This window comes from Alternaria viburni (genome assembly GCF_023758015.1).
Source record: "Alternaria viburni strain BMP 2772 chromosome Unknown scaffold_10, whole genome shotgun sequence".
In the NCBI taxonomy this organism is placed as follows: domain Eukaryota; kingdom Fungi; phylum Ascomycota; class Dothideomycetes; order Pleosporales; family Pleosporaceae; genus Alternaria; species Alternaria viburni.
In genome coordinates, this window is record NW_026055779.1 from 355,946 (window position 1) to 410,558 (window position 54,613).

At 52.6% G+C, this 54,613-nt stretch overlaps 16 protein-coding genes across 16 annotated transcripts; 12 read left to right on the plus strand and 4 right to left on the minus strand.

The window, feature by feature from the left end:
• Nucleotides 1-213: 213 nt before the first annotated feature.
• J4E79_005382 (uncharacterized protein) lies at nucleotides 214-2,713 on the plus strand (the record flags this gene model as incomplete). The annotated part of the gene is made up of 7 exons (XM_049354260.1): nucleotides 214-373; nucleotides 593-768; nucleotides 923-1,612; nucleotides 1,635-1,711; nucleotides 1,943-2,129; nucleotides 2,232-2,263; nucleotides 2,524-2,713. 7 exons carry the CDS (start codon nucleotides 214-216, stop codon nucleotides 2,711-2,713), a joined length of 1,512 nt encoding a protein of 503 aa, XP_049211125.1.
• Nucleotides 2,714-7,576: 4,863 nt separating this feature from the next.
• J4E79_005383 (uncharacterized protein) lies at nucleotides 7,577-9,666 on the plus strand (the record flags this gene model as incomplete). The annotated part of the gene is made up of 5 exons (XM_049354261.1): nucleotides 7,577-7,880; nucleotides 7,939-8,295; nucleotides 8,348-8,552; nucleotides 8,602-8,884; nucleotides 8,944-9,666. 5 exons carry the CDS (start codon nucleotides 7,577-7,579, stop codon nucleotides 9,664-9,666), a joined length of 1,872 nt encoding a protein of 623 aa, XP_049211126.1.
• A 1,271-nt stretch (nucleotides 9,667-10,937) lies between these two features.
• J4E79_005384 (uncharacterized protein) lies at nucleotides 10,938-12,677 on the plus strand (the record flags this gene model as incomplete). Its single annotated transcript, XM_049354262.1, has 3 exons — nucleotides 10,938-11,222; nucleotides 11,277-11,620; nucleotides 11,672-12,677. The coding sequence occupies 3 exons, from the start codon at nucleotides 10,938-10,940 to the stop codon at nucleotides 12,675-12,677; spliced, it is 1,635 nt and encodes a 544-aa protein (XP_049211127.1).
• Nucleotides 12,678-15,834: 3,157 nt separating this feature from the next.
• J4E79_005385 (uncharacterized protein) lies at nucleotides 15,835-16,304 on the plus strand (the record flags this gene model as incomplete). Its single annotated transcript, XM_049354263.1, is given in 3 exon segments — nucleotides 15,835-15,902; nucleotides 15,958-16,258; nucleotides 16,278-16,304. 3 exon segments carry the CDS (start codon nucleotides 15,835-15,837, stop codon nucleotides 16,302-16,304), a joined length of 396 nt encoding a protein of 131 aa, XP_049211128.1.
• A 1,224-nt stretch (nucleotides 16,305-17,528) lies between these two features.
• J4E79_005386 (uncharacterized protein) lies at nucleotides 17,529-18,357 on the plus strand (the record flags this gene model as incomplete). The annotated part of the gene is made up of 2 exons (XM_049354264.1): nucleotides 17,529-17,554; nucleotides 17,601-18,357. The coding sequence occupies 2 exons, from the start codon at nucleotides 17,529-17,531 to the stop codon at nucleotides 18,355-18,357; spliced, it is 783 nt and encodes a 260-aa protein (XP_049211129.1).
• A 2,640-nt stretch (nucleotides 18,358-20,997) lies between these two features.
• Nucleotides 20,998-22,381, minus strand: J4E79_005387 (uncharacterized protein; the record flags this gene model as incomplete). Its single annotated transcript, XM_049354265.1, has 3 exons — nucleotides 20,998-21,391; nucleotides 21,440-22,314; nucleotides 22,364-22,381. 3 exons carry the CDS (start codon nucleotides 22,379-22,381, stop codon nucleotides 20,998-21,000), a joined length of 1,287 nt encoding a protein of 428 aa, XP_049211130.1.
• Nucleotides 22,382-24,502: 2,121 nt separating this feature from the next.
• On the plus strand, nucleotides 24,503-27,277 carry J4E79_005388 (uncharacterized protein; the record flags this gene model as incomplete). Its single annotated transcript, XM_049354266.1, has 1 exon — nucleotides 24,503-27,277. One exon carries the CDS (start codon nucleotides 24,503-24,505, stop codon nucleotides 27,275-27,277), a length of 2,775 nt encoding a protein of 924 aa, XP_049211131.1.
• Nucleotides 27,278-28,103: 826 nt separating this feature from the next.
• J4E79_005389 (uncharacterized protein) lies at nucleotides 28,104-28,745 on the plus strand (the record flags this gene model as incomplete). Its single annotated transcript, XM_049354267.1, has 1 exon — nucleotides 28,104-28,745. One exon carries the CDS (start codon nucleotides 28,104-28,106, stop codon nucleotides 28,743-28,745), a length of 642 nt encoding a protein of 213 aa, XP_049211132.1.
• A 985-nt stretch (nucleotides 28,746-29,730) lies between these two features.
• On the plus strand, nucleotides 29,731-30,747 carry J4E79_005390 (uncharacterized protein; the record flags this gene model as incomplete). The annotated part of the gene is made up of 1 exon (XM_049354268.1): nucleotides 29,731-30,747. One exon carries the CDS (start codon nucleotides 29,731-29,733, stop codon nucleotides 30,745-30,747), a length of 1,017 nt encoding a protein of 338 aa, XP_049211133.1.
• Nucleotides 30,748-31,076: 329 nt separating this feature from the next.
• J4E79_005391 (uncharacterized protein) lies at nucleotides 31,077-33,855 on the minus strand (the record flags this gene model as incomplete). Its single annotated transcript, XM_049354269.1, has 3 exons — nucleotides 31,077-32,487; nucleotides 33,051-33,190; nucleotides 33,568-33,855. The coding sequence occupies 3 exons, from the start codon at nucleotides 33,853-33,855 to the stop codon at nucleotides 31,077-31,079; spliced, it is 1,839 nt and encodes a 612-aa protein (XP_049211134.1).
• Nucleotides 33,856-37,397: 3,542 nt separating this feature from the next.
• On the plus strand, nucleotides 37,398-41,897 carry J4E79_005392 (uncharacterized protein; the record flags this gene model as incomplete). Its single annotated transcript, XM_049354270.1, has 3 exons — nucleotides 37,398-38,370; nucleotides 39,008-39,990; nucleotides 40,926-41,897. The coding sequence occupies 3 exons, from the start codon at nucleotides 37,398-37,400 to the stop codon at nucleotides 41,895-41,897; spliced, it is 2,928 nt and encodes a 975-aa protein (XP_049211135.1).
• Nucleotides 41,898-42,199: 302 nt separating this feature from the next.
• On the plus strand, nucleotides 42,200-42,985 carry J4E79_005393 (uncharacterized protein; the record flags this gene model as incomplete). Its single annotated transcript, XM_049354271.1, has 1 exon — nucleotides 42,200-42,985. One exon carries the CDS (start codon nucleotides 42,200-42,202, stop codon nucleotides 42,983-42,985), a length of 786 nt encoding a protein of 261 aa, XP_049211136.1.
• A 213-nt stretch (nucleotides 42,986-43,198) lies between these two features.
• Nucleotides 43,199-43,594, minus strand: J4E79_005394 (uncharacterized protein; the record flags this gene model as incomplete). Its single annotated transcript, XM_049354272.1, has 2 exons — nucleotides 43,199-43,494; nucleotides 43,564-43,594. 2 exons carry the CDS (start codon nucleotides 43,592-43,594, stop codon nucleotides 43,199-43,201), a joined length of 327 nt encoding a protein of 108 aa, XP_049211137.1.
• Nucleotides 43,595-44,269: 675 nt separating this feature from the next.
• Nucleotides 44,270-46,970, minus strand: J4E79_005395 (uncharacterized protein; the record flags this gene model as incomplete). The annotated part of the gene is made up of 5 exons (XM_049354273.1): nucleotides 44,270-44,946; nucleotides 45,002-45,632; nucleotides 45,698-46,189; nucleotides 46,254-46,538; nucleotides 46,587-46,970. The coding sequence occupies 5 exons, from the start codon at nucleotides 46,968-46,970 to the stop codon at nucleotides 44,270-44,272; spliced, it is 2,469 nt and encodes an 822-aa protein (XP_049211138.1).
• Nucleotides 46,971-50,510: 3,540 nt separating this feature from the next.
• Nucleotides 50,511-51,212, plus strand: J4E79_005396 (uncharacterized protein; the record flags this gene model as incomplete). Its single annotated transcript, XM_049354274.1, has 2 exons — nucleotides 50,511-50,679; nucleotides 50,725-51,212. 2 exons carry the CDS (start codon nucleotides 50,511-50,513, stop codon nucleotides 51,210-51,212), a joined length of 657 nt encoding a protein of 218 aa, XP_049211139.1.
• An 835-nt stretch (nucleotides 51,213-52,047) lies between these two features.
• J4E79_005397 (uncharacterized protein) lies at nucleotides 52,048-53,542 on the plus strand (the record flags this gene model as incomplete). The annotated part of the gene is made up of 4 exons (XM_049354275.1): nucleotides 52,048-52,302; nucleotides 52,366-52,489; nucleotides 52,540-53,093; nucleotides 53,150-53,542. The coding sequence occupies 4 exons, from the start codon at nucleotides 52,048-52,050 to the stop codon at nucleotides 53,540-53,542; spliced, it is 1,326 nt and encodes a 441-aa protein (XP_049211140.1).
• Between the last annotated feature and the right edge of the window lie 1,071 nt (nucleotides 53,543-54,613).

Genomic DNA, 54,613 nt, shown 5'->3' on the forward strand with positions numbered 1-54,613 from the left:
ATGTTGCTTTATCTGTCTTCGAGATCGAGCTCAAATCCGACTGTTGCACTGGATGTCAAGCCCCGTCAACTCTTGGTACGTTACAAATTGGATTGTCCCTTCCATAATGAATCATTATACTAACGATGCGATAGACATTTGCGGCGGTAGGTCGCCTTCCCTGACATAGGGTCGGCGCCCGTCGTGAGCAGAGAAGAACTCACACCTCTTCTTATGTCGCACAAGACAAACGTTTGGATCTTGAAGTTGGCGGCAAATGCAGAGCATCTCTTCAACAACTACAACATCGACCTGTTCATCGAGTACGTGGAATTCGTTGCGCTTGGTCGTCCGGGAACTTCTCCGGCAGACCTCTCGCCCAAATGCCTACAACGTTGCGCCACAACATCAACAGCTTTCACGCCCCATGCTCAACGACGACAAGTTTGAAATGCATCCCGCACGATCACGTACTCCTGTCCTTCACGTCCAAGAACAGAGTCTTGAGGATCGATACGGTACCCCACAGACATTTCCGGGCATCACGAGAGTAAACCTGCAAACCAAGATGGCGGAGATGAGCCAACGCATAGTTGCTAGCACTTGGTTTCAGCACTTCCTCTGGCGGCCCTCATCGGCAAGAAGTACTTTGTGCTTCACGACACCAACGCGATGGCATCGCAACGCATACTTCATCTCCTCCGACGGCTCGTGCCAATGGCAACCACATCAAGACCTGCTCTGATGTTCGGCGAGATCGGCCACCATCTCAGCGTCCGCCGCCTTCGCGTATGTTGAATATTTCATACCTCAAGCTGTAAGCCGCCTTCACCATCCTAGGGTTGGCACTTGTCTTGGGGCGACAGTTCAGAAGCAACCGATGTCTCTTCACCCAACCAGTAGTACGAGCATATCGTCGACAGACGAAGCTCACACATCGCAGTATCCTGTGACGCCCTGGAACACTTCATGCCCGGATGGCGGTCTCCATGTGTCGCTCTTTCGCCTCCCCATCGTACTCGTCAACAAGCGATCGCCTCTTTCGCAGAGGAACCCAACCAGTAGTACGAGCATATCGTCGACAGTCGAAGCCCATACATCGCAGTATCCTGTGACGCCCTGGAATACTTCATGCCCGGATGGCGGTCTCCATCTGAGACTGCTACCTCGCTACTGCTGTATGCTCGTAGCCCGTGCCCAGAGTGCCACGACTTCTCCTCTCCATCGCCGCTGCCTCCAGCTCCTGCGCACGGAGTTTACCATCTTGAATCAGCTGAGAGACTTGCAGCACCCATCGCCTCTTTCGGGGATGAACACCACTCCGGATCTGCTACTCGTCAACAAGCGCACGCCTCTTTCGGAGAGGAATACAACTCCGGATCAGGGCGGCGGCGGTGACGAGGATACCGCCAAGCGCAAGCTCTCCAACCCGAACATGATCGCCGTCGTTACGGGACGTAAACTTTCGAAACCTCGCCAGAAGCCCGTCTCGGAGCGGCCCGTCCTCAGGATGCGCGGCGACAGGAAGGCCAGGTACCGAAGCCAATCCACTGGACACTACCAGACGGATTCGCTAGCTTCTGCGCTATCTACCTCGCCATTTCGTGCTACTCGTCAACAAGCGCAAAGAGAAGTTCAATGATATTAGCCCTCAGGTGGGCTTCGAGGAGGATCTGTACGCTGCTATGGCGCTGTCTGGCACCAAGGCTCAGGTCCTTGAGATGCACAAGGAGTTGGTCTGATTTGAGATGGATATGGATGATACTGGTAACTGGTGTGTAATGGCTTGAGATGATATGGACATGACTGTTACCACTACCCAATCGCCTCTTTCGGGGAGGACGCGATGGAGGCTTCGGCGGCGGACGTGATAGGATGCGTCAGCTCTACTGCCGATTCCGGGTTCGGGCTCTTCGACCGCAGGTCGCCCAGTAACATTATCAAGATGCCAGAACACTTCAAGCCCTCTGGAGGCAAAGGAGGAGTCTCCGCCCTTCAACAAGCCGCGCGAGGCTACACCCGACCTCGCCACCTTCACAAACATCCAGAAGCGCGAACGTCGCATGACACAATGGGACATCAAGCCCGCAGGCTACGAGAACATCACCGCCGGAGGCCGTCGCATCGCAACGCATACTTCAGTCCCACTGGTCTGCCTATTCCGTTCAGTGGCTCACGCTTGAAGCGCCTCCCACCCCCGGGTCTCAGCGTCTGTCTTCCCCAATGACGCCCCATGGGATGACCGCCAACAGCTCTGCCCTGGACAAAGCATGGACCCTGGACTGTATGTATTCTCGAAATCGTCTTTGGCTACCCAAGCGACGACTTCGAGAACACATACAGTCCAGGGTCTATGCTAGATCAATCTTCGCCACGGCTGCGGTCCGTTTGCACAGCTCTGTCCTAGACAAGAGCATATCACCATCGCCAAAGAGTTACCGCAGCGACGACTTCGAGAATACATACAGTCCAGGGTCTATGCTAGATCAATCTTCGCCACGGCTACGGTCCTTTTGCTCCATTCACTCTTTCGCTGACCCCCAGCCGATGGAACCAGTTCATTGACCCCAACAACACCATCGTCTTCATTGGCGGTCTCTCCGGCTACGTCGCCGAGGACGAGCTCCGTTGCTTCTTCCGGGGCTTTGGCGAGATTACATACGTCAAGATACGCCCAGACAAGGATGAGTCGGTGGAGTGGATGATGAGAAGAGTCGAAGGAAACCCTCCTTGATATTGCGGTAGATAGAGTAAGTTTCCCCTCCTCGCTTCTCTTTCCGGTTCCAGTTGCTAACCATTCGCAGATTTATACTTGTTTGATACCTATTCGGTCCCATTTGCTTGCGTGATGTGATGCTTCCGCCTTTGATGTCGACATGGCCGCGTATCTTTGCTTCCGGTAAGTACTTCCTTCTTCACCCCCCTTCGTACAAGACCATAGCTAACTCTTTCACATCTCCTCTCAACTTGTGCCGACGCTAGCTCTGCGCTTCTCATGGCGGTGCGATGATCTTCCGAGACTACTTCCTCGTAGTAGTATCTCCAGTCCGCACCGCCGAGATCTGAGTCTTTTCTCTTCCCCCAGCACTTGATCCGATGGTAGCTATCCCGAGCGTCGCTTCTGGCAGCGGCGACAGCAATCTGTGAGTGTCGGTCAAATCGACCAGATGCCCAAAGGTTTAAGACGGTGGCTGACTTCAAACGCATGACGTTCGATATTGCGCTGGCTCTCGTGCGACTATCGCATCGCTGTAAGTACTTCCGACCAGATGCCCGATGAATGAAGCTTATGCTGACTTTATGCACGTACGCCTTCCCGACTGGCGTTGACGATGGTCAGCTTTCTCGAGCCCAATCATTCGCAACGGCGGATGCTATCTCGTGAGTGTCGTTCAGATTGAACAAGTGTCTGAACATCCGGCTCCTTCACTGACCTCAGCGCCAGGCATTCCAGTCCGCATTCCGGCAGGCTTCGGTCTTGGTTGCTTCATCGCAGTAGGTGCCTTGACCAAATGCTCGGTGGTGAGGCACATTGCTGATCATCAAAATATACGCCTCCTCGCCTGGCTCTTCTTCCTGGTCACATCGCCTGACCGTTTCGCATCTTCCACTCGCAGCATCTCCGCCCGATTGCCAACCAGATCTGGTAGCCTTCTCGAGCGTCGTTATCCACAACGGTCAGGCAATCTTGTGGGTATTGTTCTCATTGACCAGCTGACCCGAAGTATGCAGACCCAACCGGCGTGTTCTCATGTCCCCATCTCTTTCTTTGATCGATCACAGTCCCAATGTTGGTTTCAGGGAGTCGCATCAACCTCTAAGGTAGTGAGATCACTTCCTCATAGTGGCCTCTCACTGAGCGGCTCCCAAGAGCAAGTAAGCCGCATTTCGAGCTGCTGTCCAGGACTTTTGTCCTGTATAGACCCACAGCTCGATGGTCGGGCGTGGGTTAAGCATCTTTTCCAATTCATTGAAATGATGCTGTGGGTCGTCCGTACATTTCCCATACTTCACATGAAGTAGTGGGTACTTGATCGAATGTGGTAGCTTCTGGTGTCGGCGGCGGCGCCACGCATCCGGTGAGTGTCGTTGGAATCGACCAAATGCCCGAAGATATGGACTTTGCTAATGCGACGCGTGTATTCTGACTTTGTTCGACTCTGCGGCGGACTTCCGGTTTTAACGACTACTTTGAAGGTAAGTACCTCCTCTTTTTCAAGACAACATCCTCCTAACCGCATGGTGTCGTATGCGCGCGATGTGCTCTTCCAGCTTCCTCACTCGGCTTCAGCGGCGTGAAGGTAAGTACCTCCGATCCCCCAAGTCAGCATCATGCTAACCGGTTGGTTTCGCATACGCGCATGTGCTCTCCTCGGATTCGACGGTAAGTACCTCGTTCCTCTCAAGACAGCAGCATGCTAACCGCGGGCGGTCTGCCTTCTCCAGGTTATTCGTGCGACGAGCTCTTGTCTAGTCTTCGCAATGCACCCAACGCGATAGTGTTGAGTGTGATCGTCTGCCCTGCTCCTCCCATTCGCGTACAGCTAACATTGTCGCAGATACGATTAAGCATCATCAGCAAGCTGCTACATCTGTCCCTTCTCGTCTCTTTCTTTCATGTCTGCCTCTTCCTCTTTTGGCTACCTGAATGCCAGAATGCGTCCTCGTTGGTTGATCGTCAACCTCAACTCCGCGGACGTCGTTCGTAGCTGACTAGATAGCCAAAGCAGCTTCCGAACGATGCGACGACATCGAAAGCCGACTACGAAGCATTTCAATGGTATAGCCTTGGCTTCAGGCGCCGCTCTGACGCTCCATCGTTGTGGTGCAAGGCTGGGGTCGCAGGAAGCGCCGCACCAAAGGTACGCTCAACACTCCATCTGCAGGCCATGCTAACATTGACTCAACCTTGACCGACCATCTCGGAACTCCTCTGCTCTCCCCCCGGCTCCCTGTCGGCGCTCAGTGCATGCCACACGCCGCCTGCTGCCTTGTTGCTGCGCACAAGCCCGGGTACCCGCTCGACGCAAACAAACGCCCTCACCGCCCGACCTTGGGTATATAACCACCACAATCGAGCTTCTCTTCGCCTTCGGGCATTTGGTCATTTGAAACGATACAGAGAAGATTAGCATGGCCCCTGCACTAAGGATGACACGCTCAATCAAAGAGACGCTAACATTTTTTTTGCGAGTCTTTTGGCTTCACTTTGCCTTGCGTAAGGTCAGCAATTCGAACACGCAAGGCGACGGCAGCACGGGCCTGTTGCACGCTTGCTTTCCCACGCTCTTTTTGCTGCCAACGCCGGCGCGCTGAGTCTGGACAAGCGACATAAGGGTTCGTCGAGCATCCATCCCAGGCTATGGTGTCTTGTTATCGACTTTGAAAAGCTGCTGATATCCAGGTCTGTCAATCCGTAGCTTTTTTTGCGAGTGCTTTCTGAGCTCATCGTTGGTATCGGTTCGACGTTGGTCCTGGTCTTCCAAGGGAACACACGATCTTCGAACGCCACTCTCCAACCAGTACAACGACTTCACAGAAAAGGACCTACTGCCTCAGGGCGATAGTAGTGTCCCGAAACTGGAGCCGAGAAGAAACCAAAGTGCATGCCCTGTCTTCCAGAACTCGGGAAGTCGGATATCTAAGGATGGTGTTATCAAGTATACTTGCTGCGCCCGTTACGCAGATTCCGAAGGCAGGTTGCGTATATGCAAGGACGCAGAGCTGTTCCGCTCGCCCGCTACATGGAACGGCATGTCGCGTGGGTCTGCAGGTTGCTCTGCTCCGACATTACTAGATAGATCAATCCATATCTTTTTCGATATCTCCTCGAGTTCGGATCTGAAGTGAGTGAGGCACGCCAACCATCTTGATGGCCGATTGCAAATCATGTCGTCATCCTTGAGGTCGGTGACGGAGATACGTTGCAAGAGGATGTAACGTCGTTATCACATACGGGCATCGAATCTGGAAACAACGATAGATAACGTGGAACGATCGAAGAAACATCAGATGAGATTGAGAGCGGAAGCGTCGCAAAAACGAAGAAGAGTGCTGAAGAAGACACGAGGGGTAGGCGTATTGTGCACTCACGCAATCGCTGTCAGTCATGACCTCAAGGGCCAAAGAAAGAGCAGCACTGTTATTGATGAAAACAGTTCAAAATCGATCCAAAGGTGAGAGGGGCGAACAAGATCATGGCCGTGATGGTTGGAACGGAGAGGTTTGACGGGCATAGCTAAACTCTAGGTGGTGCGAAGACCTCAATCGACGCTGATTGGCTGACGACCTTGGCGCCGCAGAACCTCCGGGCCAAGATCCGCATCTGCAAATCGTCACGCAGCAACATCACCACCGTTGACGTCGGCACCACACATCTCCGCCTGTCGCAATGGCGAAGAAAGGTATGCGCTCTTGCTTTACTCCATCCTCAGGTCCCCAGAAGCTAACACAAGGCCTCTGCTGATTTACAAGGCACCCTCTCACGGCTCACAACTCTACGTACATGCGCTGACGACGATACTTCACAGCAAAGTCCCGTACCATTATGGTGCGCCTAATCTCGATGGCCATGACGGGCTACTACCGGACAATGCAAAGACCACGTGCGCATCAACCGCTGAGCATGCTCAAATACGATCCCATCGGTACGACGCCATCGCTCCTTTCTCTCCACCGTCCATGGGCGCGCCGGCCTTACACACGACATCATACTAGAGTCGATGCAATTTTGGGGGAATTGAAGGACCCGCGGGTCTTCGCGGGGCAGGCTAGAAGCAGGAACATGGCTGACAAAGGACAGTGCGGAAACAAGTACTTTTCCTCGAAGCGAAACGCGGCAAGAAATAGAACGAACTTTCCACCACGAGATGAGCCGGCGCAATGGGGAACATTGGACGATCACGATGAGTATTGGATCTGGGCTGTTATGGAAGTCAGGATGAATAGAGGGAAGCCGCGCACCACAGATGGAAGCCCCGGCAGCAAGGACTACCATCTGGAGCCATTGACAGGCATGAAGCAAGCCGCATGCTTGCACGCCTATGTACTATACAGTCAGCATGGTTCGGCGTTATGTACGATACAAAGCAGGCATGAACAGCACGTCTGCCAAACAACAAACAACTTCTCACGCGAGCTTACTCCAACTTTTCCTACCCCATATTCTCAACTGCGCGTCGATATTCATCTCTGCTCACCGTTTCTCCCGTATTCCTGACCCGAACGCCGAGATGAGGATGCTCGCCAAGGTCAAGGCTCCGCTCCGCTGCTTGTCTGGCCTCTTGGCCCTACTTAGTGCATCGGAAAAGCCTCAGCACCTGGACGGGTTGCCCGAAGAGGCCGTTCCGACTGGAGAAAGGCTTGGACTACGTCGCCGATGGGCTTTGTACCAGCCACAAATTACCCCATAAATGCTACTGCTAAGACTCTGGGGTTGCAGGTGATGGCGCACGGATGAGTTGGCTGCAACCTAAACGCGTCTGTGTACCGGCAGGATAGCCGAGTTTGCGGAAGCGCAGAAGTATAAGATGGCGCTGACTAGCAGATGTTTGCACTATTCGTTGGCTAGGACTTGTTCGAGCATCTCGATCTCAAAATGGGTTCCGAAAAGATGGACGAGAAGCGCTCAGAACACTCGCCTGACACGCGTATCGATAACATCAACTATGGGAACTCGTCTTCATCTCAAGACGCCATCGAACAACAAAAGGCAGCATCGCAACCTTCCGGCGTATTGGGTATCTTCTCCAACCTCGGCAACCTACCAGAATGGCACGTTCCTGGTGCTGGTCTCCTCCAAGGGAAAACGTTGAACACCGCCATAGCATGGTGCTCTTGTCTGGCATTTCTCATGTTCGGCTATGACCAAGGTGTTCTATCCGGCGTCCTCACTCTCGACGGTACGCATCGCGTTGTACAAATCGCATATCGGGCATACGCTGACTGTCCGCCATCTAGATTTCCAACGCCACTTTCCTCTTATGACACCTCGCGAACGTCAGAACAACCTCTGCTGGCTCGATGCACCGACCAACACTGTTCCTGATCCGAGCATGTGCACAGGCAGCCCCAGTATATTATCCGCATGCGTCGCGGTGTATCAGATCGGATGTTTCCTCGGCGCTGTTCTCATCCTGTTTTACGGTGAGGTCTGGGGAAGGAAAAGCAGTAGCTTCTGGGGCAGCTTCATCATGATTGTTGGAACTGTTCTTCAAGTGGCCGCAGGAGGTGCTCGTGGTGGTGGAGTTGACGGTTATGCCCTGCTGTCAATCGGTCGTGTGGTCGGTGGCATCGGCAATGGCATGGTCACAGCGAGTCAGTAGTACATCGACCCGCACGCGTCGTCACTTGCTAACAGCCTCTCCAGCGATCCCGACCTGGCAATCTGAATGCGCGAAACCGGAGAAGCGTGGACGCTTGATCATCACATCCGGAGCAGTCATTGTCGCAGGTATTATGATATCGTACTGGGTGACTTACGGATTCTACTTCCTCCCATCGGGTGAGAGCTATAGCTCCGTACGCTGGAGGTTTCCCATCATCTTCCAGTCTTTCTTCACTATCCTCGTCATGTATTTATACCTCTTCCCCATTCACGGCATCCCGCTAACATCTTCTTAGGATCGGTCTTTGCTTCCTGCCCGACTCGCCAAGATGGCTCGTAATGCGTGGCCGTTACACTGAAGCCCGACACCTACTTGCTCGCCTCGCCGGTACATCTGCGGACTCGGAAGAAGTTGACACTGAGCTCACGAACATCAAAGACGCGCTGGAAGCGCAAAGTAGAGATGGCCCATTCAAGATGAAGGAGCTTCTGCACAACGGTCCCAGTCAGAACCTTCGGCGCACACTATTGGGGGTCGCATCGCAGTTCTTCCAACAGATCAGCGGTATCAACCTTATCGTACGTATACCTTCAGACATCGCTGTGGTAAACCACAAACTGACCATGCTTCCACTCAGACCTACTACGCAACCTACGTCTTCGAGAACTCACTCGGGTTCGGCCCAGACATGTCCCGTCTCCTGTCCGCCTGCAACGGTACCGAGTACTTCTTCGCCGGACTAGTCGCGATCCCTTTGATCGAACGAGCTGGCCGTCGCAAACTCATGCTATTCGGTGCGTTCGGCATGATGGCTAGCATGGCCATCATGAGCGGCATGGTGTCGACAGCTACCGAGAACGAGTTCGGTGCCCCGGTCCTAGAGCCAAAGTACGGCATCACGGCTGTGGTATTCATGTTCGCCTTCAACACGTTTTTCGCGATCGGTTGGCTAGGAATGACATGGCTCTACCCTGCCGAAATCACCAACCTCCGCATCCGCATCCAAGCAAACGCGCTCTCTACGTGCTCAAATTGGATCTCCAACTTCGTTATCGTCATGATCACGCCCCCAGCGTTCGCTAATCTGCAATACAACACCTACACCATGTTCGCGGTCTTCAACGCCTGCCTCATCCCTAGCGTCTACTTCTTCTTCCCTGAGCCCAAGGGTCGCAGTCTGGAAGAGTTGGATGTCATCTTTGCGAGCGCGCATCACGAGGGCATCAATCCGGTCAAGCAAGCGAAGGAGATGCCCAAGCTGATGGGTAGGGAATTGGACGTGGAGATTGCGAGGTATTTCGGGGGTGATGTGGAGGAGGCGAGGCGGAGGAGTGTGACGAGTGCTGGGATTACAGCGTGATTCAGCCCGAAAGATGCGGATGGGCCGTCGTACGCTGGGTAGGAGTAACCTCGGTGTTGTGCGTTTCACACATAAACCTCTCAAACGTCCGGAGATTAGAGCATTAGTAAATGCCACCAACAACATTGCTCATTCCAAGCTAATACTTCTGAAGACGCGAACAATTGCTGTTATGGCCGCGTGTACCCGCCTGTATACTCATCCGCTTGGAGCCTGATTCAACAAGACACCGAGATACCGTGCCGTGTTGCCCGTATGCGATCTACTTGCTGACTGCGATTGTCCCCACCCAGCCACTTGCTACTGGTCTGTGCAACCAGACACCACCCACCCATCTGAACTAAGCCTTGGCCATCTCGAGATCCTAATGCAACAAGCCATGCGATGTGACTTCCTGATACAGGAAAAAACCTACAGTTCCAGGTAATCGCCACAGTCGCCAAAGCCACAATTAGGCCTACCGCTTGGTCGGAATCAGCACAGGGCTGGGCTGCGGCATGTGGCGGGGCATCTCCCGGCCTCTTCCCCTCCCTCCACCTCCACACACCATCGACAGCGAACGGCTCATTAAACTCAGTGCCAGCCTCCCGTCCAATATCACGCCGAAATCATGACGTCGATAAGCTTTGCCCGCTCGGTAACAAGCAAGACAAGCCTTGGCAAGTGGCCTTGTTCCGCCGCTGTGCATAGCGAGCTGCTTCTTTGGGTAAGAAGCTCCTCATGCGCGCTGCAGCAAGCTTTGGGGCTTGTGGATACGAGGCTTCAACGTCAACGCGGTGTCGTAGTAAAGAGCTTCATGAATTGGTGTGCGAACATGATGGTTGAAGTTGCAGCTTGAAGAAAAGAGCGCAAGAAGATGGCACGAGGATTCCTGATGGTCGCGCAGGTGAAACAGCAAATCACGTTCTACTCCCCGCCAGGAACGTGCCGGTACATCCTAGCCGAACTTCCTGAACACTGCTCCCAGCACACAGCCGGAGGATCTACAGCGACATGTTATCCGGCCAATAATTGCGCAGAGCGTCCGCAGTTGCCTGATTTAGACTCCTTTCCTGTGCCCCAACCCGCGGCTCGCAGCATACGACCATGTAGTCTGACGTTAACCCAGCGCTGAAATACGCGAGAAGCATGCGTAGCTAGGTGAGCCGGTGCACGCAAAGCCGCTTGGCTTCGTAGTAAGGCCGTGTATATAAAGAGGTGGAAGACACTACTTTCCTGGGCAAGCATTCGCTGAAGTCTTGGTTGCTCTTCTTCCCGACAAGCTTCCCACCATGGCGCGCTTCGCTCAACTCGCCGCCGTTCTGGCCGCTGCTTCGCTAGCCAATGCTCGCGCGCCGTTCATCAAGGAGCGCCAAGTGCCCGCTGACCCTACCGGCGTCACGACCATTACTTCTGCTGCTGGTGCTAAGATCACGTACAAGCAGCCTGGCAAGGCGGGTGTGTGCGAGACCACCGAGGGTGTCGACGACTATGCTGGTTACATCAGCCTCAACCCGACGACGAACATGTTCTTCTGGTTCTTTGAGGCTCGCGAGAACCCTTCTGAGAAGCCATTGGTAAGTACTGTGTTCGTGAAGCGTTACTACAATGTGTACTAATTATATTGTCAGACCTTGTGGTTGAACGGAGGACCCGGAAGTGACTCTCTCATTGGTCTGTTCCAGGAACATGGCCCTTGCAACGTTACCGAGGACCTGAAGACACAGCTAAACCCTTACTCGTGGAATGAGCGCAGCAACATGCTGTACCTTTCACAGCCCGTGGGTGTCGGCTTTTCCTACGAAACCACCGAGACAGATGAGGATGGCCGCTACTCGCTCGTCGACCCAGACACTGCAAACACCACCGATGCTGCAGCCATTGGTGCATGGCACATTCTCCAGGCTTTCTTGGAGCTGAGCCCACAGCTCGACCCCGATATCACCAACTTCACCTTCAACCTCTGGACTGAGAGGTAGGTCATGTGATTGTCCAGAGATGATCGCAATGCTGACAATGTCCCCAGTTACGGAGGTCACTACGGCCCAGGCTTCTACAACTACTTCTACCAACAGAACCAGAAGATCAAGAACGGCTCATGTGCCGGTGTCGAAGTCGAGATGGACACTCTCGGTGTCATTAACGGTATAATCGACGAGCAGATCCAGGCGCCCTACTACCCCGAATTTGCCGTCAACAACACCTACGGCATCAAGGCCGTCAACGACACCGTCTACACCTTCATGAAGAACGCCTACTACATGCCCGAAGGCTGCCACGACCAAATCGAATACTGCAAGCAATCCGACCGCACCACCGAAGCCGGCTACCTCACCTGCGCGCAAGCCACCAACCTCTGCCGGTCCCTCGTCGAAGAGCCCTACTACGCCTTCGGCGGCCGCGGCGTCTACGACATCCGCCACCCCTACGACGACCCCACGCCCCCGGACTACTTCGAAGACTTCCTCAACATGGCCTCCACCCAAGAAGCTATCGGCGTAAACATCAACTACACGAGCACCAACGCGCCCAACGTGTCCTACGGCTTCTCCACCACGGGCGACTTCGTTTTCCCCAACTTCCTCGAAGACCTCGAGGAGATCCTCAGCTACGGCGTGCGCGTCGCCCTCCTCTACGGCGACGCAGACTACATCTGCAACTGGTTCGGCGGCGAAGCCGTCTCCCTCGCTGTCAACTACACAGACTCTGAAGCTTTCCGCGCTGCGGGCTACACTCCCTTCCTTGTTGATGGCGTTGAGTATGGTGAGGTGCGCGAGTATGGTAATTTCTCGTTTACTAGGATTTATGAAGCGGGGCATGAGGTGCCGTATTACCAGCCTGTGGCTAGTTTGGAACATTTTAAGAGGGTGCTGGATCATGTTGTTATTGCGGATGGAAGTCAGGTTGTTACGGACGACTACAGCACGAATGGTACTGCGGAGGCTACTCATACTGAGGAATTTGTGCCGTTGCCGCCGACTAGTACGCCGAGTGCTAGTGCTGTTAGTAGGGTTAAGAGGAACGTGGTTTAGATAGGTCGTGGTTGCCATGTGAATGGATGAATGTAATTACGCATAATAATGTGGTTCCTTAATGGCTTGCTTTGAGTAGATAGGCTTTAACGGAACGACTGTGGAAAGGTCTCTTTTCCGGAGTCTATCAGTATATTCATCGATACGGAGTCACAGACATAAGATAGTTTGACCTGTTCACGTGACGTATGAGCTTAACGACCGCCAGCGTGCCAGTTTTGTATGCTCGGAATATTCACATGGATCTGCAGAAATGCTGTGCTGCTTTAATTTACTTAGGAAATCCGAGATCTGATCTTTCTTTCTTATGAACCTGCATCACGTCCAGGAAACCCCATGCCAAAATCCACGTGACAATGCATCGTTTGGCAGCAGTTGGCCCAATGAAGATGTCAGTGATAACAGTCCTACTTTGAGTCTGAATGTCGGTTCGCTAGTCGTATGATGGCATGAAGCGTATCATCAGACTTGTCACTTCAGCACCACAGTCTCTTGTTCCATACCCTGCCAACAATGCTGGATACCGTAAAAGCCATGCACGTACGCAGCTCCGATGAACTCAAGATCAGGCCCACTATCTTTCGATCTAAGCACGTATCCAACACTTCCGCCACCTTCAAGAAAGTACACCGCATCGCCCTGCTCTGTGTCCGGTGGTACAAGTAAGAAGTATCCGGTCTGCGTGACTGCGATGCATCTACCAATCGATGCGTATGGAAGTGTTGTTGCGAGCCAGTCATTGAACCATAGCAATGCCATATTTCCCTGTCTAGAGAAGAGGAATGACCGACTTCGGCGTTGACGATGGTACGGGCTACATTGCCATCTCTCTTGCGCGCGATGATTCGTTGAGAATGGCATAAGAACGTCTGTCGATTTCAATCGCGGGTGACGTCCGACTCGTATCCAGAAATCGCCGATCGTATGTGGATCTACGCGTACACCTCTGGGCCATTGTTCATGACGAAATGGTAAAGCAGTGATCTCTGAAGCCGATCCGCCAGTGTATAGATCAGCCCACTCCTCGAAGCGGGTGGTATCAGGCAAGTGTAGTGTGGCATCCCAGACGGAGCTGATCGTTTCAATCGTGTCTAGCTTGTACCCTTGCAGTGTGATCGTTCTTCCATCTGCACTGAACGACGCTACTGGACACTGATTACTAGTTCTTCGAAGTGGCGGCATCCACGATTTGTCAGGCCATATGTTATCGTGAAACTGGGATCTGTAGTGTATAGGATTCGATATACGCTGTATGGGAAAAGGTCTTTGAGCAGTCCAGTCAGGTACCCAAGAAGGCAGACCGAGTATGTTTGGCGTTGCGTCTTTGTAGCAAAGGATTTCCAAGGAACGTTCGGTCTCGATGCTGTAGCGCGCTGCTCTTAAGTAGACTTCGACTGCAGGCAGTGTATAGTCGACGTCTAACAGCCACGCGAATTCAGCTTGCGCAGTACTTGTATCCAGCAAGTTCAGTAATGAGAACACTTTGTCACGAGGATCAGTAGCCAGACAGAAGCGGCTGTCTTGAAGAACCTCGGTTAGCCGTGGCTCCAACCACAAGAAGAAAAGAGTGCACAACCACTTGTAGATACTTGCCAGCATCCCATATCCCCCATACCGATCCAGACATGAAACAGACGAGATGCCTGAGACGTCCATAGCTGTCCAAGTTGTTACAATTAATTCATGTTGGCGAACGGAAAGGGGCAACTGGAAGAAGCTGAACTTCTGCCCGGGAGAGTAAGCACCAAACCAGCTGACAGTCCAGGACAGCTTGTCCCATGACATATTGTTCCCCTTGTAGTACACAATGATCTTTGACGTGTTGGACATATTGATCTCTTGCAAGATCCAAACTCTTCGAAACCATGGATGAGCGAATAGGACCTGGAATTCTCTCATGGTATCGCTGACATTGGAATCGGAAGCTTTCAGTAGTTCACAAAAGAGCTTCCAAGTACTCAAAGCTGTCGCGGGCTGCTCTGGTCCCTCCGCTGAGCCTAGAAAGACAACCGTCCTCGTCGCATGCTTGTACACAAGGTGCATGATCGTCACCTGACTGTTGCGCTCTTGGATATCTTCTTGGTTGATACAAAGCTGGTCAATCCAAAGTATGCGTTTCTTATCTGGATAGCGCATGACTCGGAGGGCTTCCCGGAGGTTGCTGGTAACGCGAAGAAAGGAGCCGTCGCACTCGACACGATGGCATCGATCTGGTAATCCCCATGTGTATGACAGCGCTTCATATGAAACACGCTGGTTGATCGCTATGTGGCGCAGACTGCAAAGTACATCATCTTCCTTGTTGCCTGGCAGAAGGTGAAGTACTCGTATCTGTGTAGGCGGCGAAGCGGTGCTGCCACCAAAGCTTTTGTAGACGTATGGCTCCATGCGATGCTGCAATGGGTATTCGGGTTTGCGAATATGGCCATACTGACAACCAGGCTGAACGAACAAAGTGAAGGTTGGGGGCCAACGCCTAGGCGCTCATGCCGAGCTATGTGGCTTCCTATCTTTCAGCCAGCTGCTCCCACACACATCGCACAGGCTTTATATCTGCTCCTCTTATCTTGCTGCTCTTTTGCCTAGCAGATTCGCTATTAACAACTTTCGGAGGTTTCTTCGCGACAGCGACGAAGCGCGTAGCCGTTCTTAGCATGGTGCGCGAGCCCGTCTGGGCATGACGTCACATGTCGCGAAGCTACGCCGCACTCTCGCTGCACGCTTCCTGCTTCAGCCACCATCACCATCACAAATCGAGTCGCTATGCATGCGCACTCAATGGAAAGAGTACCACTCCGAGAGAACGTATGCCGTACACGCAAGTCGATTTCAACGCCCTTGACATGAGAGGTTACTCACGCGTAACGTTCGCGCATTCGCTGCACGACCACGCGTCAAACGCGTCTCAAAAGCCTTCAGTCACCTGCAGATAGTCATGTATTGTGACGCCAAGCTCACAACGCTACATGCATATGCAACTCGCGCCACCAACAATGGTATTCAAACGCCAGCTCAAGCCTTGGAACGTCACCGTTGAGTCGAGAATCAAGATGTAGTGAGGCTGTGTCGGCCCCCAACAAGATGTCGCACTCCCCATGCTTTCTGAGACCCCTCGCCTCTGGGGCTACATGCGACGGTCGTACGGCGCTTAGACAGCATGTACAAGCAGCTGCAAGGTCAAGAAGATCCGACCGGATATGCACGCAGGGCAGGAAGGTCCCCAAGGTACGAGTCCACTTTGTGTGACAACGAGTAGTACAGGCTGACAAGATGGCAATAGGGCCGCATCCACGGATGCCAAGCAGTACGAGAACTCTACAATCGAAGGCGAATCGGATATACCGAACTCGAAGCCTCCTACCTACGAGCTGGTCAACGACAAAGCATACCACGATGACGACTTTCTCATGCTGGCAAGAACGCCGGAGCCTAGCTGTCCCGTCCCTACGAAGAAGCGCTTCTTTACAGGATGGCGCATGGGTGCGCTCGCATCGGCTATCTGCGCCATCTTGGTGTTCAGCATGAACCTCGCGCTCACAATCTGGGTCTGGAAGAACCCCGATTACGAGCACGCAAATGGCGTCGGGACATTATTTCAAGGCAGCTGCTCTACTGTTAGAGAAGTGAACGTCTACGTCCACTTGGTCGTGAACATACTCAGTACCTTGTTGCTGTGCAGCTCGAACTACTGCCAACAGATCCTTGCCGCGCCGAATCGAGAAGAGCTGGGGCGTGCGCACGCACGGCGAAACTGGCTGCACATCGGCGTTCCTAACCTCCGCAATCTATGGCATGTTGGAAGGGATCGTCCGTGTTGTGGATTTTGTTGTTTCTCTCGTCTGTACCGCTACATTTGTTGTTCAACTCCGTTGTCTTCACAAACCTGCAGGCAAATGAGTATGCTGTCATACCGACGACGCCTGACTGGGTGATGTTTACGCAAGGCGTTTACGACACCTCGAGCTTTCTGGATATCAGCACGAACGCAACAGAAGTGATCTCCTCAACAATTAGGGGCCAATATAGATTCGACCCCTCTGATGCGGTCGCGTTGAGGAATGGCAGCTCGATGCCCAAATACAGGAACGTCAGCACATCCGAATGTCTTGAAACATACGGTACCCAGTATGTCTCGGCAGTTGGGAATTTGTACTTGATCCAAGCAAGCCCAACGGTTCTGCGGAACGCTACTGCCTGGGTCGGTCGACGTTGTCGGAACGGCTTTTTCGAATGGGTTCCTAGAACACCAGAGACGATAGAAGAGGACCGCAAGAACGATACATATGTTACCGAAGCTCCAAACCAACATCTCCCGTTCATAAGTACGCCATCTATTTATCCGTCTAACGGGTGGCGCTGTCTTCCTCATCCTCCAGAAAAGTGTGAGTAAGCCCAGTATTCGCCACCTGCGAAGATGGTGTATTGACTAGACTTGACACAGGCGACCCTAACGATGAGACCGCGATTCCAAGCAATCGATCAGCGTGGCAGCCATTCGAAGTACCCGTGGCCTACTGCACTATCGAACAAGTCGAAGAGTTTTGCAAGCTGCAATTCAGTTTTACCATCGCCATAGCGGTTATCGTGGCCAACTTTTTCAAAGCGGTTTCCATGATATTGTTGCTTTGCCTGTATTGGGATCATGGCGCGCTTGTAACCATAGGAGATGCGATCGCGGCATTTCTCGAAGATCCGGATCTCGAAACCTACGGTAGTTGCCTGCACACTAAACGAGACGTCGGTCTCCGATGGAACTGGAACGAATACGCTAGCATTTCGAAAGTAGCACTCAGCAGTGAGCCGACGAGGTTCACAATGAGAAAAAGGAGGTGGGCTAGAGCTCCGAGCACCATGCGATGGTGGCTGACGTACTCTACGTAAGTCGTGTGCAAGCCGTTTCCGGCCATCCACTCACCTCTCCAGATACACTATCAGTGCTGGGCTCGGTGGACTCTGCATAGCACTTTCCTTGGAAGGCATGCCCAAAGACCCTGTAAAACTGTGGAAGACAGGGTTTGCGACAGTCAACGGCAACAATCTCCTGGACTTCAGCACATCACTGATTCCGGGCGTGCTTTTGGCGAATACACCTCAACTAGTCCTCTCATACTTGTATATCGCGCTAAATGCTCTCTACACAAACATGTTCGTCGCAGCGGAGTGGGCAAGCTACGTCAAAACACAGAAATCACTCCGCGTTACATCGCCCACTGGCTTCCAACGCGACTCGTACTGGCTCAACGTACCCTTTCGCTACGCTATTCCCATGACCATCATGTCAGGTCTCTTCCACTGGCTCGCATCACAAAGCATATTCAAAGTACAAATCTCCATCACAGACATGCACACGCGCAAAGCCGCTAGCGAAGTCTCAACATGTGGCTATTCCCCCGTCGCGATCATCCTGACTACGGTCGTTGGTTTCACGATCGCAGCTGGCGGTCTCGTCATCAGCAGGTTCTGGTATCCAGCTGGTATACCCCTAGCTAGTAGCTGTTCTGCTGCTATTAGCGCGGCGTGTCATGCGCCACTGGAAGATGTCAACGCCAGTCTTTTACCGGTACAGTGGGGTGCTGTTACACATGGGAAAGCGGGCGAGGATGGGGAGGAGCCGATCGGCCATTGCTGTTTTACGAGCTTCCCGGTTGAGATGCCTATCCCGGGGCGGTTGTACGCATGAAGTGTATGAGTAACGCGAATCTCTCTACGCCGTCGCAGCTCTAATAGCAGCAGGAACATCACAACGATCAATCTACATTAAAGCAGACAAAGAACGGTCAAGCTAATGATATAGCGCTCATGTTAACGCTAATTCTATCCGAGCGCAGCGCCTTTCTCATCTGTATCTATCGACTATCCACTCCGGGCCCTTTGCGACCATGCCACCTTCTACCAAGATATTGATCGCGTTACTAGAGCTCCTTACCGAATGGTCATCAGTCTTTTGCTTCGCGCACCGCTGCTATTTCGCGTCCCCGAACTCCCTGCTCATAGACTATTGTGACTTGTTCCACCATGCCCCGAACTTGGAGATCAGTCAATGAACTTGTTTCCCCTTGTTGGCGTAATCTCGCCAAGACATGGTCCTCGAGAAACGGCGCATTGATAAGTATTCGAAAGTTGGTCGGTAGCGCGACTGCACCGGTGTGTTCGTCTCGACAATCTCCCAAGAAGGTCTGAGCGCTTGGTATCCAAAACGCTTTCTCTCTCTCAGATAGCGTAAGAAGAGATTCGCCAGTAATGACGAGTTCCACAGCTACCATCCACATCAACGCCAACCCTTGCCGATGCGCCTCACTTGATCGTAGGTCGTACGCCCACTGAACCTCACACAACGGATGGCTTCTGCTATACGCCACCCATGCATTCAGGGAATGCTGAAACCTATCTTGGCACGGCCAGTAAATCCTGACCGATGGCATACCGTCCAACTTGCTGTGGTATGGAACCTGAATGGACAGTCTTCGAATGTGTCCAAGGCGATACACGTCATAGTCCAGACCCCTGACGAAGCGACACAGTATTCGGTGATGCATTAGTAGTCGCTGAGCGTTGTCATCGACGTGGACTATGTTGAGTTTCAATGGGAGCTTTTGCGTCTCTGCGCGGACTTGGTGACATGTGAGTTCGAGGGGGTTCGTGATGCGGCCATCAGCGGCGTTGCTTGGGCGGAGTGTTATGGGCGTGAAACATCGTGTCGAAGGTATCAATGACAGCCCATCTTCGTAGTAGAGAGCGTATTCATATATCATGGTGCGCAGCTCTAATGGTAGGTCAAGAAGCTGTGAAGGGCCCGTTGGTTCTGGCAAGGGCGAATTCCTTGTTGGCCATGATACCGAGGAAATGTAACCGCCCATGGTGATGGTCAAGAGTCGGAGGTTGGGAATGCGCGCTGGTGAGATCGAAGGGTTGAGAAGGGTTCTTATCTCTCGAGAGGAGTAATCGGTCGACCAAGAAGCGTAGGAGCCTTGACTGTCGCCACTCCCAAAATCACCGCTACTGTGAATGACTGCCAGACCGTGAAAGATCATGATCTCGGTGCGTGAAAGCTAAAGCCTGGTCGCCGAGCGTACAAATGAGGCTCTGCTCCATCGCTGTATTTCTACAACCACACAAGACTGCTCCACCAGTCTCAACTACCCACCCAACGAACGTACACCACAACTATGACTTCAAGTCACGAGCAGCCCCTGCGATTCCGAAGCCACCCAGCCGATACCCCAGACCCCAGCGGCGTATGCCACTATCTTAAACTACCTCGGGAAATACGAGACATCATCCACACGTACGCTTTGACATACGAAGATGGCCTAGTTGCTACTTCAGAACCCACCCGAAATGGCCCCGGGCATTTCCGATGGTCGCCGAGTCTCCAGCCTTTCCAGTACAGTGAGCGACCTGCCGAGGACTACGACGGCACCATTTTCAAACCCGGTGATGTCAATCCTCTTCGTTTAGTCTGCCACCAGACAAGCGCTGAAACACGCGGGCTTTTGTTGAGCTCGAATGACATTTCCTTCTCTTTAATACCACAAGGAAATAGTCGCTGGCTCGATAAGGATTATGAGAGGATATTCAAGGACTTCTACGACGAGTGCAGTCTAATCAACCGAAATCGCCTGCGCAAAATGACCGTTCACATGTCTACAGACAGAGTCAGAAGATCAAGCATAGTAAGCATAGACGGAACTCGCGAAATTCTCAACTGGTATACCTGGAAATTCTCCCTCCACGACAACATCTCCATTATTCTCCGCTTCAACATGGACTGCGCCCACTGCTTCATGAGGAACGTCGTCGACCCGGAACACTACATCAAGGAAACCCGCATGTGGAGTCTGCTGCGCCACGAAAAATTCCCTGATCGGCCTGGAGCGGTGGGCGGGTGCCACATGCACACGTTGCCGATTCTCAAATGGCCTGTACCGTTTGCGCATAATGTGCGTTTCTCGATCTTGCATGAGTTTCCGGAAGATGTTGTCAGGGCGCAGTGGAGGGCGGCTTGTGGGAAGTGTGCCGAGTCTGGTCGGAAGGACGCGATTTGTACCTGTGTTGAGGGTATAGCGGGCTCACGGAGGGTGTTTGAGGAGGGCTTGTAGGCTGCGGTGGGGTGTTGCGTGGAATAAGCGTATGGCGGCGATAGCCGTTCAATGTTCATGTCTTCTTGGTCTCCTTCTATTTTGTTCGTTTGCCATAGAAGCTTTGATTATCTTTTTATATGTACCGTTTCGTAATGACACTTGCAATACCATGATTGCACGGTGTTCCGCAACATGCCTACTAAAGTCTATATCCCGAAAACGTCTCGTTCCTCCCACGACTACGCCGCCGCGCTATTCTCCGCCAATACCCCATTCGCCGTAGCCAGCTCCCCCATCGCCTTTCCACTCACGTTCTGCTTACTCTTAAAGTACTGCGTGAAATCATGTCGAACCTGATGTATGGTCTCTGCAACACTCTTCCCCCACACCGGATCATCACTCGCCCTCTCACACATCTTGAAGAACTCCTTCCTCTTCTCCTCGTGCTCGGGGTCCCAGAGGCGGTGGAAATTTTCGCGCGACATGGGGTCGATCATTTCGCGCCAGATCTTGATGCGGATCTCAGAGTACTTGTCGAGGATGGAGTCGTCGAGTTCGTCGAGGTGGATACCGGTGAAGCAGTCGTAGAGGGAGCCTACGTCGGCGAATCCGCCCGTGAGGCCCATGCCGCCGCTGATGTTGTGTTAGTTGAGTGCGCTCATCATAAACTGGTATACATACAATGGATTGCACAGATGCGCTGCGTCGGCGACTAGTATAATTCGGCCTATGCGGAAGCTGGGCGCGCATCTTTGTTGGAGTTTGTAGGGGCTCATGCTCTTGAGCTTGTACTCATGGGGCTTGGGGTGACCGGGTAGGATTTGCTCGTAGCGGAGGGGTTGGCGTTTTACGAGCTCTTCTTTTGAGAGGCCTTCCGAGTCGCCGTATGTCACTCGCCAGAGGCCATCGTTGGTGATCTTTGCGGCCATGTACCAATCCGTGGGGTGGACGATGAAGTTTGAATCCCACCAGTCGAATTTCTCGTCGAAAGGTAGGTAGACATTGGTAGCGACAATCTGCGCCTTGAGCGTCTCCCCTGGATATTCCTTCCCGAACAACGCTGTGCGCACACCACTTGATGCGCCATCAGCACCAACTAGATAATCGCCTGTAATCTTCTTCTTCTCGCCGTCAATTGTCTCGACAACCGCGGTCGCGCTGTTGTCGTTTTGCTCCACGCCGGTCAATTTGTGGCCCCACTTGATCTCGGTGTTCGGGTAGCTTTCAAAATGCTTCACAAGTAGGGGGCCTAATTGATCGAGCGGTAGCACAACCATTGCGTATTTTGAGTCTTCTGGCTCGCGGCCCATGCCACCTAGAAGGGTTCCATCCTGCAAGCGCCAGCATACACCTCTAGGGTGCAGCCCTACGGCACGTACATCGTCTATGATACCTGCGCGATGGAAGTCATAGACTGCTGAAGGCGCATAATGAGCAGCCCGCGGGTTGTCGTTGATCTTGGTGTCCGCATCGAGGATGGTAACTTTGATGCTGAGGTTCTTCGCTAGAAGAATTCCAAGCAACAGACCGGAAGGGCCAGCTCCTACGATGACGACCTATCGGTGTTAGCGACATGCACATGCAAGCCATCACGGAGGAACATACGTGATTAATCTTCGGCATTGTGACAGATTTGGTCTACTGCATACAGATGATGAAGAAGTATATCTCAACCACATGTCATCCTTTAAGAAACTCAGATGACATGTCCATTATGGTGGGGCTGTCACATCCCCGCCTCCAAACTTCTCCATGCCATCTCGCAGAGTGTCGGCTGAGCTGCAGCTGGCAGGTGCGGGGAACGAGTCGACTGCCCCACATCCATGGATGGTAATCGGCACCGGGACATCGTGGGACCGCCCGGACCGGCACTCGTGCACGTGATGCGCTGAGTAATGATAGCCGTGATAGTGGAGCAAAGGGTCTTGGAGCCGCAACAATGCTTCCTGCAGGGCTGGTGGATCGTGAGGTACCTAGGTATGACGTAAGGAAGAGCACGCGTCTCCCCTGATGATCACAACAATGGCGCGCGCCTGAGCCCGGCAGTAGACAAGCAACCGTTGCTATAGCGAGTGCGTCTTACGAAGATGGTGACGAAGACATTGCGATACACAAAAGAAGTGTTGGGACGACGTGGCCCACGCTATCGACACCTGGAGGTCGCGAACCTTGTGGAGAGTGGAGATAAGTCGTAGTGGTGGCAGGTGGTGAGATCCTAACAGAATTAGAACGCACCACCCGCGCGCGACGTCATGATCATGGCGTATCGTCGTGTCCGTCACACCCAAACGCCCTAGCATGTGACGATGCGAGCGACACCGAAACATGCGCTCCGACTTCTCTCGCGGCGCATTGTTGTTGGGACCGTGAGATGCGCAGGGACTCCCGGGCTCGCGAAATAAGCTTTACCGGCCTTTCAGAGAATTTGAGCCGCAAGTTTGCGCTCGTTCGCCACCAACGCGACCACACCCAAATCCAACACCATGCGACGACCTAGGCAATCTATCCATCGCTATCGTGTTCAACGCATTCCTTTTCAGTGCGCCTCCGCTGCCATGACTCAACCGTGTGATGAACCTAGGCGCTGGTTAATTCTCGATCATCGCCTAGGAGCCATTGCTCCACCCATGCTATCATAGCACTCCAAGCTCATTCCCACGATGCCCCTAGGTTTGCGACGATTGGGCCGACGCGCGCTGAGAGGCTTGGACGACCCAGTTATACCCACTGTCTCCTTATCTCGGTTTCCCTCAACCAGAATGTCCCAAGCTTTGGCACCACGATGTCCACTTTTCTTGCTGCGCCGACATCCGTCCTGGGTATGGGTGACTGCAAATCTTGGCTGTAGCGGTGTCCGCGCTTTGTCCACTGTCGTCAGTCCAAGAGCTTCATCAAACATTGTGCAATCCTGCTGCTAACATGTTGCTTCAAAGTCGTCGTACGCCGACTCCTGACGGCTCCCTAAAAACTCTGCGCGTCCGGCGAATGCAGGCGTCTTTATACTCTGACATCTTCGGCACGCTTGCGGCTCTTTTGCATCGGCCTTCGCGGGTTCCCTAAAATATATTTAACGCCGGTGCAGCCACAACCGCTGCAGCGATCAAGGTTCTGGAAGTTTGGGCTACGATTTCTGGTGCCTGTCGCGATTTTGGCGCTCCCGACGTTCCACGTCCCCTGCACTTTCCGCTCCACCCTCACGCTGTCGAGCTGACGAACCCGACACCGAACCTTCTGGCCGCTGTGTTTCGACTAGGAAAATTGGGTCGGCACGCCACTACAGAGTTTGAGAACCCTTACAGACCCGTTCGGGACTACGCGACACACACCATTGCACTAGAGGCTCTTATCAATCCCACGCAACATTAGGAGTACTCGCCTTCCATCGCGATCCCAGCTTTTGACTCAAAACAACACTTCATTCGTACCTGATTTCCTGTCATTACGATATTATTATTCGATTTCTAGGCATCATCCACACACAGGCCACAACAACCAGTCATACCCTGTTTGTACCTTGGAACTCACGATACTCGATAGATCCACCTGCAGGCGCATGAACGGAACCGGATATCAACTCGCCTATTGAGTACCGCCGCCTGATTAGCGCACAGTCAGCACTCACCACGCGAACGTTGTATGCACCGAGTCGCGGAATCCGGCGCATTGGTCATTATTGCGAGCGCACTGGCTACTCCTGAAGCGCCCAACTAGCCCACGATAGTGCCCAAACAACACAATATCATCATGAATCCCTCTCAAGACGCCGGTCCCTCTCGTCAGGCCACTTTCGAACTCGAGGACCAGATGTCTACCACTCCCGGCAGGAAACGTGTTGGTTGGCAAGCAGAACACCCCGCTGTACGAGCAACACAGTCACCTGAGGACACTGGCTCTGCCGGGCAAAACACCCCTCTCGTGCGGAATGATGTATCACATGATGATCTCCAAAAGATCCGTGCCTCGCTACGCTTAGCTCTTGGTAACGAACATCTACCAGAAGAGGTTATCCAGGAACCTATCACTGCTCCAAAGGATGTACAGAAACCCCGACCAGCCATTCGGAAGCCAGGCCCTCGGACTCCGCCCCCGGAGTTCTACCTCAACGACCAACCAAATCCATTCGACGACCAGAATGCGGCAGCGACGCCTTCAGTGCACCAAGAGCTCAAGGAGAGATCCGGCCTCGCTGCTCAACGACGTGCGGCAAGATTGTCGAAGTCAGTGGGCACTTACTCCGCTCCAGTATCCCGGCGAAACTCCAAGGAGCTGGCTTCTCCACCAGTTGAACTCCAGAACCTGTCCAAGCAGTACGAATCAGTCGGCGAAACCACTGACGACGATGATGAAGACCCGCAGTTCATGAAGCGAGCATCCATGCTCCTTCGTCAGCACACCATACGCGCGGCTAATGGACAGCCCGCACTGAGCGCCGAGGATCTTTACCATACCGAAGCCCCATTACGGTCAGGCCAGGTGACACCTGATGCTATGGAGGTTGAGGACGAACACGTCGTTCGTCCTACCAAGTACCGGACCGGAGTATTGGGTACCCTAATGAAGATGTCTAGTAACGCGGCGCCACCATCGTCGTCTTCGTCATCACGCAAACCCATTCATCACCGAACCCTCAGCACCAGCACGTTCAGCGGAGCTTCGACTGCTGCGAACTCACCCAACCCCTCACCACCCGCTTCCGGATACTCCACCCCGCGTGGAGGACGTCCTTGGTTCCGGAGTCACTCCAACAACCAGTCCGCAACTTCCATCTCGCACTTGGTCGGATCTTCGGCGCACAGCTTTGCGGCGCCTGCACAACAAGAACTGGGTCAGGAGTATGATCAACAATACAAGAAAACCGCGGCGCGCCCTGGCATGGGAAAGCGATCCAAGTCAGACGAGTCCATACTCCCATTCAAGAAGAACAAGAGGAAGGAAGAGGAGATCAAGATCAAGATTCATCTCGCTGGTACACTCGCGCGTCAGAACTATCTCCGCAAGCTGTGCAAAGCGCTCATGATGTACGGAGCCCCCACTCATCGACTGGAGGAGTATCTGAACATGTCGGCTCGTGTCTTGGAGATCGAAGCACAGTTCCTGTACATGCCAGGTTGCATGATCGTCGCGTTCGATGACTCCTCAGTTCACACCAGTGAGGTCAAGCTCGTTCGAACTAGTCAGGGTGTCGATCTCGGTAAACTGCACGACGTCCATGAGATCTACAAGGACGTGGTACACGACAGGATTGGCGTCGACGAAGCCACACCTCGACTTGACGCCATCATGGGGCGCAAAGACAAGTTCAACAAATGGCTTCGCGTACCGATGTACGGTTTGGCATCCGCGACTGTAGGGCCCTTCGCGTTCCAGGCTCGGTTTGTCGACTTACCCTTCTGCTTCCTCTTGGGTTGCCTCATCGGATGGCTCCAACTCGTCGTTGCACCCGGAAACGATCTTATCAGCAACGTCTTCGAGATTGGAGCATCGGTTATCACCAGCTTTGCGGCGCGCGCCCTTGGGTCCATCCGACATGACGGTAAAGAGATCTTCTGCTTCAGTGCCATGGCTCAGTCTAGTATTGCCCTCATCCTACCCGGTTTCATGGTGCTTTGCGCATCGCTGGAGCTCCAAAGTAAGCACATCGTCGCTGGATCTGTGCGCATGGTCTACGCTATCATCTACTCCCTGTTCCTTGGTTTCGGTATCACCATCGGCACTGTACTATATGGCATGATGGACCACAATGCCACCTCGCGCACCACATGCCACGAACCCATGTCGACCAACTTCTATTATCTCTTTGTTCCTGGATTCGCCATCTGCCTGCAAATCGTCAACCAAGCCAAGTACAAGCAGATGCCCTCCATGACTGTCATCGCTTTCATCGGCTGGGTTGTCAACTTCCACAGCTCAAAGTACTTCAAGAGCAACGCGCAGGTCAGCAACACGCTCGGAGCACTGGCTATCGGTATCGCCGCCAACGCCCATGCTCGCTTCGGTCGTCACATCGAGAACTGGGGTCATGACACCTGGGAGAACAAGCTGCGACCCCACTTCGTGAAGGTGCGAAAGATGTGGCAGAAGAAGAACCACGGTCCGCTCACCCTCCGTACGCAAAAGGTCGAGCGATCGGCTTATGACCCAACCCACACCAGCAGCGGCCACACATCACGAGCTAGCTCAGTCAGCGACTTCACACCACACACACGCAAGATTGGCTATGGTCTTGCCGCAGCCGCTATGTTGCCAGCTATCTTCGTCCAAGTCCCATCTGGACTCAGTGTTCAAGGCTCCCTCGTATCGGGTCTGACCTCGGCCGATCAGATAGTGCGCAACCAGACTGGCAACGCTACGACAATCAGCAGCGCCGACGTTGGCGGCAGCACAAGCATCAACTCCATCGCTCTGGACGTTGGTTTCTCCGTCATCCAGATCGCTATTGGTATCACAGTAGGCTTGTTCCTCGCTGCGCTTATCGTTTACCCGTTGGGCAAGAGAAGGTCGGGGCTGTTCAGCTTCTAGGGGAGGCTGCACATATTACCGGCTTTCTCACACCCATCGCTCATCACCTTTTTCTCTTTTCAACAAGTCATTTGTAGTAGTTCCCTCAGCACATCAAGACGCATTTCTTTTGTTGTCGTGTTTTACAAGCAAGCGAGTCTAGCATTTGCAGGAGTCGGGGTTGCTATTTTTACATACATAGAGGCAGCTTCTGCGAAGCTACGAATAAGACTAGATACACGATTCTCGTATAATGTATTACTATCCTCGCCGCTCGTGGGCTGGGCCTTCCAAACAGTGCCGCTCTTCCCGAATATGATGATGTCACCAGGGTGCGCTACCATATGTGGAGTAGCGCTTCTTGGCATCCGTGCCTCGGATATGTTATCGCTGACGGTCCAACGCTTCGGACTCTTGCAGCAGATTGTGGACATTACTCATGTGATATCAGCGCACACCTCTGCACAATAATGTCTTCAGGTTTGACTTCTGTCATGCCGCAATCGAGCGTGAGTGTTGGGGTGCCGAGGCGCATTGCTACCCCGCAGGCTTGCATCTCCAGGGCTATTGACATCCAGTAACATGCCAAACATGTACCCACACGGCGCCTTAACGTGTACTTTGCGGCACGCCGTGGCTGAACGCACGCCTGAAACCTGGTTCATGCCACGTAACGTCGAAGCCAAACATCGGTGTCGGTGGTTGCTAGCTCCAGATTACAAAGCTCGCGGGCTACACGTCCGACCTCATGCGCAACGATTCGATACTAAAGTATCGTGAACATATACATCTCCATCACGAGCAACTCACCTGACAGCATTTACAACTTACTCCGCAGCCGCTCAACATGACAGTAACACAAATAATCCACTTCCGCGCACCCTCCGCCTCGGAAGCCGACGCAGCAGCTCACGCCGCCGTCAAAGCCCTCAAAGGCGCCAAAGCCCCCGAGAACTACGTCCTAGGCACCCAAACCCAGGACAAGCGCAACCTGCAACTGACATCGGAATGGCACGACCCCAAAGCCGAGTCCTCGGCGGAAGCAAACACGTACCGCGAGACCGTCATCAAGACCCTCGGAAACCCCGACAAGATGTTCCACGTCACCTTCAAAGACGGCCAATCCGCCTTCGACAACAACGGCCCCATGTCCTCTCCCCTAGTCGAATTCGTGCAGATCTACTTCCCTGCCAGCAAGATCAACGAGTCGTTCAGGAATAAGATTGAGAAGGATTTTAACAAGTTCAACGACATCTGTGCAAAGGCTTTGAAGGGGAGTGGAGGATTGACGTATGGGTGGGTGATGGAAGAGCTGGAGCACAAGGATGTGAAGAAGGAGAAGGCGAAGTGCTTTTTTGTGGCGAGGGGATGGGAGGGCATGCAGTATTTTGAGGAGGCGGTCAAGAGCGAGGAGTACAAAGAGGCGATTGGGATTTTGTTGGCGTGGGAGGCGCCGTGGGAGTTGTGGCATGTGAAGAGGGAGTATTAGGTGGGGGGAGGACTGTGGGCTAGGACGTGGCGGGGCGTGATGCGCTGGTATGAGCCGAATATATCCCGCGACCTCAAGTCGCAATTCCCGTCACCATCATATGATGCGGACGTCGTCTGTGGGTCATGGTATGGGTCATCGCAGTACCATGTGATCGCGATGCATGTCCTGCGAACACAGCCCTTTTACGTGAGAATTCGGTGTCGTCAGAAGTACAGTCACTGTGGTTGGTCGGCGCACCACCCGCCTTCGCTCTGCAGTACCGAAGGTTCGAATTTCACGAAACGTTTTTTGAGCTAGACGTCTACGTCGAGTCAGAGACTATCCCTTTGTCATCTTACAACAGTGTGTATGCCGCAAAGCAGAACAATCTGTGTCATATCCCATCAAAAGTTCTCGGAGCCAGACAAGTATATGGCTTGGAAAGTCTCTACTTCCCATGATGTAATGCTATGTGTGCAGCAAGACATGACGCATATTTTGGTTACCTCCAGTGCCGATGCGACGTATCTGGGATGGCTTGATTGGACCGTTGCTCACTCTGCGTCAGCGCAGTACCACTGGGGAAGTGGATAGAATGGACTTTACCAAGGTATCGCATCGGCGCCCAGGTCCGAGTCACATGCGCAGCAAGACATGACACATACTCTAGATATCGCCAGTGTGGGTGCGTTGTATTCGGGAGGGCTCGATTGGATGTTGCTCGCTCTTCGTCACCGCAGTACCAGTGGAGGAAGCCGATGGAATGGACTCGACCAATGTAGTGCATGGACGTTCTGGTGTGAGTCAGAGGAGGAAATCGTATATAATGGCTGCATCCCGCGCTTTTCTACTTAGACATCTTCATCATCAGACAGTATTGAAGACCTTGACGCTAGTACCAAAACACTTCCGCGAAACTACAAATATCTACATTCGCTCAACTAAGACTGAAGAACACAACTACAAAATACTACTACACTGCCATCTCGACTTATCCGACATCATGGCCAACATCAAAGATCTGAACATGCAGTGTAAGATTACTGAGCTGCGAAGCGCTGAGTTGCAGGAAAAGTCGCATCGAGAAAAGATGTTTTGGACTACCTTGGACAAACGTTTCGGCACTAGCAAGCCAGAAGTCATCAAGGAAGAGGCTAGTAAGGCAGAAATTCCGCAAATCAGGCAGCGCGAGCAAGACACAAGTACAATGCCGCATGCGTCTTCAAGCATTGCCTACATGGGCCTGAGCATGGAATTGAGCGACATGCTTCCACAAGAGCTTCGCGACATCATATACGAGGAAATCATGCCAAGTCACGTCGTAGTCAGAAAAGCTAAAGCTGGCGGTATAATTTTCGAAAATGAGGAAGATGGAAAACGCTTCGACCTCGCCCATCACAAGGGCTTAGGCGAAGAAATCTACCTAGAGTTCGTTGCGCGCTTCTATCGCACAACGCAATTCACATTCGAACTTCCAAGTGAAGAAGAGAACATAGCCCTGTTTCTCGCTTCAGACACATCCGGACTACAGCTTGACCTAAACAAGCTAGTCTCAAAAATCTCGCTTGATATCAACGAGCGCCACTTCACAAAGATGGAGGAGGCAGGATATGAATTTGGCTTCGACACGCCGTATACAAGAGCTTCGCCGCCACTCACCGAGCTTTCGATGCAGCACAAAACTCGCAAAATGGGTCTCAAGCGGCGCCTTGATTTCCTCACCACTTTACTGCCGATGAAAAGCAAGAGTCGCATTCTTACAGTCGTGATAGAATACGATGTGAGGCATAGGAATTATCTGCTTAATATCCTGCTGCCGATCCTCCAAAAGCTCAAGAGCAAGGGCTGGAGGCTACGGCTGAAGCTTGAGGATTACAAGACAGCGTCGGGTCAATGCGCGAGTTTTACTGAGGACACGCTGGACTTCACAACGAAAGGCTGTTTGGAAGGTGTGCAGAAGTGGCTTCAGGTTAGTAAGATAGATGCAGTGTGCATGATCAGCACTGACTTGATCACATAGATGAATGAATGAATTGGGATGATGTGTGCATATGCACTCTGAACAAGGGAGAGAGCGAACACTTCTAGGGGTACTTCATATAGGACAATGGAAATCACCCAGACGTCTACGTTACCTCCCAGAGTGCGTGAAGCTTCATTTTAATACTGATGTAGACGGCAAAGCATGAATTCAAAGAGGGCAATGTAAATGACCCAAACGTCTACATCACCCCCCGGAGTCTGTGAAGTTTCGTTCTCATACTGACGTAGACGGCAAACCATGAATTGATAGAGCACTATATCCATACGGAGCGCATGACCTGGTCAAGCATACTGACCGTCAAAGACTTATACGTCTCCAACGTCCTCAAGAGCCGGTATACGGAACTCCAACGCCTCGCCCCCGAAAACGCCTTCTGGCTTCTGAGCCCAAAAGGTCTGCCTACATTCAAGCAAGTCATCCACACTCATGCTGTCCCTGCTCATGACCCAAGACCACTTCTCTCGGCTATCCAAAATCGTTACAACTTGTCCCTTCTTAACCAGATCCTGGAAGAACGGCAGCAACTTCTGCATCAGCACCAGCAGCAGAAGCCGCCCAATAAGTTCAAAGTCTTCCGTGTTTTCCCACTCATTTTCTGCTTCGTCGCCCCCTTCGTATTTGAATGGGCCCTCGTGGGAAGAGTCCCTCCATGCCTCCATGATATGTTTTGGCAGAAGTAAGGACCAAGTCCTCATGCTGGGCCGGACGTCTATAGTAATTCGAACACCTCGCTGTGTGAGGGTCTGTAGCGGCGCGAGCTCGTTCAAGAGAGTATCTCCAGCGACAAGTCGCCATAGAGACGACAGCTCTGGATTTTCCTCAAGTACTGAGTCGTACGCTTCATATTCTAGACCTTCATCCGCAGAGCCTGAGATTGAGTCCAGATATGCTTGGCTTTCTTCCTCAGATTCCGAGTCTTCCGGGCCCATCCATTCCTCGTGGCACATATCTAACGGTATCTTGAGATGTATGTTGCGCACGAATTCTTTTGGGACCAGGTGCTCGTATCCCCTCCATGGGTTCTGGTTGAGGAAGCGCGTGAGGTGTACTAGACGATCGATGGAGAAAACTGTCTCGCGATGAAAAGTCTTCATCTTTTCCTCGGCAAACTCAGGGCTCACAATGTTGGTGTCCAGATACCAGGGCGTTTTGCAATCTTTTCCATTGAACTCTCCATTCAGAGACTTAGAGGTGTATACTCGTTCCACGACTTCTTGGTCGCTGGATTCGTCTCCCAAAGGCTCTTTGTGTTCGACGTCATAGTCGACTTCAAGTTCCTTGGGGTAGGGTTCGACAAAAGCGTAAACTATGTCTACGAGCTCCGTGGGCAACTTCTCGGAGACAAGTTCGCAAAAGACCCTCGCTTCGCTATTGTGCCCCAGAACGAAGTCCAGCTCTGCTTCAACGCGTGCCAGTCTTTCTTTAGTAGTTTGAGCTGCAGATTGGTGGACTAACAGGCGCTTCTGGTACAAGGCAGCATGCGCAGCATTGTCTGGGTTGTCCGTGTATTCAAGCTTCCGGGCGATGAAATCTTCGAGTTCCACTTCTTTCGCCTGCTTGGACTGATAATCTTGCCTTAGGGTTGACACAACCTTTTTAAGTGCAAGACAGCGAAGTCGGAAGTGCTCTCGTTCATCCTTGGCACATGATGTCCGTCCAGAGGAATCCGTGAAGCTGTCGACCTTCCAAAGACGGAATACGTCGGCAGTCGTTTTGCTGTATGCCGCAGACATCAGAGTTTGACCGAGTTGATTGAAAGTAACGATTGGTGTGATTGTCGATAAGGGTGAAGTTTAAGAGTTTTTATAATGGGTTGCAAGCGTAGTGTTCACCTACCATTGTTGTGAAAGTGGGGAAGCGGCGAGGTTTCACGACGTAACCCACTGACTCGTCGTGTGGAGAAAGTGCTTCTTTTGCGCACAATAATGTGAAAGCGTTTGACTCGAATGTTCGTGAAATAGCTTGTTGAAATAGCTGCAAAGACGCGCCGTGAGAATGCCGAGGCAATCAACATCATATCCTTCCGACTCCATGAACGCCAGAGAAGAACCGCCAAAACCGTGTGGTCTAGAGATAGACTCGTAAACGGAAAGTACAAATACATGTTATACAGTTCGTGATACAATCATCGTATCGTTCAATGCGACAAATTGTTGGAAGAAACCCTCTTAACGCCGCCCAGATGCAAGACGAAGGACAAAATGGTACAGAGACTGAAGAATATACAGCTAGAAGGGGTCACAATGCACGATCCTCGGACTATGCCGCACATCGCGTACGGAAGGAATGGTTTGCGATCTGAAAGCTCGGGTGTGAAGTAGGGTGTCATGAGGCGAACGAAGCGGCGGCGCATCGTGCGGTATGTCTGCACGAGCATGTGTTCGCATATGACTTGGAGGTGGCGATCTTGGGTGAGCGACTGAGCGCATTAGTGAAAGCTCATATTGATCGGTCTTGGGTTGCCAATTCGGTCGGGCCTCCATGGGTGACGATGGCGGAGGATAGTCTGTCTTAGCACTGCTAAACCAGCCATTGATTGCTGCACCCATGGGGGATGTTAGGTCTTGTATAGAACCGGGTCTGATTCCAGTCCCCTCATATGTGGTCATCAACGGTGGTGTCTGAAGATGTGTTGTGGTACTGAACTTCCGAGGTTGCGCACGGCTGGACGACCGTGTAATGAGTGCCCCTGGACCGGAAGGACTCTTCGTGACTGACGGATCAGGAGACCTTACGCTCGTGGATATCGTTTGTGATCGCATTGCTCGAATTGGTGGCACCCGAGATGGGCTATACTGTGGCTGCGGTGAGACGGAAAAGGAGCTTTGAGCCGGGAATAGCGAAAAACGTTCCGCATATGGCGTAGTCAAAGCCGGTGTTGGGGTACGACTGGAGTAGCAAGAGCTTGAGGAAGTTGGTCTGGGACTGTAGATCTTTGTTGGTGGGCTGGGTGCCTTCCTGGAAGGGATGAATGACTGCGGAAGCAAAGCTTGTGGTGATGCGCACGATGGCGAAAGCACGCCCGAGCTTTCTGTGCGTGGACTCGCCCAATCCAAGCTTCGTTGCCGCCGAGGATCTCGACATGGGATATATATGTTCAAACCGCGAACGCTAGCCTGCTTGCCGAGCGGCGTCTGCGGCCGAGGAGGCGATAAAGGTGATAAAGGTCTTGGTGCGGGAATGTAAGGCGAGAGCTGCGGAACGCGGTTGTATGGAACAACGGCATCTGCAGTCGGGTTCCAGAGCTCAAGAGCCTTGGTCTTATTGTGTCGGCGAAACCACAGCGAGGACCTTGAGCGCCCTGTCTCTTCATCGATAAGATGGAGGCGACTCTTTGTCGAGTGAGTCCTGCGCAAGTCACCATCCATACCTTTGAAGAAGGGCACCATGTATGGAATGCTGGCAGTTGCGATGCTGAGGCATACATGGGCTTGCGATACGATCGCCGGCACCCAGAGTCGGTAGTGAGGATCGCCATGTAGCGGAGCCGGGAATAGCAAAACGAGACGAACAATTGCCAAAATCAGCACCAGCATGCGCGGCGCAAAGCATGCAATGACTGCAAATTTTCTTGAGAGCCGTACTTGAAGGTATGCTACGAGATGTATGGAAAGCATAATGATTGCGACTTCGGTGGAAATGTCGACGATACAATATACGATCCAAAAGATGCGCTATTCAGGTCAGCTTTCAGATCTTGTTTCGTTAGGTCCTATGTTGCATACCGAATTGAAGCATCTTGGGCCTACAATCTGCCAAGGTCGAGGTAGCTGGCATTGAAACGCAATTGCGACAAGCGACACCGCTGTCCAGACTGACACTACCGCACTGAAAGCTACCACAGCTCGGCGGATGATGCGTTGCGTTACGACGACATTGTAGAATATTACCAAGATTGATAATTTCGCGAAGCCAATGGCTACAATGTAGACAATTTCAGACGAGTAGTATCCTTTCATGAGGAAGATGGTTTGCTCGGGGGTCAACGGACCAACAGTGCCGAGACCTTCGAACGACAAGACAAGAGCTATGATTGAAAGACTGACGGCAAAGGACTGCATCCATTAGCAAAGTTCGAGAGATATGTTGTGCGACTTACAAAAGCCACAAATATCAAGAGATCATCGAGCGCCATTCTCCGAAAGACAACAACCTTCATTATCTGCCGTGCTCCGAAAACCATCATCGTAATGATAAGGATGGCCCATGATGCAGCCCTGATGGTATTTGCTCGGTCGATGGGGCTGGCTGATGTACTTCGGGGCAGGAAATATCCACTCGCTAACTTCATATTCGACATAAGGGAAAAATGGACAACGTCCAGGAAACTGACCCAGAAGGAAACGATAAGGAAATAGTGAAATGGTCAGACCTTCTTACCCCATATCACCCTAAGCATGACGAAAGAGCAGGTCATGGAGTAGAAAGGCTGTAGCTGGTAAGGCGAATTATGGGTGAAGCAGAGCCTCGCGTGTGCTTCGAGTTGTCCAGGGTGCGGGCCAAAAACAGTACACGAGGCGATCAATCCTAGAATATCGCTACAACACTTTTTTGGTACTGCTTACCTTGACGTTCAGTTCGGCAGTTCATCTCAAGCTGCTACACTTTTGTCCTGGGTAAATAGGACCTTGGCGTCTCTGGTTCGCTGTTCAGAGCCCCTCTGCCTCTTCCCTAGGATTAGTGTCCTGCGATGCACTGGTAAGCGCATATGCGACTCGGCAACGCTGCGTCATGCATCTAATCTTGGGGTGTATAGGCGCTTGCGATGATTTGTAGATGCTGCTGATGGATGGCGCGGCTGACATGCGCTACGTTCCTTCCGGCGGGTATGCGCGTTGGGGCGCGGGGCCATCCTCCCGCGCCCTCAACGTAGACGCGCATGATCACTGGGGAACGGTACGAAGTGACCAAATCGCGAAACATGTTCCTTGAATGATCATCGCTGACAGGAGGATGTTGGCCGCGGTCTACGCAGCAGCAGCGGATCGCTGGGGCTCAACGCCGGCGAAGTCGTACATGGTTTGCAAGGCTTCTGTGCACTCCATCAACTGGTAGTCATTAGTTTGCCTCGTAGCCTTGTCGCTGTAGCCTTGTCTCTGAAGTAGAATGCCACACCGGACTTCCTAGAACGGTGAAGACCACGGTTCCGGCTATGTAGGCTGAGGTTGGGTGCGGTTGTCTTGGGTTCGCGTAACGTGGCGCGTCTTTTCTTAGGTCTTCGTGCAGACCCCGGAAACCCATCCCAAGGCCGAGCGTGCATCCTTCCCAGGTACCGACAATGTGACTCGGCGCTTGAAGCTATCTTATCTTGCGACTCGGGGTTTGAAGTAGATAAGGTGCCTATTCTTGTATTCAGTCCACTACTGAGCAGGTGATGCGCTCGAAACTGAGGGCGAACGAGATTATAGAAGGTATCAGTAAGCGGACCGCTCATGTGACAAATTCTATAGTGATGTCGATCAAGCACAGAGCGCTTGAAGCGTGCTGATGAATCAACAAGATAGAAGGTGGGCCAGAAGTCGTTCGCGAAGAGCGCTGTTGTGACGGGTCGCGAAAGCCGCCAAAACTTTGGAACGATGGGAGGGCCGCTTCTTGACCCAGACTAGCGGATGATGTCAGCACCGCCTTCCAGCCGAGACCGCTCTCACCCACTCGTCTGAACGGCAGCTTCATCAACAGTGACAACACCAGGCGATCCCGACGCAGGATGAGAACCCCGCCAGCACAATGTATGCCCACCCCTTGCATTACTCAGGACCAGAGTGCATTGATAGCCCAGAGACGGTCACTGCGCGGATCTTCTACGGCATCCGCCGGCACGCATCTTCGTGCGCGACAGCGTTGATGTACTCAATGCCCCCGACAGGCCTATCGATGCGACAGGGACAAACTCTACCTCGAAGACGGCGCAGCGATTTGGTTTCAGAGGCCAGTGTTTGAGTACCACAATGAGCCACCAGCGCCCACGATAGTGCCGCTCTTGAACATCACCATTCCATAAGCGCTTGCCTTCCTTCAGCTTGCGTGGCCTGGAGTTGGCAAGAATGTTTCAACCCACTATCTTTCCAGATCGACCTCCAGGATGAAGCGCACACTGCACTAGTGCCTGAAGATGATCGGTCCGAGCGGCGCCTGCCGGCGATCCGGGCCCTTTTCGTCTAGTCGCCCCTATTTTGGGCCGATGTCTCATACGATGCAAATACTGAAACCAACATCTCTCACTCCGAACAGTTCACTGCCACACACAGGTGGCGGCACTCCTCCATCCGGGACGGCGCCACGTACTGTTCGACCCACATCAAAAGCAAGTGGGAAACAAGCACCACTTCACAAAGCTTGGTTGAGCTTAACAGCATCAATACTCGATGCTTGTTGGCCAAAAGCATGACGAAGCTCGTGGGTCAGACATGTGAAGTCTTGGGCTTGGGCGTCTGAGCGCGCGATCAACACAGCAACACCCAACTAACGTTTGATTGCGCTGGGTATGGGTTCTCATAAGGGCCTATTGAGGATGCTTTCTTTTCTATAAGCCTACCGTGTCGAATTGTGTCCTTCGTTCAATTTCCTAGTACAAGTACCGATAACTTCTAATCTTTAATACTGTCCTTACCCTGTCTTGGCCTGACATGAATGCCTCAGCAACGATCCGTGCTTCGTACATCCGCCAGGCGCGGATGAGCATGACCCCTCGTCCACATAGCATATCGGAGACGTTATCAATCGATCTTCAACCACGCCCCGCTTCAACCGAGAAGCTCCAATCCTTCGTTCATGTCGACCACATTGAACACCGCGAAAAGTGCCACTCCGAGCGTACTTCACAGCCTACCTTCTTCGATGTCGAACGCAACGCCGATAACAGCCAAGCATACATCGACGACCGCTATCTCGACACCACTTCGGTCATGGAATGGGACAACAACAGCTCTTTTAAAGTGCGGCTAAAATCCATGTTCACAGTCTTTCCTTACCGCGACCCTATCTACCTCGTTGCGATCATCTTCCTCATCGGTTCCATCGACCTCGTCATCAACGCCACCTTCGATCTACTACCTCGCCTCAACCCCTCCACGGAGTTCGAAACCGAAGAGACTGTCGCCGTCCCTAGTACGATATTGATCGGATCGATCTTCTTCTTCGTCGCAGGCATCTTCGACACCTTCAGTGCTTTGAATGCGGACCGCGGTACGCTCGAAACCTCAAAGTTGGAGCCTGAGAAAGTTAGATACCGGCCAGCGCTCCTTGGCACACCGGAGTTCAAGTGGATACCGTCATGGGAGAAGGTTTGGGAGTTGTCGGCCACCAACTTGGCCTTCCAGGCTGGTCTCATCGTTCTCTTTGGGGGCATCATCTTTATGTTCGCTGGCATCGTCGACTTCCCCGGCGTCGTCCCGGAAGAAGACCCTCTCTTTGGTTATATCGTTTTCGGGCCGCAGGTGATACACGGCGCGCTCTTCTTGGTCGCGAACGCTATGCTAGCGTTTTCCGAACAGGAGCGCTGGTACAAGCCCAGGTTCTTTCACTCGGATTGGCAGAGCGCCATTCTCAATGCGCTTGGTGGGCTCGGCTTCATGATGGCTGGTTTCTTTCTCTTTCAGGGTGGGGAGAATGAGGAACGGGGCAAGGTGCATGCAGCTATAGCGGCAATGGCAGGGAGCTGGGCTTTCTTGGTAGGCAGTGTGATCAGGTGGTATGTTGTTTTGGAGTTCTGGTAGTGCTTACGACGACGGTGTTACTGTGACTTTTGTATCGGGATGTACCTCAACTCGTCTAATTATGACCACGTTCATTGGCGTTCTTCTTTCTTGTCACGTCAGCCTAGGAAATGTTAGACACCCTAGAGCCTACATCCATGTTAGTTTACCTATCTTGCGTGGTTTTGTCTTAGTATAGTCGGTAACCTGTGTATAAGGTCTCGTGTTCAGCGCATGCTAGATAGAGATCGCTCATTCATTTATCCACTTTGTGGTCCGTCCACATCACGGGATTCTTATCGCGTCCACCTTCTGCGTATATATGAACGCCGCTCCACACCCAGGACCCGCTCTCAGTCGTGTAACCGCCAACTCCAACGCGCAAATACGTCAACTTCGCCCAAGTTACACCAAGATCGCAGTCAACCATGGTTTATACGAAGACACGCAAGGTCTCGACGCTTGTGGAGCTGCGTGCAGATGGATTTCAGTGAGCGCCATCACCAAATGAACATGAACCGTACGCTGACGAACATGCAGAGCCGCCAAGAAGATTGGACCGCTTCAAAGTACCGTCGACAATTTCACCTTTACTGCATGCCCCAAGGGACACGGAGCCCGGCGTGTAAGACTAAGGGCGCAACTGCGACGAGCTAAGGATCGTCTGTATCACACCGCTGTTGAATGCTCCCGTCTAGAATCCCCACCAATACTACAGGCCGTGCAAGATCACCTACCGCGAGAGCTGCGTGACATGGTCTACGCCGAGCTGATGGATTTCGAGAACCCGCCGTTTGACGTCTGGTTGGAGGGTAGTGGATACGTACTGAAGACGACCAACAAACCACGCTCTACATTTTTCCACCGGACCAACATGGCAGCTAGTGTCGTCGATCGAGGCCAAGATCCTTACTACATCGATCCATCCATCGTCGGCAAAGAGTCAGCTCTAGAGATCCTACAACTTCGTTACCGACGTGGCCAATTCAATATCCACCACGACGCGCTAATAAACAGGGTTCTCAACCAAGATGCATGGAAGCAAGACATCGTACCAAAACGCTGGCTCTCCAAAATCAGCATCTACATGCCCGAGGACATTTACCAGGTTGAAGAGCGTAAAACTCTACTCCGTCAGCGCTTCGACCTACTACAGCAACTCACCAATACCCGAGCACGTATCCAAGTGATCTTCCCTAGCAAAGAGATGTACTGGCATCTCCAAATTGGTCCTACGCGTAAAGGATATGAGTGTCTACTTCCCACCAACCCAACTATACGCCAAGCCATGTTAGCTACTACCGAACGACTATCAGTCTCGAATGTTGGGACCGAGATCGATGCCGCTGTTCATAACGAGAACGTTCATATCATCATGGAGGCCATATTCCCGTGCCTGACGACCTTGAAGGCTCGAGGCCACCAGATTCACTTGGACGATAGGATTAGCGGGTGGACATGGACGGTGGGGGAGGGAAGCGCCACATTCGCTGATGCCTGGACTAATCGAAGGCAGTTTCGTAAGGTATGTCGTCAACCTGAGTCTTATATGAAAGTGTATGGCACTAATCAGATTCAATAGGCGAAAGTCCGCGAGTATATGAGGCGATCTCCGCATCAGATGTACCCTTCGGGACGTAATCTGGATGCTGGAGAGAAGGCGGAGATGAGGGCGGAGGGTTAGATGATGTGAACACGATACCAGGAAGGGCTATGATGCGTGTTGCATTTGCTGCACATACACTGCTAAATCCTAAGAAGTGAATAATTCCTAAGGCGATGTATACCCCTGCTCAGATAGTGGCTTTACCTTGCGCAGAATGCAATACGAAGTGTAGTATCCGCTTGTGCCAAGCGCTGCTTCGTCCGGGACGCGAAACTAGTAGCTTTGCGGGTTTAAGTCACGTCAATCGCAAGGCTCGTTATCCGTTGAGCCCTCGGGTTGCACGTGGCGGTACTTCTTATTCGGGGGCATTCTTCTGCGTGTGGGTCGTATGGAATTCGGTTGATATGATTGGGGTCTAGTTCTCAACCTTGGTTCGTATGGAAGATTGGAGTATCTCAATTAAAGTGAGCGTTAATCACGTACTCACGGTAGTGTGTACCTAGGCAGAGAAATGTGGAAAACAAGTCACTCAATCTTTGTTGACGCGTTCTTTGGTGTACTGGCACCGGAGCCTTCCAAATTTGCCTCTTTGGGTCTAGTTTTTCGGCTAGCTGAGTGTCATAACCCATACCTGGGTCCTTTGGTGTTTTGCGTGACACCAAAACAAACCACCCAATATATTACTCAGGTGTTCGCGATGTCTACAACCCATACCACTAGTGACCGACTCGGCTTCGTAGATGTCTTCGGACGCTCTTCGCCTGCCTCGACGGAGTATGAGCATTACCGTCTTCGAGCTTTCAGGTCAGTCAAGGCTTTCTGTCGTAACGTAAATAACCTTAGCTAACGTCCAGGATGGCAGTCTACATGTCATTGCGGAGAGACTGAGAGCTGAGAAGGAACGATTTGACTCTACGCTGCAAGAGCTGAAATCGTGGAAAGAAAAGCAGCTTTCGACTCTCGAGGACATCGAGAAACGACTTGATCCAAAATCTCAAAGCGGCCCACCGTCCCTCGCCGACCCGACCAGCAAGGACACAGCTACATTGAAGCTCGGTTTGGCAGAGCGTCGTATCAACGCAGAGCTTCGGAAGCGTTCCGAGGTTGAACCGAAGGAACTGTACATCCACCAGACGCTCGCGGATGTCCTCAGAGAATACGCCAAGCTCGTACACCCCAGTCTCCTCGACAGAATTTTCGGATTGCTACCATCAGGGAAGCTACCACGGGAGGTTAGGGACATGGTATACGACCATGTACTCCCTAGGGAGAACACTTACACTATCAAGTTAGCAACAGACAACACTGGCTTCTCCATCCACAAAGGAGCATCGGACGGTATTATACCTACTCCACCAGTCGGCTGTCCATACCCCATGATATCAACCACCCACCCACTAGCAGATGAGATCCTCGAAAGATTCCATTGGAGAACGACGTTCATCATTCAGAAGTACATGTGCGCACAGCCGTTGTCTATCCACCATATTATCGCAAAGCTTCCGTGGTGGTCGAACATCGATGCAAGTGTACTCCCCGAAAACATCGCCGGCCGCATCACCTTCGTCATGCGTTTTGACAATAGTTGGAGGATTGAGTCAGATATGGAGGAGACTATTGGAGATTTAAGAAAGATCTTGAGCTCAGCCAGTCTCGGCGTAACTGTCTCTCTTTCGATTTTTCCTGCTGATAGTAAGCGCGGCGCTGAGTTCCTCGATCTAGCAAAACCACTCTTGCTTGAGTTGCAGGAGAAGGGCCACGAGATTCGCATGATCGACTTGACTTGTTGGACAAAGATGCACAGATGCAAAGAGCCACCAACATGATGGCGGAGTGCTGCGTTTCGAGTAGTCTGGCTCGGATGCGTCTAGGTTCCACACGCGACTGCCGTGGGACTCGTGGTGTGACGTGGGGAGAGACTGCAGGTGTGGGGTCTTGGCAGGCGGAAGAAGCCGAGGTTGTGGATGAAGTACGTCACGCCGGGCTTGCCGTGTTCACATCATCAATCAATCAATACGACAGCATGCTTGGCGGAACACAGCCTCTGAAATCTCATCTTGTGCAATTCTTTGAGCACTGCCAGCCAGACTGAGCAACTGCTTGCGTGCTTTTTCTGGTTTTCGCAGCCATGTCTCGCCCAAACATCAACGCGCCAATACCCTCATACGAAGAAGCCGTCGTCGCGCCTCCGCCCACCACAGTACCACAACCTCATCCTGAGCCCGCCGTTGCCGAACAACCTGCTGTCGACCCAGAGCCAACACCCACCATCGTACCAGCATCGCCCCCGCCCGAGTTACCTCCCGCATACGCCACCGTCGACGAGAAGGCCACGACCTTCACCATCTACGGTACCTTCATCCACACGCCGAACGCGCCCGCCTACCAGCTATCCTCCCTCCTCGATGCGCGAATAAACAAACTACGGATACGGAGGCTAAAGGCCGAGGAGATCACGTTCCTCCAATCCGGCGCACCGACCGTCGCCTTCGACAGCAGCAGCGTCCTCTACGAAGCCCACGACCCACCCTTCCTCATCAACGAATACTACATCCAAGGCAAAGCAGGGAGCACACTACCCGGCGCTCTACAACTGCGCTTCGGCCTGCGCCGGTGGCATGTAGTGCATATGCCCACGCAGGGCAGTCGACCGAATGAGATTATGACTTGTGGCAAGCCAGGGGGATTCACAAAGGCGCTTAAGCAGAGGAAGAACGAGCTGGAACCTAGTCAGTGGAAAGACAGCGAAGGCCATGTCGTTGCGACAGAGGTGTTGAAGATGGGGCCTGGAGGGAAGATGCCGACGATAGAGCTGAGGCATGATCTAGACCAGACATGTCGGGAGTTGATATTGGCGCTTTGGGTGGCTCGGCTGTGGGCGGCTTTTGGGGCGGGAAGCGGATATGCGCATTGAGGTTATCATCACAGATCAACTGGTTCATGCGCATTTTAGAATCCGCTCCACGTCGAAGACGTGATTCGATCTGGAGCGAATTTTAAAATGCGCATGAACTAGCTGAGCTTGATGCACGTTGTAGAAGGGACATCACAGCCAGGGCACAGCACAGCCTCCGTCAAACCATCTTATCATTGACGCAACACCACCTCCTCTGTCAAAGCAACACCCCTATTCGCTACGAACAACCCTCTTAAACCCCTGCTGCGCAACCTGGTCCTGCGCCGCCGCAATCACCGCATCCGCATTCGGGTCCGTGAATCCACAGCCCGTCTTTCCGTTCTGCTGGCTCGCCGCCTCAGCAGAGCAAACACCGTCGCCGGTCGCAGCGACCTGACTGCAGCAGGCGGAGCTGCAATCGGCATCCGACACGCATCCGCCGGTGATGAACTGCGAACCGTCGCCTGCACCGACGTTCTTGGCGCCTGCGTTGTTGGGTGTGACTTGGGCCATGGAGACGGCGGCCACTGGGGGGTGTTAGTATAGCATTACTGTGGGTTTGTGCGGTGTGCAGGAGGAGAGATGGGGAAACTTACAGGTGATAAGAGTAGCGATGGAGAAACGCATATTGATAGTTATGGGTATCGAAAAATGATCGAGAGGTAGATTATGTATAGTACGTTTGAACGAATGACACCAGGTCAGCTTTTGCAGTCACAGACGCAAAGAAAGAATGGAATAGAAGTGGGTTGTTGTAGTGCGAAGAGATGTTGCTTGATGGTCTCTCAGCACAACGGGCGAGACAGCCTTCTTATGCCTGTGGAAAGAGCACGGCGATGCACACCCCGCAGTACACTTCCAGCACAAGGTATCATGCTCTCCGCCGCGCTGAGGCTGTCGCTGTGTGATCGCCTTGTCGCCTGCGTATCCAGGCGCCGGGTGTCGGAGGCGAGGTACCTATAACGACTGCGGATATATCGTGCATGATTCATGCTGTTGGTTGACTTGCACCTGACTTGTGACTTGCTGACGACGCGTCCTGTGGATGATGTGTTCTGGCCTATCAGCGGGGTCAATGCCGTGGCGGATGGGTCTCGTCGTGCTGTCGCAGGAGGCGTTTCAGAGGGGTTCACGTGATCGGAGGGTGTAAGGAGTGTGTCAGATGTGTCGGATGGCTTGGCGGGGAGTTTTGATGTTTGATGGATGTTGATATCACGAACATGTATTGATAGTCTCTTCTATCGCGATTACCTACCACCATCTATGCCGTCACGACGCGGGTTGGCGCAGTGCTATGCTGCATCAGTTGGAGAACTGTGCGCTCTCACCAAGATCAACAACTTGGTGCCCAGGACTGGGCGGCACATCGCCTGACTCCCACACAGTCTGTTGTTCTCCGAGCCTGAAGACAATCTCGCCCCCCTCGGTCATGATACCACCCGCATCTTCATGCTCGAACCAATTCGTTCCCCAATCCTGTCCGTTAATGCTCACGCCCTGGACGTAGTACCCCTGCTTTCCGTCTCCATCGCCCAAACCGTCGGCCCTGATCCTCAGCGTCTTGTCATGATTGACAGTAATGTTGATGTCGGAGAACCAAGGGCTTTCCAGGAGATATACAGGCGTGGTGACTATGGGGTACAACCCCAGCATCTGCCAAATGAGCCAGCAGTTTAGGGCTCCTGCGTCGCTGTTTCCGGGTATACCATTGGTGGTGTTGAAGTAGAAGTCATTAGCAAGCTGGCGGCTTCGCTCGACGCTCTTCCACTGCTTGTTGAGGTAGTTGTAGAGGTAGGGTGTTTCGAAGTCGGGTTCGTTCGCGACGTTGTTGATGGTGGTGATGCCAAGTCCGTTCACGCCGAGGTCTACGCCAGATGTGTTTGGTTGGAATACGTAGTCGAGGCGATCCTCAAAGTGCGAGGGGCCTCCCATTAGCGTGATTACGCGTGAGACGTCGTGAGGAACGACAAAAGAATATTCTGCCGCTTTGTCAGTGTGCATGTAGAAGACAAAGGAACGCGGGAAGCGACTCACCAAAAGCAGTGCCTTCGTAGCTCTCATCTTCCCAGTTACAGTCGCCACAGTCAGTAATGTCATACGTCTTATGGAAAGTGCCGTTCGCGTATCGCGGCATAACGAAACCGGAAAAGTTACGACTCGCAGACTCAGGATCCCAACTCATCTGCCAACCTGCGGACCGACGAAGGTAGAGGTCACGGTCGCCAGGCGCCTCGCCCGCTGCAATCTGGCTGACGGCAAAGTCGTTGAGTGAGTACTCTACTGTCTTCGAGACTGCACGCGTGCTGCGATCAGCTGAGACGTAGCCGAGCTCTACCCAATCTTTCAGCGCACCACGACCTTCTTTCAGGGAGCCATACGGATCGACTGGGTTCTCGTCGAAGAAAGGCAAGACATCAGCATCCTTCTTGACTGCTGCATAGCCCTCTGTCCAATTGATCATGCCAGTCAAGCCCTTGACGTAGGCATCTGCCAGAACGTTGTCGGCGTTTGATCCTCCCTGGACCAGACCGTTGTAATTGCCAGATCGACCATCCGGAAGGTAGCCTTCTTGCTTGAACATGTCGATTAGAGACCGAATCATGGACTCATAGTAGCTTGGCTGAATGAGATGCCAGAGCGAAACCTGGTTTCTGAAAAGATCCCACTGCAGAGGCAGAGGTACGAAGTCAGTATATGTCTCACATGCACTTTGCGCAGTCGAAAACTGACCATAGTGTAAAAGTCGTCCCAGTATGGCTCATCCGATTCCCATAGCGGGTTCTCACCTACACGCTCGCTGGGTATTAGGTGCATGAAATACAAGCTGGAGTATAACAACGCCAGCCTGGTCTTGTTTGCCGACTCCGAAGTGTCAACGCGAATCTTGGAAAAGACATCACGGTTCCATTCGTCACGCGTTGCTTGCGCAGTATCCTCGATTGACCACGAAGAAAGCTCAGTGTTCTTGTACGAACATGCCTTGTCAACAGACATGAATGATATGCCGACTCGCGATTTGATCTCGGTGACATTGGTCCAAGTGAATACTGCTCCAACGCGGTCGTTCATCGGCCCTGACCGGGCTATTGATCCAGTATACGTAGGCCGAGGTGTTGTGGCATTATTGAACGACCGGAAGTGTCGACCAACAGGGAATGTGTTCTTTCCCTTGAAAGCACGTGCTTCGTCAGGTAGACTATCGAACTCGCCGCATACGTACACCTAAACGTAGGTGTACGAAGTCAGTACATGTCTCACATGCAGTTCGTACAGCGATATTTCTTACCACAACTGATGCTCCGATGTTCCAACCACCTGCTATTGATGTATATCCAGTGTATGTGCTGGTGTTCGGTTGAATCTCGATCTCGCCACCCGTGTAGAACTGCGAGTCCCATGAGCGTGTCAGATGGGGTAGGTAGTGCGACAGGTCAACCAGAACGTGCTTCTCGGATGAAGACGGATATATGTAATGGTATAGTCCTGCGTGTCGAGAGGCCGCGAGCTCGATCCTGACACCAGATTCGAGCTCAGTACGGAAGTAGCCAACTTGCGCAACGTCTTCGCCAACCTAAAGGCTTGTCAGAAGCTGCCTTTCCATCACGCTTGATGACCCTACACGATCCTGCCAGTAAGTTCGATTGTCCAGCAAATTGACATCGCCGTCAACGCTTGTCAGCGGCATCTGGGAAGGGTATCCATATTTCGAGCCCCCGCCGGTTCCCGACTGGTGCATCAAGCTGATGCCAGTCACATGGCCTTGAGGTGTATATCCGCCGTTGAGTGCACTCTGGTTGATGGGCTCTTCATACGTATCGATGCCCAGTTTAACCATGCCAAATGGTACTGCACCGCCGACGAAGACATCGCCGCCGCCGTATGCGTAGCCAGGTATCGCGCCTTCAGTCCCGATGAACGGATTCACGAACTGCGAATAGTCGACGTCTTGTGCTATTGCGCATGGCGCAAGTACCAGCAGAGACAATAACCTAGTTCCCAACATGTTGAGAACTTTTGATGTAGCTGGGTGAGTCGTGGTCTCTTTACTTCTTATGCGTCTCAGCCGTTGGTGCACCGCTTTCCAAGGTACCCCGCATGCGCGCATCGCTCCACAGGCGGGCGTGGTCGGTTGTACATCCTGATTGAGCTCTAGGGTTATATCGTCAATGAATCCTTCGTAGATAGAGAGCAGTTGCAGTGGGTTATGACGTCGCCTCTCGGGTCCCTCTTCCCTGCCAAGATGCGGAGAGCATCACGTGGTCGGGCACGTGCGCATCTTCGGAATCATCTTCCGAGGGAAAGGACGCGTCTCTTATCGCTTCTGGCAAACTCCAAACTTCGCGCCCGGCGCTCGAAAAACGCGCATTCTCTTCTTCGACGAGACGCATACATTCAGCAATGCACCCCGACAGCACTTGCTTGTCCCAGCCCCCTCTCCAGCCGGACAATGATCACTTATTGGCCACGCCTTCAGCACCAATCCCGACTGATCGAGCCGACACCCTCCAAACCTCAACGTTTGTACATGACAACACTACATCAACACCAATGGTCAAGACACGTCGCTTGTCTTCGTGCTGAATCCTGAAGCCTATCTTGTTAGGCCCATCAGGCATGCGCGTCACTCAGTGTGAGCATCGGAGCTCCTCACATGTCTTCCTCTTTCGAGTTCGATCTACGAGATAAGATGTCGAACCTTATGCATACGTGTAGGTCATCACTGCGAAGGCCAAAACTCCGAGGCAAATGCCTCGAAGTCGTCTCTAAGTACCGGCTTCCTGGTATCCTGGATGGTGGGCTCCAACGCATAAGTTTGGGCCCTAGCGCAGATGCCCTACACTACGAAAGATATGAAGTTGACGTAGAGAGAATCTAGGAGGGGAGATGGTGTTGATTTAGTTCATGTCCAGTGCGAACCCGAACGAGCTAGGCTGGCCGATCTGCTCCGCAAACTTTGTCTCCGATCCCAGCTGCCTAGTTGCTGGTTGGCCCACGAAGAAGAGTTTAGATCCCGAAACTTAGACATGGAGAAATACGCCGCCCTCTATGAGAAACTCGCGAACGCGGTCAGCGCAAGGTGCGCATGCAAGCATCCTGAACCCTCATGCCTACGCTCCGCGGGTAATTCAAGCGCGCCACTCCGCTTCGCAGCCGCCGTGCCGTAACGACTTGGTCACGAACAGCTGTTTCTCAGCACAAGGGTGACTCGTGCGAATGTTCGATCAGATTGACTGCGGCTGTGCTGACCGAAAACACATCGCTGATAACAGAGTTTACGAAGGCTGCAAAGCGCTGCTGATGCATTACAGGTCACCATTAGTGTGTGGTCACATCTTGCATCGCGAAAATGAACCATTACATATCAACTTGTGGTGTAAGCTATCCGAAACTCGTACATCCGCTTCAGAGCGATATCTCATTCGTCAGCAGTGTTCGTAACGACTAGGAGCGACGAACCAGAGGTGCTCGGTCGACATGTCCAGTAGTAAATCCACTTGCGGTAAGGCAAGCGACAGTTGGCTGTGCAGGGCTGTTCGCCTCGTCTTCGAACCTACACCAAAACCAACACCACCAGTCCAGATCACAATGCATCACACTCTTGTATCGATTGGCTCACTGCTAACGATGAATGCGGGGCTTTGGGCAGCACCCATCGTGAGGACACGCACATTGCTGTCATCTGTGAAAGAGTGCAGACACACGCGCAGGCCACTAGGTACGTTGAAGTGGCTGATCTGCCGTTAGCACCTCACTCACCAAAACACAGACACCATCTCGTGTGGGTGGAAACAGACACCCTAAGAATGTACATCTTTATGAACAGTTTGCCAACAGCTTCATCGCGCAATATTGCCACAACATGTTGCTGCCATGCGACTACGTCGCGATACCTGCGATATCCCAACGTCGCTGCATTGGAAGGTGTTTGACCTAACTACCGCATCTCCTGCCAACGTTTGCCCAGCGCATACTCATCAAATTAAGGTGCGATGTTGCTGGGTCCAACCTCCTCCCGTTGCCTTCATGGTCACAGGTTTACAAGCATCCCCAAGATAAGTCCGAGCGCGGCATGTTCCAGATCGCCGAAAGTTGCGGCTGTCGATTGCGCACTCGGCATTCATTGAACTCTATCAGGATAAAGGGTGATGACCGAGCATCAGTCTATCCGCGCGCTGGCCCTAGTACGACAATGGAAGCCGACCCACTCTTGCTAAAGAACAAGATTTGCGACTACAATCAAATGTACCTTGGCATCAATCTGTACAAGTCCCGCTCATGACCTGAAAATCGCGATGGCATGACTGCCGGGACAGACGGGCGCGTTGTTAGCGCGTGCACCAAGCGGCGAAGCGGAGATCCCCTCCACTCGGGCCGTCGTTCACTCCCCAAGTGCGAAGTGCAAAAACCGCGATTGGTCAAATATCTGGAACATGACGAGGATGCACGCCGACCTGATGCTTACCAGCTCTTGCTTCAGGCCCGAGTCAGACAAGCGCAAAGCACGCACCAGAAACGTTCACACCGAGACGAGGTTTGGCCAGCGAATACCCACATCTTTGAGATGGTCTTGGGCACAAAGGCATAAAACTTCCAGTGAATTGCATACCTGACAAACTCCATATCGCGATAGCTTCTGCGATCGAGCTCGGCGAGATCTTCGCCGGACCCTGGCATGCGGAAGAGTCTCAGGCACTAGCCTATTGTATAGTTTGTGCCTTACATCTCGACATCCGCGGAGCATCCTTACCTATAGATTGTACCCTCATCCCGGAGGAACACAGCCCTTTTTGGATGGAACTCCGTTGGACATTAATACATCTATACCGACTGGACGTTCCCGTCGTATCCGACGCCTTGGACCCCCGCGACCGCGATCAAGATGTCTTCCCAATTCGATAACTGGCGCAGCGACCCGAGTGAGTCGCACTCGATGTTGATGGCCGTATCGACATGGTCAATGGGTGGAATCTCTTTCGTCTTCCTGGTTGTTCGCTGTTGGATCCGTCGTTCCCAAAAGAAGTTCTGGTTTGACGACATTGTACTCATTATCAGCTGGGTAAGTGAGGCCAAAGGTCGAACTGAGATAATGGATCGCTGATGCACCACAGTTTATGCTCCTTGGCCAACTAATCTTGAACCAACTCAGCATCAACCTCGGTTTTGGAAAGCATGCACTCGACAGTAAGAATTCGCAAAGAAGACCTCAATCAACCTATCTCTAATTTTCTGGCTAGTTGACTTCAGCCACTTCGAACGTATCACGTATTATGGTGCATCTGCGCTCACCTTTTCCATCACGGGCATCATTCTCAGCAAAATCTCGTTCGGGCTCACTTTGCTTCGGTTGACCGACGGATGGCTCAAGGCCTACGTTTGGTTTGCTATCGCCACCCTTGGCTTATTCGCGATACCAGTTGCTGTCCTTCCCTGGGTCCTATGCAAGCCAATAACGAAGACCTTCGTTGATATCCTCCCGGGCACATGTATCGACAAGGAGCCTTCGGTTATATACGGAAGATTTCAGGCTATATGGGCCGCAATCATGGACATTTCTCTAGCATTATTGCCATGGAAGGTCCTCTGGAATCTACAGATGCGTACCGCGGAGAAGATCGGAGTTGGTCTTGCCATGAGTCTGGGTATCTTGGCAGGAGTCACCTCTATTCTCCGAGCCAGATATGTCGAGCAGCTCCAAACCCAGGATCTATCTTGTAAGTCATTGAAGCGTTCTATCTGAAACGAGCTAACCAAAGCAGACCAAGCGTATAAATCCGTCATTTGGTCAACAGCAGACACTGCCATGACTGTTGTTGCCACGTCCATCCCGGTACTCCGTGTCTTCTTCAAGCAAGCAGTCAACACGGCCATCTCAAATTACCACAACTCAACAAACCGAAGCGGCAAATCGAAATCTACTGGGACTGGAAGCACTCCTTCCAACCCTTCCAACAACGCAAGCACCCTTGCGAATCACAGTGCACGACGATTGAACAAGAACACATCACGTACATTGGGGAACACGAGCACAGATTCATTATTCAAAGACGACGACGACCTGGAGCGTGGCCCCAAGGAGGGTTACATTGAGTTGGACGATCTCATTGTTGACGAGAAGACTGGAAGGGTTTCGGCTGCAACACCCGAGTCATTGCCAGAGTCCATGTCACGGGCACACCTACACGGTGACAATTGGCCCTTGGCAGACCACATTCAGACGCACATAGAAGACATACGGAGGCTGTAATGGAGCTTACGAGTAATAGATAATCACGAATAATGCCATAACGAAGATGTTTGCTCACCTATTCTCGGCCGCAAATCGGCGTCGCCCCCAGTCCTTTTTCCATGACTACTATTGAGTCTTGTTGATTATCCTAGCCATCGCATTACTTTCTTCGAGCATTTAGAACATGAGTAATGAGAGGCGAGAGGACCCTGAAGACCGAATCTCGTCGCGGTCTTCTCATTCGCCTCTGCCCGGTTCCTGGCTCCGCTCCCTTCCGGCTAGCGGCATCCGATCTACAGGCCCGCCTCCACGCTGCGGCAGGTTCCCAGGTAGCGCCACTGCACGCCCACCACCATGACAACGCCTAGCGTCCCCGGATCCCAAATCGCACTATGCGCGCATCAGGGGCCTTGTCGCCCTTGCGACCGATGGCATCGGAATCATCTACCGACCAATCGAAGATGACGTGATGAGCCGACCGACATTAGTCGATATCTTAGTCGATGTCTCTAGCATGTCAGGCGCATATCCAAGGCTGCACCACCACACTCTTTTCCTAACTTCGGCCCTTCTGTCGGTCGTTCATTTGTAGAACAGAGTCATTGTTCTACGCTCGCGCAGAAGGTTTGCCATCTCATCAGCGACGTACATGATCTCAGCGCGATGATCAGGCACACCACTCCTGAATTAAACTTCCGCTACGAAATTCGCCATGATTGATTGGTTGCGTTCATGCCATTCGCCGTGAACACCTCAGACTGTTCGCATATAATAGATCTTCAACTGCCAAATTGCTTTTCACCCATCACCGATACATACGCTCCTTAGTCTTTGTATAGCTTCAGTCGCAAGCATGAAGGCATCCATTCTTTGCGCTACGCTCTTTTCATCGGCAGTTCTTGCCTTCCCCGCCAACCTCCTCAACAACCTCCCAGCTGATCTCAGCGATGAGGGGCTCGCAGAGATCACGGAGCTGGCGGCAAAGATCACAAGGGCAGTTGAGGAGATGCCCGCCAACTTGGCCAAACGGCAACTTGGGGCTAGCATCCTCCCACCTGGTTTCGATGCGGACGCTCAGCGCATCAGCACTACGGGTGAACACCGTTATGTAGGTGGACTCTTGGGATGGAAGACTTGTTCTTGCATCAATTTCTAACACGTCCACCTACAGATTGCACCAGGCAAGAATGACCTTCGCGGACCATGCCCAGGTCTGAACGTCATGGCGAACCATGGCTATCTCCCCCGCAATGGAATCGCATCCGTCACGCAGCTGACTACTGCATCGAACGAAGGTACGCAGGTGTCTACCGGCTTATCAGCCAAGTCGCTCACAGCATCATAGTTTTCGGTATGGGCCTCGAGCTCTCCGCCTTCCTATCAGTCCTTGCCACCGTCATGGGCGGCGACATCGTCTCGTCTTCCATCGGTGGCCCGCCCAGCGGAGGTCTGCTTGGTGGACTCACTACTGGACTTGGTCTCGTCGGAAAGCCGCAGGGTATGAGCGGAACACACAACCGTTTCGAAGCTGATTGCTCTCCCACACGAGAGGACCTGTACAAGAACGGTAACCCAGTATCACTGAACCTCCCTCAGTTCGAGGAACTCATGGCTATGCCTATCGGTCCCCAGGGCTACGACCTCACTGTCATGCATCCTTTCCGTGGTTCAAGATACAACAACTCCGTCGCCACCAACGGACACTACTGGGCTGGGCCTTTGACCCACTACGCCATCAACACTGCGACTTACCTGTTCACCTTCCACTTCTTCTCGAATCACTCTGCAGAGTACCCATCAGGTTATCTCGACGGAGAAACCCTCAAGTCGTTTGAGGGTGTTACGGGAGAGAAAGGCAGTTTCAAATGGGCTCGTGGTCAGGAGAAGATTCCTGAGAACGTAAGCTTACACTACATTCACCGTCAGCGGTCGAAATATACTAATACTTACCGCAGTGGTACCGCCGCGCCACAGGTGATGACTACGGAATCGCAGCCTTTACCCTCGATGCCGTAGGCGCACTCCAAGCTCTTCCCTACATGGCCGTCGTCGGTGGCAACACTGGCGAGCCCAACACTTTCACCGGTGTTAACATCGCCGACCTTACCGGTGGTGTCTTCAATGCCGAGACCCTGCTTGAAGACAACAATCTCATGTGCTTCGCATTCCAGGCTGTCAACTCCGCCAGTCCGGATATCTTGAAGGGCCTCCTCGGCAATGTTCTGCTTGCTGTGCAGAAGTTGACTGATGCGCTGAACCCTATCCTTGCGAAGCTTGGCTGCCCTGATCTTGCCAAGTACGACAAGTCTTTGCTCGCCAAGTTCCCGGGTGCTGGTGCTGGAATTTAGTTGGGTGTGAGGGGATGATTGCTATGTGATACCAATACCTACTTCACTTCATATAGTGTATTAATACATACGTAATGAATATCATCAAGACTTAATGAAGCGCAAAGCAAAGTTCCCGTTGACCTTTGCGTCGAAACGTGCCACATTCCTTGCGTCTCTTGTCTCAGGATGTCTCTCCATGAGAGAATTTCGCTGATCAACATAGTGAAGTATTGTGGAGGACAGAGATTATAGGCTGAAGGTGTCGAAAAGTAGAGAAGTCTAGATCTAAGAGAATTATGAAACTGGAGTCGGATTGTGGCTGAAACCGGCGGTTATTGCACTGAGCCCCTTCGCGGGCGAACAATCGCGTCGGGAAGACATACCATCGAAGAAGCCGGCGCCTCTGTCATTGGCACGATGCTCAGCTGCTGAGGGCGTGCATTCGCGAAGCGCGAACATTGTAGTTGAGATGATCAGAGGCCTCCTCAGCGGGTGGGGCCAAACGTCGGAGCAATGACCATCCCGTGGCGTCATGACCTCCTCCCAGCCCGTACATACTTCAATCAACATCGGTACAAACCGTCACACCACCACCATCGCAATGTATGTCGATAGAGTGCTCCAATGAGCCCTAGACCGCCACCTGGCTTTCAGGCTGTCACAGCCACATCCTGTCCTCTTGGTCTTCTGCCTTCGACAGCACGTCCTTGTGTCTCGAAAAGCCAATCCCACCTGGAGAGCCCTCGAAAGAGCGTGAACAGCTGAACACTGAATAGGATGCCAGACAATTTGCTCTTATCGGTAGCTTTGCGATAGCAGACCCACTCATGGCATACTGTTCACGAAGCCGTTTAGGTGGACTTTTGCTCGAACGTCCGGGCGGCCTCTCAAGCGTGCCCTTCCTCCCGGCTGGAATGGAATCCGAGTAACATAAGATCACGGGTAGCTAATCCCGAGAAGACTACCACGAGAAGAGACACCCAATACACCAGGATGCGCTTCGATTCTGTCCAAGACATTCGCATCGTATGTTTTGCGCACTTGGCCAACGAAAACCCGCGACAAATTAGCGATGCGTACCTTGGGCTC